At 41.0% G+C, this 72,089-nt stretch overlaps 2 protein-coding genes across 3 annotated transcripts; both read left to right on the top strand.

Annotated features, from left to right (window-relative positions):
* Positions 1–25,160: 25,160 nt before the first annotated feature.
* Positions 25,161–28,176, top strand: LOC139929518 (phospholipid scramblase 1). The gene is made up of 6 exons (XM_071922438.1): positions 25,161–25,229; positions 26,072–26,114; positions 26,238–26,458; positions 26,669–26,830; positions 27,357–27,518; positions 28,060–28,176. The coding sequence occupies exons 1-6, from the start codon at positions 25,161–25,163 to the stop codon at positions 28,090–28,092; spliced, it is 690 nt and encodes a 229-aa protein (XP_071778539.1). The 3' UTR covers positions 28,093–28,176.
* Positions 28,177–36,384: 8,208 nt separating this feature from the next.
* Positions 36,385–71,596, top strand: plod2 (procollagen-lysine, 2-oxoglutarate 5-dioxygenase 2). 2 transcript variants are annotated; one of them, XM_071922435.2, is made up of 20 exons: positions 36,385–36,651; positions 49,827–49,918; positions 50,458–50,594; positions 54,026–54,189; positions 57,032–57,144; positions 57,339–57,402; positions 57,726–57,823; positions 59,066–59,167; positions 61,352–61,477; positions 61,593–61,714; positions 62,644–62,748; positions 63,688–63,813; positions 65,189–65,330; positions 66,211–66,273; positions 67,674–67,787; positions 68,087–68,152; positions 68,403–68,507; positions 69,769–69,915; positions 70,149–70,274; positions 70,476–71,596. In XM_071922435.2, the coding sequence occupies exons 1-20, from the start codon at positions 36,549–36,551 to the stop codon at positions 70,629–70,631; spliced, it is 2,271 nt and encodes a 756-aa protein (XP_071778536.1). In that variant the 5' UTR covers positions 36,385–36,548; the 3' UTR covers positions 70,632–71,596. The 2 variants fall into 2 exon arrangements, with proteins under 2 accessions (XP_071778536.1, XP_071778537.1); XM_071922436.2 differs by lacking the exon at positions 66,211–66,273.
* Positions 71,597–72,089: the final 493 nt, after the last annotated feature.

Raw genomic sequence — 72,089 nt, 5'->3', positions numbered from 1 at the left:
AGGACATTCAATCTGGAAGCAGAAGTGAGAACGTAACAGTGTGTCTGTGCAGTATTACATTTTACATGGGATAAAATGGGGTTTAAGGCTCATTTTAAATTATAGTACATTATTGGTCCAATCCATATGAAGGGATTTGTATAATACATATAGCAGTGAAGCTGATGGATATTGGCACCATATCCTTACAGTATTGAACTGGTATTGAAAAAAGGATTAGAGGGTGTATGTCCAGGCAGGAAGGGTAGTAGTATTTTTTTTTTCTAAAGAGCTTTTTAATGCATTGACTGGTCCTGGATGAATTGTCCTGGCCTTACTCATCCTTCTGCAAAAAGGACGGGGAGTTGTTTATTCAAAGAACATTTGAATAACTTTATGATGAGGCAGCATATACTTCAAAATCTCAGTGTTAGCTTAAAATCTTGAAATTTAATCATTATGTTTCTTTTCAGGTTGGCAAGTGCAAAATGGTATTTTATTTTGTACTGTACAGACTTCTCAAGACACTTACATTTTTAATAATGAATATGCATCATTTGCAATTTCATCTGTCTCCAGGAATCAGGTTTGACCACACTCAGTATGATATAATATGAAGATATTACATTTTAGGAATATTTTAAAACAAAATGATTAACATTGAACCCCCAGCTAAATGTCAAGTTTATGCAAATTAGTCAATTCACAGCAGCGTCTGTCTCTTTCTGTTCTTTATTTTCTTTCATGTTTTTCAATTTAATGTCATCCCACTTATATCTACTTTACTTGTATGCAAGTAACAATCATTTTCCCTGTGTCCATATCTGTGTCCTGTGTCCGTATTCTGCTTGTTCCTGTCAGTCTGTCTTTACATATGTAGCTGTGAGCGTACTGTAGAGAGTTTATAGAGCCACTGGAGTCCAGCGCTGGCCTGACCTGTTCACATTTTCCCCAGCCTGTCTCTGCGCTCCCAACATCCCTCTAAGTAGCGCTTTACTCTCGGGGACCTTCTGGGGCTACGGGGGCCACTTTGATGGAGATAGATGTGCTGGTGCTCTACTGCCCTCCAATGGCAGCTGCCGAACACTCAGTGCCACTGCTCCAGCCTGCCTGCCGGTGCTGGGCAGTTAGCACGCGGCACTGAGAGGACGGACCGGAGACTAGGAGACTGACCAAAGCAGGGCCAAAGGAGAAAGGCCTCTACACAGGAAAACTGGTTCAAGCAGATGATGCCATGCAGGAGAGGCATGTAGTGAAAGGTTGTGAACAGGTGTAGAGTAGTGCGCTTTCATGATGGATGCGCAGGCCGGCCACCGCCTCCTCCTGCACGCACAACTGGCTATAGATCTGGTGTGGGAGGCAGTACAGTACATACAGTATGCCTAAATAAATAGATTTTTTACTCTATTACACTCATCTCAGTTGCACTTTCATTTCTGTGCATGCACATCCAGACACGCAAGTGGACGGACATGTGCAGCGCGGGCCCATGCAAATATACACACAAACACACACAAACACACACACACACACACACACACACGCACACACACACACACAAATACACAAGCAAGCATGCAAACACACAGAGCCGCATATAGTTCATAGAGATAAATGTAGACAGTGTGCTGAGGCCCAGATGGCTCAGTCACAATGGCAGTGCAGGGCAGCCTTTGATGGGTGTGAGTGATTGATTTCAGGCTTGACTGGCTCTGATAGAGTCACCTCAGGAGGTGCCTGGCAACCACAGGCCCACGCCAGAGCCTTTCGGCGAGGAACAAGATGGAGCTGAAATTCACTGGATGCCCAGCAGCTTCATTCGCGTCCCCATAGAAGTCCAATACACTCTGGGTACTTACAACCACTGGAATTGGATAGATTTTGTCATTGGCTTCAGCTTTCAATGGCAAAGCGGTTTACAGTAGAGTAATTGGTCATTCAATATGTCACAGCGTGTTACTCTCAACACAAAACATGTCTATTTTCAATGCATTTTTTTCTTCATTTTTGAACTTTATTCTCCTTTATTCTCTGTGAAGGCTAAATGTGACTTTGATGTAAAGGAAATTAATGATTAACGAGTAAATTAAGAGGTAAATCACATTTTGTGAGTTATCAAGTCCTCACAAAAATAATTTAAGTTTATTTTATATCCATATGGCTTTTCCTTTGTTACTTTATGGTCTGTTGAAATGCTGTAATTTGCACGGCATGAAGATATTGAGCGATAGCTGTAATGGAATATGACTGTCATCTTGGGGTGACATTTTCAGCACTGCCACTGTGCTGCGACTGACTCCACTGCGCTCACTGGGCAGGAGGGCACCATGTTCAGGAGGACATATTTGCCCCGGAGTCATCTCTGCAACGCACTACACTCTGACATGATTTGACAATCAATTAACCCTCTTTCACTAAACAAGACCTCTTGAGTCCAAATCCCTTGCTGCCGAACCTCAGTCAGTCCAGAGACGTCATTACCAAAGGTTAAACTCCACTGTCACCTCTGTAACATGTCAGGTTGAACAAGGGAGCCGTGACTTCACTGCAGCCGTTACAAATGTAAATGGTCTTTGGTAAAGCGTTTTCACTTTTCAGCTGACATATTAGTTCCTCAGCAGCCACGGTTGCTCAAGGGATTTGTCTTGACTTCATTAATTTGCTTTAATTTTGAAAACCTAGTCTAAAAATTATGCTGCTAATACAAATACGACCTAAGGAAATGTGACCCTAATATGATTATTCTTTTTTTCTGTATCCATGCACACGTTTTTCATGGAGTAGTTTTACCTGCTAGTAATTATCAATAACAAGAGTCAGAAAATGCAGGCATGAATGATGGGGACTGTGGCTTCCAGGGCAGCTAATGTTGAAGGTTGACTGAAGGCTAAGAAGAATGTGTGCTAAAAAATGAAAACGTTCCATGAAAGTGAAATATCAGTTTAAATTTGCAATTATGTTTGCATTTCTAATCACGCTGCATAATTGCCTTAACTAAATAAATCACACTATGCTTCACCATAGCAATAGCATTACTGTGGTAATAATTGCTACTGTGATGACATTGGCATCAGGCAGGTACATTTCACCTCATTTGAATAATTAACATCTTAAGAGCCACACAGTCTTTTTTTTTTTTTTTTTTTACTATCATCCATTGCTGCTTTTAATTGTGAGTTTATTAAGGAGGCGATTGATGAGGCCCATGCATAATTTACCAATTAGTTCTACACATTTATGAAGTGGTATCCTCAAATAACATATGTCACATTTATTTAAGATTAAAGTTTAATTGTTGCTTGTGACTGTTTGAGAAATTGATCCCCCGGATTGGTGCTGGAGGTATATAGATAGATATATCGTAATGCTGTGTATATTGGAATGGAAAAGAGCAAGGTAATGTACCACCCAGATTCACATATTTATGAAGATCAATTTGGAGCTGTTGAAAGAGGCAGCTTTATTGTTAATTAAGTCTGTCCTTATAACTTAGAGTTGCTGTAAGGCTTGTAAACAGAAAGCCAAACAGGACAGAAATTGGCATTTGGAAAAGGAGTAAGACCTTTTTTTTTTTTTATCTCACTGGTATGTGTATGTGTTGATATATATATCACTATAAACTAATACAGACTAAACATTTTATCACACAATAGAATTGTGCCATAGAAATGTGATGATCTGTATTATAAATCATACAGTTAATGTAAAACAGCACTTTGAAGAATCCCTGACATTTCAAAAGCAAACACTAACGTCCAAACCTTATTTTGGCTAAGAGCAACTGTCTTAACCTAGATATGTGAGAAAGAGACAGCGAGCGAGAGGGAGGGTATCATCTCGGCTCACGCAGCCCCGGCTCCAAACAGACATATATCTAACTGGAGACAGAGGGGCGGGCAGAGGGGTGAGAGAGAGGGCAGGGCAGCTCTGCCCGCCTGGGGAGTTTGGCATGTGCCCTCCCTGGGCCTCCCGCGGACCCGGGGTCAAAGTAAATAAAGGGGCGATGTGGACCGCCTCCAACAGCCCCCTCACCAACCCCTTTTCCGCCCTTCATCCCACAGCCCAGTAACAGGAATCGTTCTCTTTATCCAGTGACCACGCCCTCCTGTAGCCATCCGTACCTCCACTGCCACATGCCTCTCCTTCCACATTCTGCAGCTCCATGTCCAGACATGAGGCCAAGGCCTTGAAACAGTCTGATACTGAGACACAGCCGGGTATCTATATGGGTTTCTCCCTATGCAGAAATATTCACAAATGCATATCCAAACACTGTTAGAAAACACCTTAGAAAACACACACACACAGTTACAGTTGCACATTTATGCATACATTTATACAAAAATGCTTTATAACATACATGCACATACACACACAAACTCACTGGTAATGAAATCCAGAGCTATATTTCATTGGATCATGGGTGGGGAAAATCTAGAACTGATCCTGAATTAAAAGGAGTGGTGGACAAAAGAATTCACATTCCCCCACAGATTTGGAAGGTGGCAAAAAATTTTACGCGTAATAAAAAAACAATGGGTAGCGATGGGCCTTGCTGAGTCCAGAGCAGGAAACACATGATTTGCAGTGTGTGCAGGGTGCGGGACGGCCCAGCAAACTATATAATATCATATTAAATCTCTATTAGTCTGAGGTTGCTCCAGAGCTTACCACTCTCACAGATTGTTCCCCTAACAAGCTCAATATCCCACTAATAAAACACACCAAGCTTTTGTCCATAAGTGTTTTGCCACATTTTTTCCCCAAGCTGCCACGTTTACCAAACACACGTCACCATTACCCCTCTTCACTCAAATTCATTTCCACTCCTATCCATCTAATATCACTTAACCCTTAACTTTTCAACAACACAACAGTCACGTCAGAGAAAAGGACAGAGAAAAGTTAATGTCAGGGCCGTAGACACATGGAGACCGGCTCTTCTCCTCCTCCTCCTCCTCCTCCTTCTCCTCCTCTTCCATCCCTCCATCTCCCCATCCCTCCTGCTGGAGGAATTCCCAACCCTCTCTGCAGGTAGCCAGCCAGCCAAGACCAGCAGAACATGTGTTTTCCTCCCCTGGTCAGGTCAAAGTGAGGTCGTTCATTCATTCCCAGTGATATAGCGGCCAGGCTCACCCGCTGCATGCTTATCATGTGCTGCGCCCTCGCAACAGATGATGAATTCCACTCAGCCGATAGATAGAGAGAGAGAGAAAGAAAGAAAGAGAGAGAGAGAAGAGAAAGAGAAAGATGGAGAGACCCCCTCCGATGCCTCCAGACGCAGTTCGTCCCAGCCAGTTTGCAACTCAATCAGTGACATGTGCGATTTTAAGAGAGGGATTGCATGTTATGCCACTTTTTTTTAAGATGTTCAAGGGGATGGTTTTGAACTTTGACCGCAAAGTTATGAATTTTCTTTTAAGGCTCAGAAGAAGTTAAGGAAAATATTTTTTGGGACAATATACACAGGATATTCACATTTCAAAGCAAGTTTATGTTTTCAATAACATTGAGAAGTCTGGCTTTTAACCACGCTGTTTCCACAAGGTTGTTTTGGTCATTCTTTAGAACATGCCAGCATAATATTGACACAAGGAGTTAATAGACAGCCCAAACACAATAATGTTACAGTAACATTGCCAATCACATGTTAGATACTTCGATTAAACGTGAGTTATTAGCTCATTTGCATGTGAAGAAATCTTATGAGTGGTGCGATTCAATCAAAAGATGCTTTCCGCGCATCTTTTATATATCTGCTGGCAAATACAACAAACGGGATTTCAATAAACTTGCTCCAGGAGAATTAGAGGCTTGCAAATTGTAAGCTCCTCTTATTGATCAGACAGATTTTGCCGTACAAAGCAGCCTCCCAACATCCCCATGGCCTGTGATTATGCTAGAGGCAGCCACTCAGGGGGTGTGATAACCGCCAGCAGGACGATAGATGTTGGATGGCACTCTGTTTGTTGTGGATGGGCAAAGGGGAAGGATAGTTGTACGAGCCATGGGCTTAGGGCGCTACATTACCCTCTGAACATACTTTCCTTTCTCCGCTGGTCCAGAGAAAAAGTGACAGTTTGTGCACATTTCATTACAAGTAAACTAAAGCCATCCAAGTCTCCCTTCATCACTTCCCGCAATGGCATTCTGCACCGAGGCTGAATCGCGGGCACTTTAAGCTGAGATGGCTGTAAAACACAGAAAAAAAAAGACAAAAACAAATAAACAACAACAAAAACACTTTGGTATCGCGGGCTGTACTTAGTGTTTATCAGGTGCCGCGGTGGCCATGACACCGTGCTGAGTAAGATGCCCCACAGGAGGCATCCTCTTGGCCCCGTCACCAGCATGTGGGCACCGACGGGAGCTGAAAAGGCGAGACGAGAGATTAAGGAGGCAAGAAGCTTCGTCTGTGCGCCCTCCCCGCCTCAAACACAACAACCCCCCCGTACCCATCACCCCCCCAACCCCCGCACACACACACCCCACCCACACACACACACACACATGCTCCTGCTCCCATTTTTTCTTATTACCGTAAGCACGAAGGGAAAAGAGGACAAAGTAGTACTTACTAATGGACTAAAACTGTCCCCAACTCCCTATCCTTTCACTCCCAAAAAGCAAAACCACTCAGCAAATCTGTTCCCAGTCCCACTATTGAGCATTACATTCAGTCAGTGATACAGTGTCCTATAAGGAATGGATTTTGGGACATCTTGTGAGACTGGGTGAAATGTGAGTTAATGGGGAGGAGAGTCGGTGGTTGAGTGAAGAAGGCTGCCAGAGTAGGTTGTTAAAGAGCAGAACAGTGCCTTAGGGGTACTCAGTGTATCCGGACTCACACTGGGAAAAGTGTATTTATCAACTTAATAGCAGGTGTCTGATTGAACATGACTATGATTACAGTAAGTTGTTCCTTCTTTTGGCTCCTCTCCTCCCCCTCCTCCTCCTCCTCTTCCTCCTCATCACCATCCTCCCCCAACCCCTCTCCCTCCGTGTTCCACCTCTCCATCCTCTACCTCCTTCGCAAAGCAACAATAAAACAATCGGATGCGCAATTTCATCATCATCATCACCATCTGATTGAATTATGTTCTGTTAATCTTACTCATGACTTCACAATAGTATAAACACATTAAAGGGACAGGCCACCTACATTTCAAATTTACCTGGGAGAAAACAGAATTGGAGGCATTTTTTTAGTAGCTCAGCCTACATATGTGCAGCTTTGTGTTCTCAAATCTTGCTCATGCTTTGCTGTTGTCTTTGTCTATATTCCTGATAATAATAATAATAACAATATTGACTTGCTTCACAGTACAGGTCACAAAATCAATTAAATAGTTGAGGCGGGTGGACTGTCTACTGTCAGTGGAGAGTCCAGATGTGGAAAAAAGCTGGAACATCAGAAGCAGGAATGGCTAGGTTATATACAGTGAGAGCAGCATGGTCGGGTTATATACAGCGAGAGAGAAACAAGTGAACAAACAAGAAGAAGAATCCGACTTGCGGAAGACGGGGAGAGGGAACCATTTAGCTGATAAGGCAGGGAAGGCCCTTCAGGTGTCTCCTGCTCCACTGCTGTGTAAATGAGCTCCAATTAAACAGGCGGCCCCTGGCTCCGGGTCTCCCCACAGCCCTCCCCAGCCTCTCCAGCCTCCTCTGCCTCCTCATCCCCTAAGCCTCCCCCAGCCCCTCGCTGCTCGCCGTAAGGCCCACCCCACCCCATGGCTCCTGCAGCTGCTCGCTCACTCCTACTCTCTGTTTTTCACTCACACTGCGTGACCCACAGGCCTGCTTAACTTGTGTGTGTATGTGTGTGTGTGTGTGTGTGTGTGTATGCATGTGCTTGTCTATGCATGTGTGTGTGTGTGTGTGTTAGCCCCGCAGCATTTCAGCTTACTGTCAACTCAGTAGATAAGTGACAGCATGGTGGAAATGCTGCATCCCAGTGTCTGGTTGATTTGTGTATATTGCAGTAATTGCTCTGAAATTGGAAACTTCATCTCACAGTCAAAATTCAAACATAATTGGAAAAATGAAGTTCTACCCTATATTGATTTTAGCTATCAATTCTTGCTGCACCACGGCGCCCCTAGACCTTATAACCTCAGCCTGTAGCGTCATAGAGCTGTATGTTCACAAGTGTTGGAAGCGTTTGAGAACATTGAGGAAACACAACATTAACAGTTTGCAAACATTGTCTGATTCCTCAGAAGGCCTTTGCCATGCAGCAATGGGGGTCCAAGAGCAGCGGGTGATTTGGCCAATTAGATGAGGCGGTGATTTAGGTGGCCAGATTGGGAGAGCCACCATTGGCTGCTGGCCAGGACACTGGGGTTACCACCCTTGATCCTCGAGAAGCCATGCCACGGGTTCCTTAATGACCACAGCGAGGGGAGAGAGGGAGTAAACATTTGGTGACCAGTACTGCACTCATTTTGCAAAAATATTGCGCTTCTGCAGCCACAGTGTAGCCTACCAAAGTAGAATTTTAAAATGTGGCTTGATTTAGCTATTGTAAAAGATAACAAAAACCCCTGCAAAACTGTGTCATACACGTTTGAACAATCTGGCATATTTTATTGTAGCGATAAAAATTCACTCTCTCCAGTCTTTTAATTTTATAAGAAAGGTGCCATTGTTTACAATGGATGGGTCAGGGCTAGATGTCAGAATCCAGCTTGTGTGTAACGGATAGCTCACTACCTCCTATGAGGAAAGCACAATTACCTGTTCTTGTCGAGGCATACAGGTCCTGTCAGCAGCACCTCGTGCATAATACATACCTGACATTCTGCTAACGTTACCTGCCACATGTAACCAGTCACACTGTAAAAGGTGTTTGTCTGCTCCCCCGCCACTCCAAATGCTAGATATTAAAAATTAATGGCTGTGATTAAGATACTTTAAAACCCGCAAATGGTATATTTAAATATTAAGTCACATGTAATTAAGCAGGGAGAAATATTCATCCCCGTTGTTAGGGCAATTATAACAATTTCCATCAAGGGATTTCTCAGCTTGACTTTTGTTCTGAGCAATAGTGATTAACATTATTGTTAATTGAAGTCATTTTCAGAGACTTAGGGTATTTCTTATTCCCTGGCCTTAGAAAAAGGAAGTTGGACATTGCAAAGGAAGCAGGCCTGCTGTAGAATCTTAATGACAAGATTTTCTCCCCTCTGGTTCCTTCCTGTGAGCATATTTAATTGTGTGTCGGGGAGTTTTCCGTAGGTGGCTGAGGAGGTCACTTTTCCCTGTGGGGGTGGTGGGTCAGTGGACAGTCGGGGACGAGGACTCAGTGGGAAAAGACCACTCAGGTTAGCAGCCACTTCCTCGAGCCACTCAGGAAAAAAGTGGTCGATGGTGTGATGTCCACCTCTATGAGTGATAGCTGTTTTGTTATAACCCACCATGCCATGTTTTTTCCCCTCATGAAACAATCCCATTAAAACATACCAGTGATTAAGCTATGCGTTGGACACATTACCCCATGTGTGGGTAAAAGAACTGATTAAAATTACCACTAAATAGTTTAAATACAGTTTAATGGCTATAATAGCTTAATTTGAGAAGAAGCGATTTTTACATACGTACATCAACCCGCATAGTTCCTTCTCCAGGATATGAAGTGTGTCGTGCCTCATGTTGACATGAATATCACATTTCCACATTTCATGAGAACGTTGTGTCATTTTGCCCACTGGCTCATGTGGTATTCATAACTGCCAGTACGGAGATTAAGGTTTAATGGTGATGTGGCTGAGGAAATAGTGTAATTTAAAGCAAAAGTAACTAAAGCTGACATTGTCAGTCAAACTGTTGTTCTCTTTCGGGATCCTTATGGGCTTGAAGGCAGTCCATGCTGGGTTGGAAGTCCAAAGGAATTACCCATGATCTGTTCAGGGGACAACTCTTCCTCACTATGTTTGTTATTTACCAGAATTTACATTACACTATAATGAATCTGTTTGAAAATTATACAACACATCAACAAAAAATGCACAACAGCATTCCTGGCAAAGATATGTCTCGATATCAGCTAATTGCTCTTGTAAGCAGGCTCTCAAACGGTGGCCCCTCAGTTGGCATGCTCAAATCAAGACATAATTGTCTCCTAGCACTCACACTAGACAGTACAACTCCATTTCCAAATCTGTCTTAGTGTAAGTAATACGCCTGCATACTGTCATGAGTGACACGGGCCTCTTCTCTGCGGCGCCGTGACCCGTTTTAAAGATCAGCGCCAGCCCATGAGCATGGACCCAGCAGTTGTCCTCTCTCTGAATGTTATTACAGAGGGAAGCAAGGTCAGATTGCAGAGATGATGATACATGGGAAGCACTTTTGAAATAAGTAAGTTCTCTTTTTTTGTTGCTGCGTCGCATATTGACCTTGGCATTTCTGACAATAGCATCCATCACACACATGAAACCTTTCCAACAGGCAACACTGGTCTGCTGAGCGGCCAAGTGAATCAGATTAAGGAATAACACCAGTAGATGGATGCCTGACGTCAAAGCGGCAGAGGGATCAACCTCCCCGTTCCTCATGCGTTCCACTTCCTCTGCCCCCCCCCTGCACTGCCTGGCTGGCTTATGTTTCTCTGATTTTGACACAAATGATTAACGGCTGCGGGATTATTTGTGTTTTTGATCGATTCGGCAGCATTATGATGATAACTAATTCAGTGGAGCAGTGAGAGCATGTCGATTGAATCATCTGCCAGGCATATTAATGGAGAGTCTATCAGTTTGGCAAAAGCTCAAAGTGAAAGTTTTACGAGGATAATCTCCATTATGCTGACTGGTGTATATTTTAGTTACTTCTTCCATATTTTTTTGTAAATTCAGTTTATTTGTTCAACATTCTTTCTGTATATGACTGTTTATGGCACAATTAGAGTACCCCAAATTATTATGAGTTATTACAAATTACACTAATGTGAAAAGCCTGCATTCTAAAAATGTTAAACTTGGTATCTTTATGGGCTTTCCAGCTAATCGCTGCAGGACAGCCCTTACAGGTCTAATGTAATACCGCTTTCACTGCTGAACCCTTGTTTTCAAATGTCTTGTGTGCATGGTTCTAATTTACCTGAACCATTTCTGCTCAAAGTATTGGAAATTAAATATAAAACCTGACCTAGAAATTACTCATTTTGCAGGGATCCAATTGTAACTATTAATATACAGTATGATTCCCAGCTGATGGTTGTTTTGCTCTGGACTTGAAACCAGCACAATCTGATTAGTGATATATTTACCAGTTGAGCCATAGAGAATATCCTGCAGCACATACAGTATGTTCCTTATATGAGCAATGGTGGAGGTAGACTTAGTATCACAATGGCTTGATCACATTATGTTTTAATGAACAAATAAAACAACACATTTCCCCATGAGGCTTTGTGATAATTAGTTTGTTTCTGAGACAACGCTGTCACACACTGAATAAATGTAACCACTAAAAGATGGATGTAGGACATAAAAGGTTAGTTTTTAAAGATATACTATTTAGAACATTTTACCCTCAAGAACACTCACTGAGTTGTCTTTAGTAACAGAGTTCAACATCACCTAACCTAAGTAAGAATGCTTTTGTGAGCCAGTTTTTACTGAGTATGCAATGAGAACAACATTCACTCATTACAGCTTAATGCTAGAGTTTCAGTGAGAAATATAGACTACAACACCGCCAAAGCTTTGTACAGGGTGCCAGCATGGAAAAAGACATTAACACTGTGCGTGTGTGTGTGTGTGTGTGTGTGTGTGTGTGTGTGTGTAGGGGTGTGTGTGTGTGTGTGTGTGTTTCAGAGAAGGGCTGCACTGAAGTACTCAGCTGGGAGCATCCAGTCAGTGACCCCTGTCTTTCCAACTGTGTGGAGAGAACTCTTCAGTGTGTGTGCGTGTGTGTGTGTGTGTGTGTGTGTGTGTGTGTGTGTGTGTGTGTGAGAGAGAGAGAAAGAGGGAGAGAGTGAGAAAGAAGTACAACACAAAGAACAGAAGAGCATTGTGCTGTGCTGAGCTTCCTCTCGCTCTGCCTCAGGTCCACTCCAAGCACGTTGGCCACATGCTCCGGCTCACGTAGCCCGGCCTGAGGAGAAATCCTGAACCGCTCTGGCCTTTGCACTTTGCACCGACACAGACACACACAGGGCAAGGTTGTAGCCTCGCTGTATCTGTCTGGCCGGTCCAGGTTCAACACACTCCCCGAGCCATGGGGAAGCAGCGTATTTACTGTAAGCATGGGGTTGCTTGTGATTTAACACTCGTTACTGGCATGCTATCCCAGCAAGTCCAGTTCCTCAGTGTGTTTTCAGTGCAGACATATGGAAATTTAAATTGTCTAAAATTTGAAATTGAGAATAAATAAAATTGAATCTTAGGCACTTTTTCTAAAATTCATAACTTAATAAATTCTAGCAAAATGTGTAAAAAAAATGAACACCTTAAAAAATGTAATACATTATACTCTTTTCAGTTTGTAGTAATTCAGTAAAAACTATTTATTTCAAATTGTACTGCATTTGCAGATTTCAAAAAAGATGCACTAGTGTAGAAAATGCAACACAATTGTGTAGAAAAGATCTCAGAACTCAGAAATGTTTTTCTTTCAAAATAAAATGACTTTAGAATTGTTTTTACTGCTGACAAAATAATTAGACTGATTGCAAATAAAGGATGGACATATTGGAATTGGACTACATTGAGACTATGCATGCAAAGTTATAGGAAAGAAAGAAAGAAAGAAAGAAAGAAAGAAAGAAAGAAAAGCCATTAATTCTTTGGTGCACAGTGAAATAAATATGTATTTTGCTAAAAGCTTTTCATCCACTAGATATTCATAATTCTAGACATGGCCCATCATTTAAATATACCAGACACTCTATAATTTCATACTTAGCGCTAGTTCATGTTCAAAAATCATGTAACCAATCATTTTCATTTTCAAGTTAATACTTAAAGGGTAAATAACATTTGAAATACAATACAGTTTCTGTACTTGCAAAGAATTGTGAAATAAACCTAAAAATAAAAATGCTATTTATATAACCATTTTATCTTTCATACTTCCATACTGCCATTATTCCCATAATCATTCTATTCCTTTGCAAAGCCCCATTTTGAAAAAAAATAAAAATAAAATATTTCCTCTGTTTTTCCTTTTATCAGTCTCAGCATGATGGTGTTTTCCACAATCAAGTTTTACGGTGTGCCAGCAGGACACCATGTCCACAGGGACCCGCTGGAGAAAGAGGTGAGTCCCAGGTGCTGCGAACCCTCTCATGCTATTACCACCACACTGTCATGGCTTACTGTCCCATTTTACCTTGCATACACCCTCCCCCAACCGCAAGACAACAGGATGGCACTACAACAGCTGCATGCTATGCAAGCTTTTGTCCATTTACAACATATTTCATAGTCTTCGTGGATTTTTTTCCTTATCTCTGTGAAATGGAGACCGCCCCGAAACACGAAACATGGAGGACTCATTTTGTGTAGCCAACTTGCGAGCACAGAGGCGCAAAACTAAAATGGAGAGGGAGATTTCATTTTTTTTTTTTTTTTTTTTTTTTTTTTTAGGGAGAAGAAGGCGGTAGCGTAGGGGTGGTTGCAATGCAAAGAAGAATATTTCCCTCAAACATGGACTTGGAGCACCCTCTACCCATCAGAAGGCAAAATGCAGGCCGGGGCCAGTGCTGCCCCGAGTCCGCCCATTACTACGTCCGTAATCGTCTGGGAGCCAGGCCTCGCTCCCGCTCTCCAGAATTTTAACAGAAACCATGAGAGGGAGGCTTCTTTAAAGGCTTCATCAACTGTGACCAACCGCCGTCAGCAGTAACCCATGTTATACAGGCCGCAGTTATGACACCCTCAAAGGGCTGCCCCTGAGGAGGCAGGCGACAGGGAGGGGGTACAAGGGGAACAGGGCCTCAGAAGTTTCCCACCTTCCCTTGAACCACAGCCGCACACCCTCGGCAGGAGGTGGACAGGGCCGGCTTTGAAAAATAACACCTTTGTGATCCCCAGTGTTTGGGGATGGATCGTGGTCTGCAGATGGCTCCGCGTACTCTCTCTGTGGACGGAGGGGAAGGACAGAGAGAGAGAGAGGGAGGGAGGGAGAGAGAGAGAGAGAGAGAGAGAGAGAGAGAGAGAGAGAGAGAGAGAGAGAGAGAGAGAGAGACCAAGCCAAGCTCTCTCACCACCATTTTATACCTGTGAAATAGGTTTCTCAGAGCTCTGTGAGGGTTGTAGTGTTGAACATTCAATTCATAATTTTTTACAATATTATCTTGATATAAAAAAAAGTAGGCTTTGCCAATAAATTAAGTCATTATATCATTATTTTATTCTGACAATGCAGATTGAGACTGAAAAATGGTACAAGTTATTGTCGAAGCATACAAAGAAAAAAGTCACCGTCCTCAATCATACTGACAAAAAAACACAAATACACTATTGAAATACATACATACATACTGAACAGCGAGTCAGTTTTACAATAGTACCGATTCTGACAAAGACATAATGAATACGGGCTACAATTAAGTTATATCAAAAGGCGCCATCATTCTGAAAGTTCACACGTGTCCTGCATGTGGCTAGCTAATGGGCGTGAGTGGAAAACCAAGAAGCAGACATAGGAATTGGGAGCCAACAGAGTTTGTACAGGGGGGAATAAATTATTATGGGCCCAGCAATGGTGACAGCGTTTTTCCCTCTGTCTGGGGGAGGAAAACAGTGTGTTGAACTTCTAACCCCGGATTCTGAAATCATTTTTAGCTGCAGTTGACAGTCAGTAACCGGCACTTGACAGCGAGCTCCCGAAGGCTGGTGACACTTTCCTGTGGCTCAGCAGGGCCCTCCAATGATCCAGCCCTCTGTAAAGGTGATCGGCTGTTGTGCTGTTTTTCTTTCCCTCCTCTTGGCAGCCACTATGGAATAGAGGGATTTTGATCCTTTTTCCACCTCATTTACATCTTTCCCTTTTTCTCTGTTCTTGTTGGGATCATATAAAGATCAAATTACTTCAAAGGCAAATACGGCAGTGGTGACACCGCCCTTTTAGTGACTGGTTACGGGTAGATAATAAGTATCAGTATCACAAAAATGATGGAAAATTGCAGTAAAACAGCCAGACATGTTCTGGAAATATTACCAAGAGTCCTATTATAAACTAAGAATTTCACAAGGACCTTGTCTTAGAATGTTTTACACCTGTAAACAAATTTTACGAGACGAGCGCGTTACAGTATTCGTAACAACTCAGTTCTTACAAAGTCAGCGTGAGTGCCAGTCTGGGAGCTCAGTGCAGAAGACGGAGCCTCGTGAAGGCTTGTGTTGCCTCCAAACAGCTGTGGTGCCTCTTTTGTGTTATTTGGAGGGCCTGTTGCCCCTGCTCTATTCAGGGCTTTCACACCAGTCTCACTCACTTCTCACTCCCTGGGTTCCTCCTCACAGGTCATAAATTAAGCGGAGGGAGGGGAGGCTGAGATCAGAGTAAAAAGATCAGTCAGGACCTTATTTCAGTTCATTTTAACACATATTCTATAATAAAATAGTGCGGAAGGAGTCAAAGTTTCATAAGCAACGGTAACGGAAACAAACCTGCTGCTTGGAGGGCAATTCTCTGATGTAAAGACAAGTCAGAGGATTTGTGAGTTAAGATGGAGCATTTTGGGTTTATCCACTTGGGGCCACACTGCTGTTGACACTATATGTTATTTTAATGAGTGTTGCGGCATAGTGGTTAATGTGGCCACAGCTCGGGCCTCAGAGGTGCTGTGAGGCTGTGTGTGTGTATTTGTGTGTATGTGTGTGTCTGTGTATGAGAGAGACAGAGAGAGAGAAAGAGGGAGCTGGTGGGGGATGGGGGGGTCACAATATGGTTATGGTGACAGGCACTGGGATAACTCATACCGCCTCCCTTGTCAAAACAAAGACTACTTGAGGTGAACGAGGCCAGCAACGTACTTTGTGGCAATTGGAGAAAGCCTTGCTGCCACAGACTGAATAGCCATTGTAATACTAACATTCTTATGTCCAGAAGTGGTGATTTTTTTTCTTCATTCGCTCAGCTGGAATGAATTCTCACCCAGATTTCACTATTTGGATGTCTAAAAAAAATCCATTGTGATGGACATACGGCATTCAATAGGGTCTCCATACTAAACCCAGCAGTGCACACTGTGACAATGACTTAATGACATGAATAGGGGAAATATTGCACAGTCCAGTGGCTTGTATTGCTCGCTATTATCCCTTTGTGATACAGAAAGATCAAAATTATGAAATATCATGCGACACATGTGGGATCTATTCAGTGGTATCACAAAACTCTCATTGAGAAACGGTTAAATGGCTTTGCGTGAGGCTGTGTACAGAACCATATGGACGCTTCCACATCTCCTCATTTCATACATGTTTCTTTTGACATCAATAATGCCTCGGTATCCAGTGGCGTTTGGAACGCATCCAAAACAATTATAAAGTTGCCGTGGAAACTGAGGTCCTGTGCCAGGGTGAGGCATACTGTCTCCGCTCAGATAACCACATGGAAAGTCACAGCAAACAAAGCACATGACAGGGGTGCAGAAATAGGAGAAATAAAAAGAGGGAGGGAGGGAGGTAAGAGATGGGCAGAGGTGAAGAGACAGAGACAGAATAACAAAACCAGTGAGTGTGGCAAATTTGGAAATCCACAGAGGAAGAACATACACAATAGATTTGCAATTTTTTTATAAATGTAAATGTATGTGTGAGAGTTAGAGACCTATTATTATACTGTTTTGAGGAATTCAGATGTAACCATAAGAAAAGAAAACCCAGTGAAATGGTCATTTGTGACGACCATTATTCAGATTTCAGGTTATTGTAAGGGTTAGGCTGAGTATCAGTGTTACGCTAAGGTTCGGGTAAGGGTTAAGGATAGGCATATAATGGTGTGTGTGTGCGTGTGCAGCCATGCAATTGTATTTATATCCGTGTGTGTCTGTGTGCGAATGAACATTATCATAGCAAGGTACCACACAGCCCCTCAGCGAGATGTGCAATTTTGTGTGTGGAACATTGGGACTGGAGTAATGTATTGTAACCTTATGCTAACCTAATGAACAGGAGGATGAAAGCGGTGTAATGGAGGCATTTTTACATTCATCTTTAGGCTCCTCATTATGCGCTGGATATGACAACCTCGTTAGGAGTGCACGAAAGATTACCCATGCGGGTAAAGAGCACCACCTTCACGCAAAAACACAAACACACAGAAAAATAGTAAAACAGGTAGGAATGTAGAGAGTAGGGACTGTACAATTGGTGCACACACACACAGAAACACAGACACACACACACACACAAACCCCTGGTGGGAGGAACTGGGCTCATGGAGTCAGAGAGACAATCTGACGGGCTTTCAAAGACCCCTGGCTGTCCGGTCTGTTTATTCAGATGGGGCTGGAGAACGCCACCATTTCAAAGTCATTGCATCACTTTGTTTTGATCTCACTGATGAAGAACATAAGTTTCACTGCTCTGGTTGGGCAGTTGGGACCATAAGGTGGAGCCTTGATTCTGCCAACATCTCTGCTCCATTTCAGATGTGAAGGAATGGTTAAAGCATGATTGACTTTATACTCCACTTAAAAATGTAAATAGTTATTGTAGAGAAATTGAAGTGATATACTTTAGCATTTCTGTTTGTTTTTCCCAGCAGAAAATATACTACACTGTATTGGCTTGCAACATCCAAAGAATGTATTCATCTAAAGATATTTTATTACTATTTGTATGTGTATTTTGTGTATTCTTTGGACATATTACTGAATGCAGTATTTTCTAGGCTATGTCAGGTCACTATAAACAATGGCTGTAACATGAATCAATTAAAACATGTTTTTGGTTGTCTGTGCCTGAAGTGTCAGCAGATCTGTGTGAGAGTCATCATTTGTTCTCATTAGTGTTTCTTGGAGAAATCAGTAGTGCTTGAGGAAATCAGGTAATTTGTATTCGCAAATAAGGATACTCGACCCAACAACGTCATGTCATTTGTAACAGAGTAGCAAGTGTGTGTGTGTGTGTGTCTGTGTATGTATACAGTATATATGTGTGTGTGTGTGTGTGTGTATGTATATGTGTGTGTATTTGGGTGTGCATGTTTGCGTGTATTTAAAAGATTATGAGCATCACTGTTGAAGAATCCATTTGTGACTATTTTGTTTCACAATGAAAAAGCAATTTCTGCATTACTCTTAGTAATGGCCAAGCAACCTAGCATCATTAGCTCAACACTGCTCTCCAGTGGCTAAAACATATAATAACACACACATAAGGCTCAAGTGTACAGTACAGCATCACTTCATTTTTCTTTCAGGTGTAGTTATGTTAGATTATGTTACTTTTGCTAAGATTTCCTACTGCATGTCTTATTTCAACTACTACCAAAGTCTTACAAACATAATTTGTGCTGCAGTGAACCATATGACTGGACCAACTGGATTGACTTAAATTTATTCATTACACTAGTAATAGACATAACTATTCTACCAGGCATGTGGAGATGGAACGTTTCACAGTGCCTATGCCTAAATCTAATGCAATGAAAAAAACAGTTATGTACAGAGCTATGTCAATATGGAACTCCTTACCTTCCACAAGGGAAGAATGCACTTTAAAAAACAGCTTAAACTCCATCTTAATTCTCAATAGATTATAAAGAATCTTGTATATTGGTCATTGTGTATAGATTATATTATATTGATTAGTATTGTGCTATGTTATATTGATTAGTATTGTGCTGTATCATTATATTATTATTGTGTACTGTGCTAGAGGCCCTATCTCCTGTGGTGTCATTCACAAGCTAGCCTCTCGTCTGTCTAATCAGAGATAGCGCTCTTTCTTTTCTTTTCCATACTACTTCTGTTTGTGTGTTTTTCTCCTTTTTGTGATTTTAAATTTGTCCATTGTTATTTTCTTTTTCGTTTTTATCTTTATTTCTTGTATTTGTATGCATTTTTTTGTTCTATGTGGACCCCAGGAAGAGTAGCTGTTGCCTAGTGTAACAGCTAATGGGGATCCTAATAAACTAACTAACTAACTTTGAAAACTTTGCAATTGCAACACACACATGAACACAGATACAGAAGTGGATGAGAGCAAGTATCATTGGGGTTGTCAAGAGGGCATCTCTCATCATAGCTGTATGTTGAATTAGGCCCACAACACCTGCAGAAGGCTCAGCAGTAACTTCTGGCATCTCAACACTGATACTTAAACTACACTCACCTACACCAACCTGTATCTACATGTAGACTTACATGTAGACTTACATGTAGTTCCCACAGTCACACCCCAGGGTTTGTAACCTTGCTATTGGTCTCAGCAATTAGACTAAATGAATATCTGACCCTTCTGGCTTGAAACAGCCCATTCAGCATTTCAGAAGTTGAATTGTATCAGCAAACAGTAAGCATATATATAAGTTTTTATTCTGTTCTTTTATTCTGTACTTCAGCACCAGCATCAACAAAATAACCTCAAACAGTGTCATCAAAATCTTCTTCTTCTTTCAGTTGTCTAACCATTTCTTATTGTCTCCACTTATTATGTTACTAATGGAGGCTTTCCAGCTGGGTCACAAATCTCCTGGCATGCCACAACTGGCGCCATCATGGAAGGCTATTGAAAAATTGTTTGTGCACACTAATGTCTAACAACCAGGCTAGAAAAAAAGAGATATCTGAAAAAGATAGCTGTGGTGCATCTAACTTAATTCAGTAAAAGTGAATGGTCTGATGATGGAGGTTTGTTTTTAAAATTTAGGTTACTATGACGCAGTAAACCATCTTGTCATCAGGCCTCACTCCATAAAGGAGAATTCCAGTTATTTTCAACCTGGGCCTTATTTTTCTAGTTTTTGCCATCTTTTGCCAACTCTCAGCTGCAGGAAGTGCTGCTCTCCAATACACACTGACTGAGCCAATGCAAACTCCAACAGTCGAGCCCAAAATGTGAGTAAAACATGTCCTTTCAATCTGCAATGGGACCTGCCAACATCTGATTTTCCGATTATCCAGTGCCTGAAACTCAAGTCTATTCCAGTATTATGTAACTGTGAGCTAGTTGGCAAGTAGGCTAGACCGTTAAAGTTCATGTCAGTTCTATTCTGTTCATGTCCTGTCACATTTACCATAAATAACCAACTGCCGACTGGGGAAAAAAGAGAGATTTTTTTTGCGGGCTCTGATATCTCCCACCTGGAATCACAAATTGCAGAAGTGTGTCAAGCAGTAAACATAGCAGGGAATTCACCCATGTCAGCAGTCAAGGTGATAAAAATTATCAATTATATTCACATTAATACAATCAATTGCATTTGCAAAGAGCAAGCATATGCTGCAGTTTGCTCATGGTTGATTTCACATTCATAAATACAGATGATTTGGGTGTTCCAATAAGTAAAACTGTAGAAATGAAATCCCATTCTTACGCTTCTTCCGATACATGTGGCAGAAGATCTAAACAAGGGAGTCAATGCCAAAAAGTCATATGGACCATTACAACTGAAATTGTTCAGTAAGAGCTATTTAAAGACGTGTAATTGCAGTGTGAATGTTATTGTGTTAAAGGGTGTGTTTTATTCGCTTTTTGGGTTTGACTTTTGTAGTTAGCATTGGCCCTGTGGATGTGTATTGGAGAGCAGTGCTGCCTGTAATGTAGAGGTATGTAAAGCTCTGCGGTTAAGTAGGTTAATAAAATAAGGCCCAGATTGAAAATAACTGTAAAATCCTAGCCTCCACTCAAAAACAGTCCGAATAATTGGCTTAATTGAGAAGAGTCAGGTCAGTTAACCTTAACAAACACTTGGATTCTGGCTTTATTAGCTAGCTAACTTGCCAGCAAACTAGTTTATCAAAGCAACTAATTTTAATGTTAACATGCAAGTACTAGCCAATCCTAGCTAAGAGCCACATGATGCTACCTAGCGTTGCCACCCGTCCCGTATAATACGGGATCGTCCCGTATTGAAAAATAAAATGCACTGTCCCTTACTGAATCAATACGGGACGCGATTTGTCCCGTAATTTCGTGCACACCCTACTCTAATGCATACACTACGTTTTCACATGCTTGGAATGACATGAGAAATAATAAAACCAAAAGAGCTTCACGAGACATAGCGGAGAAGTATTAAATCAGAATGACAGGCAAGTTGTCTGTCACTGTCACTCAACGTCATCGTTGCCCTGGTTACGGAGACTCAGACGCGCGGTTTTTAAAAATGTCGGCGAATAACGTTACCTCCAGTTTTAGTAATTATTTTGTTCCTCCACATTTCCCTCACTCTGGAATAGGTTGATCTTTATTTCAATGCCTACATCCAGGAGAGTTGTTCTGATCAGTTTGACAGTAAAAAAAGATTGTTAATTTATTTTCACAAATAAATGTATTGTTAATTTATTTTCACAAATAAATGTATTGTTAATTTATTTTCACAAATAAATGTATTGTTCAGTCATCCACCATAGTGGTCTCTGTGGTCTACCAGGTCATTTGCTATTTCCGAGTTTATCAACGGGTTCTTGCTTATTCCAAATATACTAGTGTATTTTGACAGACCAAACATTTTGCCCATATGATCTGATGTTTTAATCCTTAACATAATTGATGCAACTGTGCTTTACTCTTATTGACTCTTTATTTCCTTTACATTCATGTGTAAGGAAGTGTCTGACACTCAAAATCTCATGGGGGAGGACCCCCAGACCCTCTGCTTGATTTGTGTCCCCGGGGCATGGGGCCGCTGGCAAGGTGTCCCTTATTTTTCCACATTGAAGGTGGCAACCCTAGTCAAGATGTGTTTACAACAAGACAGTGATAGTAAACTGACCAGATACTATAGTTAGCTAGCTAACTAACAAGCTGATATAATCTAAACAACAACAGTGAAAAAATGAACCATTATATTTCCTGCGGTTAAGATCGGCATCATCGGCCAGCATCAGTTGCTCTCAGCTGTTCCTCCTCAAGAGCTGAGAACGTCCAATATGGCCGCCGGTATGTTACATCACCTGAAAGTCGTCTATTCCGGAACTGGCCAGTACATCGACAAACCTCCTTCCCATTTATTAAGGATACTACAGCATGCAAAATAAAAAGAGCATGACTGAATGGAACATACTATGTGTTGCACATACTGGGCCGTCTGTTTGGTACAGCCTCCATCTCCAACAACACAACTGTCTACTTCAGTTTACGTGCTTTCATGTACCATCACCTCCCTATTTTCCTCCGAGTAAATCACATCACCAACACCTCCCTACTCTCTTCCCTATTAAAAAAAGAATCCAGTGGGAGTGTTTCAAAAGTGTTTTGATCAGCACAACCTTGATCTGCAATCAGCCGAAGGCTTTGCACATTAAGCATTCCTAGTGAACTTTTACCATTGTGTCTCTCTTGCACATGTATACAGCAGAGTGGCTTGGAGTAAAGCCTTGTGGGTACAGCTGTTAAGAATCATCCATCGCTGCATTGTAGGAGGATAGTGGAATGCACAAGTGGTTGTTAGGGCAGAAAAACTAGAGTCTCCCATAACATGCAATTTGCTAAAATAGATATAGCGTGATCATTATGTGACATCTAACATTATAAATACATACAGGACCAATGCTGTTTTTATAGCGTGGCATTCATTCGAGTCTTCATGTATTGTCCACGTAAGATATTCCCCGCACAAATTGCTTTTAGTCAACCCAGTGAGTGTATTTGTACATGAACTTTAAATGTATGGATGTTAATGCCATGTGTGTCCATAATAACCCGCATAAACTCATATCCTGATTATGAGGAAGCTGAAGGATAGCAGGGTTATGGTGATATTTGCAGGGACACTGAGGCTTAAAAACACCTTATCTTGTAAACACCTCCTGGTTGAAGTGGGTGTGTTGGTCTGTGTAAGTTCTGTTTCCATGGTAATATCCAGAATATTTCATCTATTGATGTACACAAGGACATCTGTCACTGAGATATGAACATGCATCTCAACAGCTTATGGTGCATTTGACCTTAATTGGCTGTTGTGAGCTGGTTTCAGGCATACCATATACATGTAAACACATTCAGTACTCGCTAATTATGTAGCAGCTGAGAGATTGGTGAGCAAGGCACCAAGGCCTTAGGCTAAGTGATATCCTTTCTGTCAGCTCACTTTAGCTTCTGCAATACAGGTTCATATAGAAAAACTTTCTAGATTGATTTTTCCAAATTAGGTGGCCAAATTAGGTGGCCAATTTAAAATTTGTAACAGGATATTCAGGACTTAAACATTTCTGGGCATTGCATTCTTTAAACCAATTGACGATGATTGACTAAGACTAAGACATTGTCTAAGACTCTAAGACAAAACACCTCAACTCTAGTCAACTCATTTTTGTCAAAATGTGAATTTATTGTAACACTATCTCATTTACCCTCTTAATGTTAAATTTTGTTTGTACATATCTGGCATATTGTTTGTATATGTATATGAATAAAAACAAACAAACCTGTAAAAGAACTAATATACCAGACACAACATGGTGGCGCATGGTCCTAACTACCTGAAATATCCTAGTTATGTTAGCACTATATGATGTAGCTGTTTAGTTTAAATTTAACCATTGTGTTTTTGCAAAAAATCTGTTAAGACATTCTGTTGTGCTGTGCTAATGTGAAATGGAGAGTAATATTGTAGGGTCAAGTTATGCGTTTTCACACAACTAGACCAATACATTTGTATGTATCGCCTGTATTGGTGACAACTAGGGGATGGGAAATGAAAATCAGTATTGTTATCATAGATTTCAAGGCCCCAAAATACTTTCCTCTACTAACATGAGACTGCTAGACCAGAAACACTCTCCAAACCTCTTCTATTCACCAGTATAGGTCAGAAATGATAAGCCAAAATAAGATGATAAGCCTAAAATAAATGGAGGAATTAAAATAAAATAATGATTAAAAAAACAGCAACAACAACAACAACTCAACATCTCAATTGAAGCCTGAAACATCCAAGTAGCAGGTGGTAATAACCTGATGTAGTGCTTCAGCATCGTCATGGCTGTGTCTATAACTGTTTATCAAAAAAGTAAGTTTACAAACGAATTATTTCACAAACTCAATCAATTTGATAGTATTGATTTACTTTATCCATGACGTACTGTGTCTGCTTTGTGAATTGCAGGCTGCCTTACAACTTGACAAACTGGGATTTATAAAAGATTTCTGTTCTATTCTAGTCTACTCTATACTCCTGTGTTGTCATTGGCGCGTGAAGATGGGAAATACAATGACGTGGACCAATGGGATTCTGGGTTTATTCCAAAGCACTTGGTTCCGGAGTGGCCTGTTATTTTTTAAGTCGTAGGTGAAATATTGGTAAGTATTTCTCTGTGCGATGCTAATTTTGTCTGTCGTAGGGCTAATCTGCATTTTATATATCTAATGTAACTAATGTAACTGAGTGACTTTCTTCGGGTGACAGCAGCTCATCGCTCGTGAGAACTTGCTCTCTCTCCCTCGCTGGAGAAGCATTTTCTGAATTTAGCCATGCCACACCATGGCGTGTAGCGTTACTCTTATTAGCTTTCGATGAAACAGCAGAATAACCGTAGCCACGAAACACTGGGAAATTTACAAAATGATAAACTGTTACCGAGATCTCCACTGATATGACCTACATATTGGAGACGGGGATTTGCACCCCGAGTATAGGCCTAGGTAATATGGGAACTAACGTTACAGTGGCGGAGTAAGAGGATTTTCAAAAGCCCGTCACACTTCCAAATATAACTAGGAATATGGTGATCTCCCCCATGTAGTTGGGTCTGCAGCAGCTCGCTCCAGGCTGTAGACGAGCCCAGCTCCCGTCTGCATGTCAGCATGGACACATACGGACGAGGTGGGGCTCGAGGCTGTCGGATTAACTGGACAGTAACATGGACTGATGGGCAGACATACTCACCCGCTATCCACCTGCCGTGTTTTAGCTTTATTACCGAGCGTTTTCATTTGTTTATGCGTGTCACCTAAATAAGCAGCAGATGGCGCTACATCCCAGTTTAAAAAGTGTTTGAGAGTTCAATGACATTTTATCCATTAGCAGGTCGCCCTACAGTCCAGAACAAAATGAATATGTATGCAGTGCCCAGCCCGGGAATACCAGGGTGTCCGCCGGGATTAGAGTACCTGACTCAGGTAAGAAGTGGGACTATTTTTTCATTATGGACATGGTAATTTATTAGTAAAAGAGCCTGTATGGTCCAGTAGCCAGTAGCCTAAGGTCAACAATTCATTTGCCAGCCATGCAGTGAAAATCTAGGTGGGAGGAATGAATGTGTCACTTTCCCCTTCCTGACTGCCATCAACATACCCAGCAGATACTTAACCAGTGCTCTATTTCAGCTGCTCTGTGGCCAACACTAGACTGTGGCTTTACTGCCTGCTCCTGGGTGTGAGCGTGTGTATGCCAATAAACTTTCTCTTCACTCCCTCTGCAACTACGCCCACTCTGTTAAATCACTGCAAATGCAAAAAAAAAGAGTGCTCAGCAACAACTTGGCTGCTCAGGGAAAAAGTTTGATGTTGACTTCTAACACAATGAGCATCATATTTCTTCAGTTTTTGGTGGTTAGATGTTACAAAGCTTGACTGAGTGAGAGCCAAACTTTCCCTATGATTGTGCCTCTACTGCAGCCAATATTTCTCTTTGTGAACAAATATCCAGTGTTGGAACTTCAGCACCCAGCAACAATGGAGGCACAGAAAATATTTTGGCTAGTAGCTGGCTGGCTATTGTCTGACAGACTATGGGACACCTGATTAACTATGCATACTGTCGACCAATCAGAGCATTCATTTAAAACCTGGGTGTAGATTGTTTACACCAGGAAGTAGATTGGAATTCTAAATCTGTTGATTAATGATCTATTGATTCTGTTGACAACCAGAGGGAGTGTTTTTCAAAGGGCGCAAGTCATTGCACTGGACCTTTACTTAAGAATTTAAAATCCATTGTATGTTGTTATCTGGTTATCTAGGTGGATCAGCTACTCATCAAACAGAAAGTGGAGCTCATTGAAGGTATGTAAACATGTTGTAACCCCTAAGAACATATTACTGCTGCTAGTTCTGTTTAATAGACATGGGTCATGCGTTTCTTTTAGCGATAACAGCTGCACACATGCATATTGTTTATCCCCGCAGCCCTCGTTGGCTTCGAGAGCAACAACAAGTACGAGGTGCGTAACGTCATGGGCCAGAACGTGTTCTACGCCGTCGAGGAGAACGACTGTCTGAGCCGACAGTGCTGCGGCCCGCTGCGCTCCTTCACCATCCGCGTCCTCGACAACTTCGGGCAGGAGATCATCACTGTCACCAGGCCCCTCAAGTGCATGTCCTGCTTCTTCCCTTGCTGTCTACAAGAGGTGAGGGAGCCTCTTTGAAAGTTACTCACATTGTACCTGTGAAATGAAAGTCTTCAAACTGCACCACCACTTTTTTCCGTTCACCATATCCATTATTATTTCCTCGATATCTTCCAATTTTATGTGCCCTTTATTGAAAAACCTTTTCCTCTGAGGACATGGCTACCCTCAAACCAATCACATTCTGTTCTCCCACAATCCCCCGCTCAGCTGGAGGTGCAGGCCCCCCCGGGGAACACAGTGGGATACGTGATACAACAGTGGCACCCGTTCTCCCCCAAATTCATCGTCCAGAACGAACACAGAGAGCCTGTACTGAAGATCCACGGGCCCTTCTGCGGATGGAGCTGCCTTCCAGATGTTGACTTTGAGGTAGGTTTATCCAAACACAGAAACCCATTAAATTTGCGAAAACATAACACGACACGGTAATATTCCGGCCCTCGGGACGTTTTTGTAAGGGATCCTCCTCCCGGTCTTTTGTGAGACAGGAAATATGTTTCTAATCAGGGCGGGTTGTGGCCTGGATGGAGCCGTCGTACGGGGCATGCTCCTGTGTGGTACAGTGTGCCCATTGTTCCACGGCTCAGCTGGTTTTATTAGACTGAGCTGCGAAGGCAATTTGGGTCAGTGATACAGACCTTTCACCAGGCACAGAGCAGGGGGAACTGAAGCATGACATTACCATGGCAAATCCTCCCTAGCTGCTTTGAAGTCATAACCGGGACGCTAAAATGAAGCCACTGCTTATGTGGCAGTGGGCAAAAGACTGGAATTGCGTGGCATTATGAATTCTCCTATGATCTCCTTCCAATAAAACCAAACAAGTTTAGGGATTGATCTGTATCCCAATGCAACACATTTCAACATTTGTTCTTTACTGTGCCTCTTTCTTCAGGTTTTGACCATGGATGAAGTCAGTAAGATTGGGAAAATCAGTAAGCAGTGGACCGGACTTCTTCGGGAGGCGTTCACAGATTCAGACAACTTTGGCATCCAGTTTCCCATGGACCTGGATGTGAGAATGAAGGCTGTAATGATTGGTGCATGTTTTCTCATTGTAAGTGTGGCATTCAGCAATCCTCTACAATAGTTTTCTCCGATTTTAGTTATGTAGATATAATCAACGTGTCATCAAATTGGTAACAGGATTAACTGCAATTTTAGCACTTTTAAAAAGGTACGAATTTTAGGATTTTCACATCGTATATTAGCAGTAGTTGAGCTACTAAAAATGTGGCCACAACAGCTGCAGTAGCCTCATATGACCCGCTTTCCACTGGGAATGATGAATTACTCTTCACTGCTTGTTACAAATGTCATGTACCTACTACTTAGCCTACACTTTGTGGAAAATATGACCTGAAACCTCCCAAATCACCCTGAATGCAAAACAGCTTGTTGGAGCTACTGTAGAAGCACCAGTCACATTTTATTGCTAAAATTCTCATGTGCTTTTACAGTTGATTTGACAGTGATATATCATGGGAAATTCTACCCGCATCTTTAACTGCAAATAGGCATTAGACCAATGTCATTTCAATGCTTCATTTTAATATTATAACACCTATCTTTCTTGCTTTCTTACTTCCTTTCTACAGGATTTCATGTTCTTTGAGAGCACTAACAACTAGGAGCCAAATAGGATTTCAGAGCCAGCAAACAACATTCCTGGAGGAACAAGGCCATAAAGCCATGGTGATCAGCCCTAAATGCCCTAACATAGTGCACCTTTCAAATGGTTAGTGTAGAGAAAGGACCAAAAGGCACCTAAATGTGATTACTGAGCATGAACAATGGAATAAAAGATTTGTTTTAGTCTTAACTGCTCAGGTTGGATGTTAGAACACATTGTTGTTTCTGAATAGAGATCTGGCCAGGAGTGTGAGTACACAGTGTGGTGTTTTTAGCTAATGTTTGTGACAAAGTCTTCATGTGTGTTTACATTGTGGTCGCTGAGGCCATCTGGGCCCAGGACCAGTACTAAAAATGCTTGAATAGGAGGCTACCACCCATCTACCACATAGTGAATCAAACGAAAACACCACTGCAGGCATGTGCTGTCTACACACAAGCTGTGAAACCAAGAATGAGTGTCATGATCATACGTGTGCAAAAATAGTCGACCAAATAGCACTTGTCTACTTTGGTCATAATGATAAGTCTGAAGTTATTTATTTATAAAACAATATGCTTGTAGCTATATTGTGTCAGAACTGAAGGAGTCATGTAATGTGGTGGTTTTATTGATTTATATTTTGGTCTATTTATTAATTTGTCAGCATAGCAGTGTGCGTGCGTGTGTGTGCATGTATGTGTGTGTGGGCGTTTCAACTTAAATATAAACTATAATGTGATATTAAGTAATATTTTCAATGGCATAATGAGTGCATTTACCAACTCTAGGAGGTTGGTTATTTGCAATGGATGGGTTACTACTTCATTTACTATCCCAGTCTTGTCCACAAGAGGGAGTTAGCTTTTCATTTAAGAATAACCCACTGTACAAGCCAAATGAACAAAAGTAATACTTGCTCTAACACTTAGACATCATGCCATATGATTCATTCAAATATTAGTGTCTAATGATACTATATATTTTGGTACACACTCAGGTTGAAATGCATGCTACTGTAATATAGGTTACCTGTTGGCACTGGAAATTACACATCTGCAACTGATACTATGAATGTAAAGAGAGATATTAATATTTTGGAGGGTTTTTTTTACATTAAAACATATTTTCAACTGAATATCCGTACTTTGCATTCATTTGTATCAACCTGAAACAGAACTCAGTTCTGCTTATCTTCACTGCTGTATTACAAATGGTGCAACTAGAACATAACAGCAATAGTTAGATAAAGCCTTGATTTCTTTTTGGTTTCCCATTAACAGTGCTGTGCACCAACTTCACCACAAAATGCTATAGAATTGAGTTTGGTCAGCATGCATCCCATGCATGTCACATGGTCAAGTCATGTATTGCAAAGAAGTAGTTTGAGATACAGAAAGTGACTATCCATCTGAACAAGTCATTTTTATATTATTGAGTCTTAAAATCCTATTTTCTCCATTGGCAGAATGTTTCACTTGCTTTAAGACAAACATGAGACTAAATGACCTGTAAATATGGATGTTTTTTGCAGTAATACTTTCTGTTTTCAAAGTTTAAGTGGCACTGTTGAGGAAGTGTGCAATTGTAAATTTGAGTCAAGATCAGGCTGGACACTGCTGTTATTCTCACCTGATTCATTTGACAAGTCTAATTTGCTAGAATGCACTTCTATAGCATAATTATTAATGATAAGAGGTCAGTGCTACTTCCTCTGAAGGCTCTTGAAGGTCGTGTTTTAAAGCCAAAAACAAAGTCAGAATGGGATACAAAGGGAATTCAGCTCTTTCGATATACAGTATAGTGCCAGTCAGTTATGTGAAAAACCAATGACATGTTCTACATTTGCACTAATACTGTGAACTAATAGAACATTTAGTCATGCAATGATGCAAACAAGCTCTGAGCTAAGCTATAATTGTGCGTAAGTCCGTAAAAACACATCAATAAAAACAAATTAATGTTGTTGTGATGTATGCTGTTTATTGTTCCTTATCTCACTAGGCACAACTGCATTTGATTACAAAAATATTTAGCACTTCCCTCATTGAAATAATATTCGTAAACAACTGCTGACCTCCTGGAACCAGGAGGCTCCAGGAGGCCCTAAAAATACAATATGCCACTTTATGGCAATGAATCTATTTGCACCGATGTCAGACTTTATAAATGGTCATCCAATTCATGTGAAACCATCATGCTTTGTTTGAGTTTTAGTTCATCTGAAAGATTCACTGGCTAATTACCATCACCAAAATACATAAGAAAATAGTCTGATTTATGATCAGCCATTTTCTCACACAGTTTCTCATAAAAAAAATGAATGTTTTTTGTTTTGCTTCAAAAAGCTGGCTTGCAGAGTAATGGATTGGATTGGTTACAGCAGACACAGATGTCCTTGTGAAGACTAACAGAAAGGTAGTTGAGGTTTGTGAGAACATTTCATTTTCTCCCCTTTCAAACAAGCCATTAACCTGAAGCTGTTAACCTTGGGTGTAACCTAAAGAACTCTCATTTCAAACTGCCTTTTCAAGCTTTTTTTTGTATCACACCTCAATGAAAAGAGCTGCTTTGGGGCTGAGCAAAGAGCAAGGCTGGAGGAGAGAGGGTTGTGCTCAAATCCCTGCCTGCTGCTTCTGGTGCATTTTGGAGCAGCTCCCATCTTTGCACCAACTATTAGCTTGGCTCTACTCTTCTGTGGAGCAGAGAGAACGGCACACATCTTTATATCATTACCCTTCATTTCTGGAAGTATGTAACTAGTACTGTTCTGCAATTACTCTCAAATGTTTTTGAAAAATTTGAAGCAGATCACGGATATTATCAATAATCCACTGTTCTTAAGCAATAAGCCTACTAAAGTAAAACAGAGGCCAAATTGCAGAATGGGAAAAGGCATAATGGCTGGTTCTAAAGTCCCACTAAGACACAAGTAGCTTAAGCGATGCAGAATTGTTCACATTAAACTTAGAATGCTGCACAATCTCAGACTTCTATGAATTACTGTGAGTTATGGCAATTGCAAATTAGCTGTCCTTTGTTATTTGTGTTGACTTGACACACATTCAATGCATGACACAATTTCCCCGAGTTATCTGGAAAATATATGACACAGCACAGCTCTAAGTGCTATAGTTAATTAAGCAGCGGTCGGAAAAGTTAATGTATGCTGCTGAGGCTTATGTGGCTTATCTTCAGCAAATCTCTGCGACAGGATATGTAATTGGCCTGACAATAGACTCCTAATGACTTCTTGCTGTCTGTGGTGAGAGCATTTGTAAACAAACTGTGTCTAATCACATCGGCTCAACTTCACATTTTCTCCTCTGTATTTTGACCATAATTTCTGTGGGTGTGGGAGTCTGACATTCATTGTATTGGTAAGCTTCAAGCAGGGGAGACGCAAGTTTCAATGGTCATACAGCCTTGTAATAAACAGTTCCAGGAAGGAAGGATAAATTGTTGAACTCTCTGACCTTTGAACTCTTAGTGACCCTCAGCATTTCAATTAACCTCACTGGGAACTTTCCCCACTAAAAAAGTTATTTAAGGTCAGTGAAAAACCAGCTGTGGTTTCCAAAGGTTACTGTTTTTAGCCTCAGAGTTTGTCCTCCAAATTCCTGTTTACATAAATGGGCTATGGAGCCTATAGGCGTAAATTGCATTTCTGGATTTTGGGGAATTGTGGTGTCAGATATTACGTGCCACAGGAACACAGAAAGCAGGCCAATAATGAGAAGCTAGTTTCTGGTGAATGAACCACCAGTGTTCTTCTCATTGCAGCAGTGATTTGCTGGGTGGGATGTGCCAGAGTGGGAATGTTTACTTCAGCTATGTGGGATTTTTTTTTATGTGAACCCCCCAACCCCCCCCTTTTCCATCTAGTCCCCTTATAATTAAACGCACATTAAAGCTTTATAACCCATAAACTGTGTTTGATCATTTTGTTGTGCACATCTTTGACAATGACATTTACAGTGTCATATAGCGGCCCGGGAGTCAGGCGGTGCACGCAAAACACAAACATCAACTTTAACATGCTTTGCCTTGTTGACTGCAGCAGATGTGTAAGTTAAGAGCATGTGATGTGGTGTGTTTACACTACTGACACTTTGCATTCTGGGGGCTGGGCGCCGAGGCTCTTCCATTGTTTATATTTCACTCAACTGCTGGGTTGAAGTACCGCATACATATAGTCTGTTTGAAAGGGCTTAAAAAGAAATGGGGAATGAAAAATGCGCTGTGATAACAAGGCTGATTATGTTATTCCATAGGTATGTCCTTTTGGGATCATGATAACAAATCAGCAGTAAAGCCAAAACCTTAATGGAAACCAGATTTACAGTCTGTATCCTACTAACATGTGGAATAGAATATACTCCTGTGATCGGTTTCTGAGCACAGCAAGTTCTGCAAAACAAATAGCTTAATTTGCTCGATGTTGGATTGATCCCAGTCAGCATATCTGGAATTTCCGGTATCTATGTGTTAAGTCCACTTCATTTGACAAATGACCGAAGCAACATCTGTGCAAACGCCGCCTGAGAAAACACAACTAGGGGACAAAGACAGCAGATGTAGAAATAAAATGGGGGTTGGTATTTACTTTAACATTGGCCTTCGTCGGAGTGAAACAAGGGTTGGAAACATTTTAGACCTCACCAGGAGGATGGAAATGATGCAAGGTGGCTTTTATTTCCTGGACAACATTGTACGATAACCGCTATGGTAATTCTGGTATGTTTTTTTTTTGCAGCCTTGTGGTTTTAACATGACCTCTTAATGATGACATTCTGTGTTACACTAATGAAAGGCCGGCGACAGCGCTCATCCTGTGTAATTTCGAGGAACACTCCCCAAAAAAACATCTCTAACTGTCCAGTAAAATTCCAATTTAAAGTACTGGAAATCACCAGGGATCAAAAAATGGAAGTTCTTTTACTACTATACTTCAAGTATCTCCATGCTGTTTATTCTCAGGTTTGTTGTCTGACACAATAGGTGAAGCACCGCCTGAAGAAAAGCCCATCTTCAGGTTGAGATAATCCATGCCTTTGCTGCCTAGCCTCTTTCCCCTCTTTGTGGCCAGACTCTGGGGTGACAAGAAAAGTGTGCTTCCTGTGCTAGTTAGAGTGCTATGATCTCAGCTTAAGTGCAGTGTTGGTCTTTCAGGAAAAACCCCTTCACTTGCCCCCTCCCAGCAGCCCCTGCACCACACCCTGGGTCCAATGGAGGGCCTGTGGCCTCGTAAGTGGGACCGACGCAGACAGAAATGGGCCGGAGATGACGGAGAGATGGATTCTCAGGAAGACGAGCTGACTGAGGGAGAGGAGCGCTGCGCTTTCCATCGATCTGAACTAGTAATTAAACTAACAGAGAGGAGTGATCAAAGCAGACCATTTGGAATAAAAATAAAACCCTTTCTTTTAGAGGCATGAGGCAATTGTGGGTTCTCCATCAAGGTTTTTTAGGGGACCCACTGTCTAGGATAAGTGACTCACCATTGCAATTGAAAAACCAACCGTTGCATCACCAGAGGGACTATAGTCAAATATACAGAGCAGTCCCAGAGCAGAAAGAAAGCCAAGGTGTGCCCTAACCACTGACAGTTCTGTAATGTCATGTTGGCTTGGATATTTCCTAAACTAGGTTATTAAGATAAATGAAAGGGACAACATATTCTTTTTTTAGATTATAGGCCTTATTTTTGGAAGTCATGAATATCAGTGAATGCAGAACAATAGCTTTGAGGTTTTTCCACTTTGCCATGTGTTCATTTTCTCATACTGTCCTTTGGGTGGGTCTTCCAAGGGAATTTTTAGGATTATGTTCAATACTGGGCATCTCTTTTATTTAATGTCTGCCTCCCTAATGAACCATCTGTTACTGTTACTGAGTCCATGTCCATCTATCATGACAATCAAGCCTTCAGTCTGATTAAATTCCAACAGCGCCTACAAACCCACTGTCTCCACAACAGTACTCAAAATAGAGGAAGTGCTACTGTTGTCTAGGCAGCTGCGACACTGTTTAGTCTTTACTGATGGAGGTTGGATTCTGGTTCTGTGTGCATTTTATTTGGCACCAAAATTAGCCAAAATTAAATAGCAGGCTTAAATACACACTGCCGGAGCTAGAGTCGTGTCCCCGATTCTACGCTGCCTTTTCAGGCCGATTAACAGCCACATGTGGGTGTGTGTGCTTCAGTTCAGAGTCTCCTCTGCCAGCATCTACTGAGACCCAGGCAGATGTAGAGAGGGGTTAATTGGGTGCAGGTGTGCCTCGTTGTCCTGATGGGCTCCTGGCTCTCTCCGCCACACTCCATCCTCACCCTGCTTACCGCAGCGGCCTTTCAGCTTCCATATGATTTCGTCAACTTTTGTGTAATTAAATGTAATTTTCTCACCCACACACAGTCAACTCCAAGTCCAAACTGGTCACCATATGAGAATGTGTGGTGCCACTGCCAACCATGTGCACTCTAAATGTGTCACACTTCTCCAAATACTGCCTAGGAATGGTAATATGCTAAATCAAGACTTTCAGTGACTGGATGGATTAATGATGCCTATATGCTCTATACAGTATCTCACAACTCCCAATACAGTACTCTGGTGGGATATTACAAACCTCATATAACTTCTGGACATCATTGTCGGGGTAAAAACAAAACCAGAGGACATTTAACTGGCTTTTCCAAAAGTTTAGGGGGTGTTCAGACTTGGACCAGTGAATCGAAGCCAGGCAATGTTTATTCCCTATCATATGCTGCCAGACGCAGCATGAGCTTCTGCACCACAACCACTTATATTTTCCAGCTGCAGAGAGTTACCTAACCAAGCTAATCCCCACAGGGCAAAAAACCCTGTTAAATATTTGTCATTGGGCCATTCAATGACATATTCTTCACACTTCAATAAGGCTGTTTTTGATTGTATACAACAGGGCTGATGCCTTTTCAAATCTGGTAAGCCTTGGGTAAGCCATGCAGTTAGTTTAAACTTTGTGTGTGTCTTTGTGAGGGTCTCGTGGGAAGGAGTCCCTCTATTCTGGTTGTTGTCTGTATGTATGCCTTTCTATTTGAGAGACAGCAAGTTTTGAATTCATAATTTAGTCATGAAACACTAATATCACTTCTATTCAGACTATTAAGCACAAAACAACACTGTGCCTACACTGCACGCTTACTAGATCAGTTGCATATTTTAAAATGCAGCGAAAGGAATGATTGAAGTCCAAGTCAAGTATGTTTAATTTTCTGGCATAGCTCTGCTTTTTTCTGGTTTTACCAGGCCCCACTGCGAATAAATAATTTCTCTCATAAAAGAGTTTAACCTCCCCCTTCCACAGCGTACAAAAGCATAGCCTGGTGATGTCATTAAGTAAAGCAATCCAGGCGCTGGCAGTCATCACTGCTGCCATGCATGGTAATGTTTGCCAGACAGGAATGGTTTACAGCTGGGGGGGCAAGCCTATTGCACTTAATAAGGAATGAAAGACACAAATGAGAGAAAGCACTGGTTGCAAGGTCAGTTAAGACACAGGAAAGCCATGGGCGAGTTCCACAGAAACAATCACACGGTAACTGGAAGTTTAATTTCATGTCTGGTTTCTGTTTCCGCCCTCATTTCTCCCCCGCATGAGTCTGTACTGTAGGGATGCAGGAGCAGCTATGACATCTGCAGCATCAATTAAGTGTCAGCATAGGTACTGTACTGTAATTAGGTAGGTAAAAGGTGATATAGGGGTTATAGAGAGGCATCAGCTTTGAGCCTCATATAGCAGGAACAAGTCAACTGTGTTGCATAGCACATCTACAAAAAATAGCTTATGGAAAATAGTGAGTTTTGTAAGAAAATCTCCAAAATATATAGAAAATAATTCTTAATATAGCTCGGAAGCCTTTTAAAACATGTATATTTAGTTTTATTTCGTGGTTTACATTCATGACGCTGAATGAAAAGTCTCATAGTGAGGAGGGGGTAGAAAGGCAGTGCTGTTGATCTACTTACATAGGGGAGGGGAGCAGGGTGGGAGACTTCACAGCAGTGGGGGCGTTCAAACACAGCTGCACTTATTCAATCACACTTTCGCTCCGGACGTCCCTCTGTCAGGGGTGAACACCGTTATCTTCCCTCTCCACTGTATCTGCATGGGCTAACTTCACCAAGAACCAATAGTGGCTGCAGTTGCAATTAAGGAACCACGCCTTTTGCTCTCTGTTTTCCCCTGAATTACACAGTATTTATACCCTTCCCTGGAGCAACTTGACTAGTGAGAGGGCTGTCTCACACTCGCTCGTCCAGAAAACTCTTGATACCCATCGGTGGATTTCTCCCTTATTATTTTATTATCGCGAGAGCCCCCGACCCTCCAGGGCTGAGCTCCCGACCGCTGGTGGGCTTGGAGGACGGTCCGGTAATAGTCCATTCAGTCCTGTCTGCGCTCTGTCTGGGAACACACACTATAACAGCAATGGAGTACCTCAAGTTTTATTTTTTATTTTTATGCTGGATGAACTTTGCAAATTCTGTCTACTCCACTGACACAACTCAAGCGCCTGTCCCTATTCCTAAAGGTAAGCAACGATGAAACTTTTTCTCAGTTGCTCTTGGTGGTCTGCCCCGAAGTCAAATAATGTAATGTTTAATGTAGTCGTATAATGTAATGTCATACACATCCAATTTTATTGCTTTTGCATGTGTTTGATTAATAAAAAGTGCTTAGTCATGCCTCCACCAGTTGCATCTCAGAGCTGTCATGTCACTTGAGCAAATGGGAATTACTTCTGTTTTCGAAGATGTAATTCAGCAACTTTGCTACATGATGTTAGGTGAGGAAGCGCAGGTTGCATGTCTGGCTCCGTGTGTGGGAATGTGAACGTATTGTCGTACTCTGTGCAGTGAAACATATGTTAGAGAGTGTACAATTACTTGATAGTGCTTGATGAAAAAAAGAAAGAAAGAAACAAAGAAACGTCTGCGGTTTCACACAATCCTGTTTTTATTTTTATGCTGTTTGGCGCACAGCACAGACTTTTATATGCAGATAATGTCAAACTGTAAAACGTCAGTGGGAGAAAAAAACAAGTAACTGGAGGCAAGAGGGGTTAGGGTTAGATGCTTCCAGTGGTTTCTTTTGCTTTCCATTCTACATTATTTGAATAAAATCTTTAACCAATGCAGCCAAAGTTGAAAAACACACTTAATTGCACCCATTTACTTAACTTTAGAACGTGTTAGAAAATCATTAGTATTTGATTTTGTGTCTATAGGAAGCAAGCAATTATGTGCTTGAGAAACAGAGAGGCAGCTATAAACCTGCTGTAATTGAACTTATATGGACTAGGGCCAAGTGCAACCTGCTCCTGCAGTTGCTGCTCAGCTGTTGAGGACAGCCTCTGGGGTGCATGTATACGTTAATGCTCCCAACAGCATCCCAGATGTGTCAGAGCTTTATTGACTTCTCTGAGAAATCCTTCCTCAGTTAACATGTTGGTGTTGATGCTAAATTGCTCTTTCAATTACCCTAAAATAATTTCAATAAAACACGGCTCCTGTCAAATCACAGGGCATCTTGTAAAAACCTGCAAACAACACCATAAGTGAATGCATATGTATTGTGTTGCTGTATGCCTATGTTTAGGAGAACTTGGAAGTCTGGTACATACGCATTTCTAATAAGGCATTTCACTGGGAGAGAGAGAGAGCTACTATCAGGGAAGAATTTCAGAAACTTCAACAATTAAGAGCGAAGTCACCAGCAGCCTTTATTCTTCGCAGGCTCCATGGAGTTCAACTGTTCAAAAAGCCTTAGATTAAATGGAGTCTGATCTGGACCAACTGAGCATCTTCCACACAGACAAAATCAGTTTTAGAGGATGTTATTAGTGTCAATGTGGAATTGTTTTCAAATGAAAGTATTGTTAATACACCAGGGTAGGGCTGGGCAAGTATCATCTTTCAATAGAATCATGAAGAAATAGTGATCTCTAGTTATTGTGATAGACAATTAAATTAATGATAAAAAAGCAAATAGTAATTGAAATCTCTCAATGTGTTGAACAGCAATTACATTATTTAATGTGATTTTGCTTATGTTAGCAGATATGGTTATATATGGATATCAAAATAATTTCTTAGGATTATCATGATATTAGTTCTGTTCATATCGCCCAGCCCTATAGAGGTTTGATCAAGTTCCATCTTTGTAGAAAAAAGTTTCGATATGATACACTGCACTTATGAAACAACCCATTTTTATATCAAAGCCTACCATGTGTGAATGGAAAGCAAGAATTTAACACTTTTCAAGAACAGTAGAGGCACTCCAGGTTAAAAAAGGATCGATAGAATAAGGACTAAACAACATTCTCTAGTATACCATGAATATTTGAGAAGACTAGAATAGCTTTTGAAGAACAAGCCAAATAGACAAACCCGGAGCTCCAAAGGCATTACAGGAGGTCTTGAAACATTATCTGCCAAGGTGGCTCAGTTTATAATGTAGTGCAGAGGGTCTTAAACTTTCTCTGACCCAGACTGAAGACATTTACGCTCGACAAGGGACCCATGCTGATCAAAACATTCTACTGGTCTTGTCATCTGGGGTCTTTAGTTCCACCAGATTCCACAGACATCGGCCATTTTGTGTCTCATAATTTAAGAAACACTGCGCTAGTGCTTTAGTCCTATTAGGAGATTAGCTTACAATGGAATATTAAACTGATGAGTCATTTTTACCCCAGTACACACAGTAGGAAGTGTACAAGTGTTTTTCTTCTCTTTTCTTGTCCAGTGAAAGCAAGAAAGATACAAGAGATTGTGTAGGAAAAACAAAGCAGATAAGGTGGTGACTTGGCAGCATCCTGCCTGGCCTTGGCCAGCAGGGTAGCATGTAATTCTTGCGGTGTGAGTCTAAGCCGCTACATTTCTTTGGGCAAGACTGCTTCTTAATTCAACAGATATTTGCCAGCGCAGGGCTGAATGGTTTGCTAAATTAACCTTCACTCAAAGGGTTTTCTTTTAATTATCTTAATAAGTTCGCTTGAGCTGCTTTCAGGGTCATTTTACAGCATTGGAGTCGAAGTTCCCAATGAATGGAATGGGACAAGTGTTGGCAAACCACCACAACCAGTAACTCTATTTCAGCCAAACACAAGTGTAAGAGAAGGAGATGGTTGTACCTTGGTTGTACAAAATTTGTATTGAATATAAACCTATGAGCGGATGATTCCCCCTTCTGTGCTCAACTGCTGAGTAAGCTGAGAACATGAAAACACCACACTATCTCAAAATGTAAAAAAAAACTGAAGTGACTTGAGTGGACTGCTGTCTTGCATCATGTTAATGGTATTTTACAGAAAGACACTTAGATTAATTACTTGAAAACATCCTTTGCATTCCAGGCAATGACTGGGGCATATCTCTTAGTGGAAGCTTGTGGGAGGCTGGGATAACTGCCACTCCTCTGCATGCTCTGGGTTGCTCAACTGTCCCATGCAATATGTTTCTTTAGATTACAATAAACCTCTCCCAGACATCGCTGATGTTCCAACAGGGAACATTTTATAGAGAAGAAAAGGAAACTCCACCTAAGATTGGCCGTGCCTTATGTACTGTATAATGGCTCTCTGGCCTGTAATTCCAGTCCATAGTGCTAACAAACCTAGTTGTCTGACCAAGCCTGTAATTCATCTTTTGGAACATTGTCACATATCACCACAAGTTTGGTTCAATACGTCCTTTTCAGCAAAAAATGTTGTGTTGTCTACTGTCCTCCTGTTTTTGCTTGTTGTTTGCTGTGTCTGATGCATTTCCTGCCGTCCGTCAAATAGATAAGAATAACACAATAACAACCTGGGAAAATCTCCATCTCAAGCTGTCTTAAACAACAGGTGGCAGTCCAGCATTGTTCTCATGACCATGCTTACAGTCAAAATGTTCCATCGTTTTTCCCATCCAGTCACAATCCCTTAATGTTAGAGAGGACTGAGTGAAGGAATGGAGCAGCTGTTGAGCTTTGGCAGGAATCTTACATTGGCTGAATCTTTTATTTGATGTGGCCAAGAGGCGGGAGGTCTTGTCTACTGAACATGTGTGATCCCTTTTAAAAGTCCAACACAGTTTCGCTAATCACCATCATACCTGCTACCTATGACATCCACATGTTAAATAGTAAAGATACAAAATGTTGATGCCTGAACTCTTAGAATGCATTCTCAATTACAAAAAAAAAAAAAAATCTTCCTTCAGCTTGTCTCTGTTGGAGCACCTTTATAGGAACAATGTTGAACATGGTTCGACCTAGAATGAATGAAGAGTGCATGTTGGTATATTGTACCCTTTAGAACCAAGAAATCTTTTCATCAAATCATTTTGCAGAGGCCCAATATAACCAATGACATCAATGACATGCTCATAGTTGCTGAACCCTGAATTAGGCCTTGAATTTGTAATATTTACTGTCAAGTTTTTTTTACTTTAGTAGCACACATCAGAATAATTAGGGCTGGGTGATATGAAATAAATTATCGATTGATTGATCAGGAATTGATGATGCTACAACAGCAGTATATGACTGAGTCATACTTTGCTAGTCATTAGCAAAGTCATTAGCAAGCGGTAGCTAATAACTTATGTAATAATGACTGTCAGTCAACAGTTAATTAATAGTAATAATTGATTTTGCAAATTAATATATGAATCACCTGGGGGCATCCAATAGACTAGGAATCCACTTTACACAGCAGTAAAAAGGCCAATAATCCAGTGCAGCCCATCAGCCCATAGTGGCATATTTTCCAGTGGGAAAATTCCTGATCACCCAATCATCATCATCTGTTCTCCTCCTCACAATCCAGGTAGTTCCCACAGATGTCGCCAACATAAAAAAATATGCGGATATCACAGACTACCACTTTAATGCTATAACATCATTAGTTCCTGAAGTTCACACATTAAATCATGCATTATTTGTATATTGTATGCAATAATTCATGATAATTCATGTCTGTAAATCAGGGTTTTAAAGTGGTAATTTGTGAGTTCCTTGTTTTTATTCATTTTGGCGACATCTTTGTTGCTCAGCGCTCACTGCTGTGGTGTTTCTGCACTGCACTTCCCACAGATCACCTGTCAATCAAACAGTGTGTCCAGTACTGTGACGTCTTTTTCCTTGGAATTTCTGTTGATGAAGTTTGAGTTTCTGTAGGTGGCGCTCTTTTCTTTGTCTGTTCAGCCATGGTGGCTGTCGCTGCTCATGTCAACACAGTTCTTCTATTTATTCCAAACAAATTGCCGTTGCTGCTTCTGGAAACATAATAAAACGCATCATTCCTGTGCGCCACAGGATTTTCCCCTGGAAAGGCCAACCTACACTGGGTGTTAAGAACAGCAAATGTAAAAGCTGTCATTAACTGGGTATAGGTTGCATCACTGTTATGTTATATCAATCCAATAGAGAGTTATATATATGAAAATGTTAGTGATTATTACTTTAAGACATTGCGCTTGAAGACCTGACAAACAGGCACCCCAGATGCAAAAAGAGCCAGTTCAGGGTTTTTTTGTCCTTACTTTTTGTGTGTACTTAGTCATTGAAGCCTGTTAAGATGATTCAGGTAATGGAAAAGAAAATGAAGGCACTGAACCCTACACTTTGGTGGGGCCTTCCCACCTATCCCTAAGCAGTTTCTTCAAATGAGTTGACATGTGGAGAACCTGGAGCCTTTTCATGGTAACAGTATGTGATGGATACAAAAGCTTGGCTCATACCCTTTTGTGGCACAGTTTTATTAATAAATGAAAATAAGTTACTTTATAAAGTTGCGTTCTGGTTGTGTCCTTCTGCACTAACTTCGGTACATTTTTTTGGCGAATAGGAAAAAATGACAGACAGTATTACAGCATATTATTTCAGCTTCGATGCTTAACCTCTAAGTGCATCCTGTTGCCCTCATCTCGGTTGGTATTCCTGTAAACAATTAACATTTTAAAGCACTATGGTAACCCAGGACTTTGGCCATCAGAGGAAATGACTGCCCCTGTAATCATTACCCCTGACAAGAGCACTGCATGATGTACATTTAAATTTTGTTGTTTTCTTTCTACATTATAGTTGTTTTTTTGTTACGGTAAAATAAATAAGGAGCGGAGAGACCAAAGTTATTCCCTGGGCCGATGCTGATGACATCATGCCACATTCTAAGTTTAAAGTGGCTGGGGTTTTGGCATGTATAATTGAAAACAGAACTTTTTTTTTCTACGGATGCACTACTGTACATGACTCTTGTATTTTATGGTACTGGTGTGTTTTATCAATCATGGCGGCTTGAAGCTTCACATGAAAATAAGTTCTATTTTAGTTGTGGACGACTGAAATAATGTCTGACTATCTCCAAGCAACCAGTATCCCAGTGTTTTCCGCATCCAGTCCTCAAATTAGGTTACTGGGGCTAAGTAAAAACACATGGAGCACTCACCCAGGTAGAGACTAGGGTATTTGTTAGGTGAGAAGGAATGTCTGCATGTCTAGGGGCTCCTGGCTTCCAGGTATCAAAACTGGTACTTGTGTGCCAAAGCTGCTTGTGGTTACATTAAAATTCTAATGTAATTTAAAGCTGGGAAACCTTTAAAAGTAATGGTAGGTTGGGCCGTGGTCTGTGTGTGTCTTTGTGTTGCGTGCTTGTATGAATGTCTGTTTGAGGGATAAGAAGTCAAGGGTTGGCTGGGTTACTGTTCTATGCATTGGGAGGATGGTGATGCACTGCTCACTAAAGCAATAACACTTTGGAGAGGCCTTGTAAACACCAGGACTTTAAACATGGGTAGTCAAAAAGAAGATCCTCCAACATTGTGTGTTTAAATTTTCATTGAGAACAAATTTACTGGTCATGTAAGAGAAGATGATTCAATTTTTATCTTCCTATATCCTTATATGCATAATGTGTTCAAGAAGTCAATGTGCAGTGCTTTGTCCCTAAAATAGCTAATGGCAGAATGCCTTGTTGAACTACACTTCAACAATTTGATGGGCTCCAGAAATGTAATAGTAGAAATCCTGGCGTTAGCACACAGCTGGATTAAATCCTCATGTTTGTACTGCTGGTCAAATCAACACTGTTCTGGTTCCAGCTCTGCCTCTGTGACCCAAAAGCCCAATAGCAGCTCTACATTTGAACCTTGTTTTTTTTAATAAGGTAAATAATGTAAATCTCTGTTTGATCATAAAATGATGAGGAAAAATAGTTCCAGAGTTTACCTTTACAGTACATGAGAACATGAAACATGAGAATGTGTCCATTAATCTTCTGCACAGTGGGCTTGATTCAGAGAGTAAAGTTCCGCAGGTCTAATGCAGGTTGAGATAAGCATGTTTGAGCTGTTCCTGTTCAGACTTGGCCAATTCAGTGTAGAAAATGAGGATTTTGGGTTAGGGTTTAGTGTCAGTTTGCCTTCGCTTGCACACCGATTTATACAAAATGTTGGCTTCTCTGTCCTTTCCTTCGCTGTGGTGGAAAATCAGTCCATGGACTTTTTTGCATTTCCATGTCTCTCTGCTGAGGCATTTACTTGGAACCAGGGCGACAAGTCACTCTCCATTTGCATTGCTCATTGTGGTGGCCAAACTAATGTACTGCAACGTGTCATGGTTTAGACCCTGGAAACTACACGCAGGCACTTGCTTTGGCCATCTCCGCATCACATACCAATTGAATGTTCGAATGTTGTCTTTTCCTATTCCTGTAAATTTGCTCTTGTGCACTCTGTGCCCTGATGGTCACATGCGTACAGCACAGTTGATGGCATCCATGATGTCTGGTAATCCTGCAACTGTCTTTGATGATGCACCTAAATGCATCAGTGTCTGGCTAATACAATACATACATATATATTATGTATAGGCAGCAGGAGATAGAGGCTTGAGATATTTCCCAGACACTGTTTTAAAGGAACCTGTTGCCAGGAAAGGGTGCGTGTTACCTTGAGTAACATGAGGAGGGGTTTCAGCTGTACATCGTGGTTGAAAATTCGGCACAGCTCAAGGATCGAGCCCCTACCCATGCAGAAGTGCTGCATGCACTGGGCTTCTGTTAAACCCAGCACATTTAAACAATTTCTTGGAACGGTCCATGCACCCTGATAGCGCCGTCTCCTTTGATGCTGTTTACGGTGCAGAGGGAAAGGAGCTTACAAATTGACGCAAGTTAGAGTCAGAATCCATATTTCATATTGTGAGGGATGACTTACATATTCATCGCCTCAAGTGCACATTTTTCAGGAGGCCGCTTATCCCCATGCGTAATTCCAGGGTCGGAATTGGCAGACTGGGGTGCAGTCATAAAAAACAGAATGGAGCACTGCTGTACTTTGCTTATGTGAAAGTCTGGCCTGATATGGTTGTAAGCATGTCTATCTCATTGAAGATGAAAGTCAGACTCAGCCAAATAGATGTAAGGACAGAAAGAAATGTAGGCCATTCTCTGGACTAGCTGCATTTTTCTTGGCCTGACACTTTTTTTGACCAGTTTGGTGAGTCTTTAGGTGAACAATGTGAATTTACTGGGATGATACCGAAATAGAGGCACCAGGAGTTTGTGTTCACTTGTCAGGAGCACCTCATCAAAGAGGAAAGATCCTGTTATCCTTATGTTCAAGGCCAGGGCGCATTCCCCGTGAGACCCCTTTTCCTTCTGTAAGAAATGCTTACTTAAGCAGAGGCCCAGCCAGTGAGTCGGAGCATTCGCTCATCGGAGTGTGAAAGTTTACCTAGACGGCTGTGCCCCATGTGGTATACAGAGAGAAGAGGGAGGGAGAGAGAGGAAGGAGAGAACACTTGGCGTTCATATCTTTCTTTGGGAAGATTTACAGCAGCACCGTCTGAGCCGCATTCCTCTCCTCCTGTGGGCTGTTCATACAGGACTGTCAAACGAACACTCGTGTGTTTGCTCCGACTAGACGCTCATCCTCCAAAATTGTGGCTGTCTAAAAGCCTCTCGTTTAAGTGTTGCCATCTGTCTCTTAGCTACGCTTCATGACTAGTGTGATTATGGCCTTTCAGCAACATCAGTGCAAATAAAGAACATCGTCAAAGCTGGGAAATTTGCCCAGGACTCAAAGTTGCAGTTAGATAGGTAGGTAGAACTGTAGCTTCATTTTGCTGAAACAGTTACTGTTTTGTCTACATTATACTCTGGGGACTAATTAAAACTGTGAACCAGTATGTGGCTTCCATTAACACACTGGTTAATTCCCTGGAGCTTGGAGTGCTTGTTGTCTTTTGTCAGTATCTTGTCTGAATACACAGACAAGTCATCCTTAATTGCAGAAAATTATATATGACACTTTAATGTTGCATGAAAAGGGCAAATCCCCAATTTGCAATTTGGCCTTCAGACTAATTGTCCCTAAATTCTCTGCTGCAGTAAAATCAATCTGAGAGATTTTTGGCTGTGTGTGTGCGTGTGTGTGTGTGTGTGTGTGTGTGTGTGTGTGTGCGTGTGTGTGTTCACTGATATTCATGTTGCGATTATATAACCTTGCAAACTAGATTTTGTAAGCACCTTTCTTTTTGAGTCATGAGATCATCAGGCGTACAAGGTTAGACATTTTACACTGTAATGTCAGATTTTGTGTGACTACCATTCATTCGCATCAACATTTTGGTTCAACATCCTTTCATTCTCAATACAAAAAACCAAATGACAAAGCAGTATTGTTATTACAGTATTTTTGCATCATGATAGATCACCTCTGCACTATACTGTATGTTTCTGTTGGATCTCTATCTCCAAGCTAGTGTACTCATCTCTATTGTGAAAATGTGACTCCTCATCTGTGCAACTATTCATCAGTTGCCCTGCATAGAGAAGAACTGGAAGATGCTGTTAGCTGTGCTAGATTTATTCTAACATTTTTAAGTGTGAAGGGCTGGTTAGTTTTGTAATGAGTCAAGTCAAGGTTGGAATTTATTATCTATGTACGCTTCAGTTTACGTAGATCTCCATCCCGACTGCCCATCGTGCCAAAGATTGCTTCTGTTCATGCACATCAGTAAGGTCTGAATGCACAGAGAGACACACACATAAAACCAGAGGTAAGCACCACAGGAAAACACTCAGTGGTGTCCATGATGAGCCTAGTTGTAGAAATCAACTAACTCTAACCCTTTTTTAAAACTTTATTATAGGAAGTCCCTTGAGATCCAGTATCTCTTTTACAAGAGAGACCTGGCCAAGACAGAAGCTTTCAGCAGTAGCAACCACAACCAAACATGTACAACAGAACAATAAAATACTCACAACTTCATTATAAGATAAACAAGAAAAGCGGAGAGCCTAGAACTAGAAACAATGACACATTTCCCGTAAAGTGACTTGAATAAGCTTTTTAAAGTCCTGAAGCTGTCCTGAAATAAACTTCGATGTAACATTTTTCAGGATTTTTCTAAATGTGTCATTGTAGAATAAATTAAGTAAGGTCATCAGTAATGATGACCATTTGTTTTACGTTGTTTAAGCCCTGTGATTTGATGTGTAATTTACCAATCTACCAGAAGTGCATTTGTTTTAAGTTTATGCAGGACTGATCACAAGAGGATTTCTACGTTCATGATGGAAAGCCTAATTAAAGCAAACTTAGCTCTGGACTCACAGCTGCCCATTGAAAACCCCACATTTAAAAAAATATAAAACAAAAACAAAATCTTCCAGACATATGGCCTTGGCTGGGCTCAGCAGCCCAACCATAATTCTTCCCAATGCTCTTTTCGTTGTATTTGTAGACAATGTCATAATATTCAGCCAAAGTTTCCAACCGTGGTTCACATGAGGCCATTGTGAGTCTGCTCATAAGGCAGGAGCGTCTGTTTGTTCCCCACCAACTGTATATGGAAAAGCAATGAAAATGACTCATGAGAATCTTTGAATAACACTCATAATGTAGGAAATAAAAGTGTCTGTCTCATCTCTTTTAAATCAAAGGTGGTTTGCATCCCTAGGGTGTACTTAACTGGGTGCTCGCTTGTCGGGATGCACTCCTGCGGCTTCCTTATTTATGACAGGAGGAAAGTGTGTGGTGTGATGAGGTCAGGGAAAAGTCACAGAAGGGTAATTGGTGTTAGTTCTAAGTCTGTGTTTTTCTGACGGGAAGTGTCTCCCTGACATCATTGGCAAATTCAGGCATTTTTCAATACAGGTGCTCAAACAGAGAAAACACAAAGTCAAAATAGTTTAGTTTACAGCCAGCAGTTGCCATGACACTAAACTCAATAAATAAGTCACAAACCTGAACAGAACAAGGCTCTCAACATGCAGCTTTCATGGCAAAAAACACAAACAAGCCTACTTTTGCTGAATTCACATTTTTAAGGCAACATGAAAATGAATGAATTCCTTGTAAAAAGGGAGAGAAAGACATACAGTATGTGCTGGCTGTAATAATGGCATTGCATAATAGAGAATTGTGAATTCTCATGGAGATGACCAAGCACTTCCAAGAAACCCCCGAGAAAAAAACTCGGCATTACGCACTGGAATAGGAATGTCCAGACTCTTGCACAGGGATTTCTTCACTGCAGAGCGATATCATCTTACAGTACTGTTTTAACCGAGGGAAAAGTTATAGCCGTATCTCTTGACTGTGGAAAGGCCATGGGTTGCACACAATATGGGCTCATAAGTAAAAGGGGGAATTCATAAATTGTATGTCTGTTTTATAACCTATTTTTATGCTGTATTAGGTGTTCAAGTTCAGTCACTGAAGTATTTTCTTTTTATAAGTCATTAAATTATTATTTTTTCCTTTATGAGTGTGATTCCCATAGCTCTCTCCAAGATTTACTGCACTTCTTGCCGTAGCAAAAAAAAAAGAAAATAGTCACTTGTTTGATTTATGGCACCTCTTCTGGTCAGGGGAAAAGGCCATCATGCGTACCCATGTTGGATTCAGAGTAAACATCTTACCTGAACCTGACCTGGGCTTCAACTTTGCCACTGTGATAGTTGGGGACAGGAGAGGAAGCGTGTAAACCTCTCCTGTTACTATGAAAGCAGTTGTTTTACAGGACTGCGTGCAAAATGTGCTTCCCAGATGTGGGAGGGAAGTCCCACCCCCTCCCTGCGCTACTCTCCCTGTTGCACCTTCAAGCCAAGGCACGAGCAAGAACAAGAACAGGGACACACCTGCGCTCAGAATAGGCGCCCCGTTCCTCTGTGCGCTGCGTGATTTGAAACTCATCTTGTTCTGAAATCCGACCAATTCTCTGCTATCTGTCATCCAGTGCTATTAGGTTAGAGGCAGACAGGGAACTATTCCCGACCCGTAATAGAAGCTCTGTGTCGGAGCAGTACTGGAATAGCCATTAGAGCGATGACAGGGCCACAGGCTAGACTGGGATGAGAGAATGGCTAAGTCACATAGACAGGAAATGGATGGAAATGAGCTGCAAGGAGGCTGTGTGTGACTGTAGTTTGTGTGTGTGTGGGATGGGGTGGGGTGGGGTGATGGTGATGGGGAGGGGGGGGGGGGGGGGTTGCTTTCAAATGGGGTCACAGACATATTTGTAGGGAGGTTCTTTTTAGTTAGCTTCAATTCCACTGAGCTTGTGAAAATTGAATCTTTCTGTGCAGTCCATGAGGCAATCCACACAATGAACTCCAGGCTCGTAGCAAATTACCCCCCAAAAAAAGAAATAAAAATGAAACAATGAAGACCCCATAGTCTGAGCACTCCACCAGTGCAATCCCAGCACTTCACACGTTTTCCGGAGCAGAATGTGCTTTTTGAAATACGTCTTCACAAGGCCTTTGTAGGGCCTGACATTCAGTCTTCCTCTCATACTTACCAACGTCCAATAAATAATTTACGAGGGTTTAGTGGAACATACGACTATATATTAAATACAAGGCAGAATAGCCCTAGAAACATGAAAAACAGAATTAGTATTCAAGTGGTCCCATAAAACCATATTAAAGTGTCATTGACTCCTTTTTTGTTGGCCTGCAGCACAGCAGTTTCAGACAGTTTGAGCGGACTTGTTGGAAGCTGTATTTAGTATTTCCTCTTCATGAAATAGAATTTGATGATCCAGATTACAGTAGAGATGCAGGGTTCTTCCTCCTTCAGCTCATGTTTACAGGTTATAGCCTTTCTAATCAAGGCTTCCCCAAGTATAGGGGTTTAACTAAACAGAAACAACAAGTGAAAACTAGCTTAGTGGGTGTAGCCTCCGTGGCTCTAGCCTCTCACATGAGGCTGTGGCACTGGTTTCTCTTTGGTCTCTCCCTTCCACAACCTCAGCCTTCAGCACTCACGGCCCAGCGGAAATGTCCTGGAGGTTTTTTGGGAGTTCCTTTAGCCCAAGTTGAAAGAAATGGTTTATCTTTAAAGTCCCCGGACAGAAATATGCTTTTGTTTTTAAATTGAATCAAGACTTAAATATAGATGTTCCTTACTTAAGATGTAGGTTTGTACTGCTGAACCAACCAGTTATCAGTGTGTTGACATAGGTTTGAGGTTTGGATGGAATTTGGTTAACAGAAATGGGATACCCGCTACATTATAGGCATAAAACAACATACATATTTTGGTGGAGTTCTTCAAACGGAAGCCAAGATTTGTGCCATAAAATGCCTCTCAAATCACAACTTCAACTGTGGGAGCACATACCTCCCCTGTAATTTGGTAGCCAATAAATATGTGATGATTTCATTAGTCTCATGGGTTATGGAATTCGATTTTCTGTCTCTTTCAGAAAAATTGCTGGTCCTAACTGTTGCCACAGAAGAGAGCGATGGCTTCCTCCGCTTTATGCAGTCTGCAAAATATTTCAACTACACTGTGAAGGTAAGATGGTCTCCTCATATTCTGCCGTTACTTCAGTGAAATGTGAAGTTTGTTTGCTCAAGCTTACCACACCACACACACCACAGCCAAAATGGTTTGCAAGCTTGATTTGGCTTTTCAAGGTAAACAATGAAGTGCAGCGCATGTTAATGAGCCATTTTATCTAGAATTGACTCTTAAAATAACATTTTTCTTAAAAACAAACAAGTGACAAATGGGGCTCCAAATCTGCCAATGGGGTGAGATAATGTCACTTGTTTCCAATGCAAATAATTCACCGTTTCACCATTTTCTTTGAGTGGAGTGATCTGCCTTCTTCTGCCTTGTTTCAAGAATATTTCTGAAACATTGAAAAACAACTGGAATTATCTCACCCCATTGGTAGAATTATTAACTGATTTTAAGAAAAAGAACATTTTAAGACTGATATGACACTCAATAACCTGATAAAGACCTATAGTATATGGTTAAGACGGGATATTTTTGCAGTCCAGTTCCTGCTGGACTCTAACACTTGTCCATAATGTGTTGTGTCCCAGGTGTTGGGCATGGGGGCAGAATGGCGGGGCGGTGACGTGGGCCGCTCCATCGGTGGAGGGCAAAAGGTCCGACTACTGAAGGAGGCCATGGAGGGTCTGGCTGACCAGGATGATCTTGTTGTCCTATCTGTGGACAGGTACGTCGGTATACACAAAGACATTTTTAGCTTTTCTTTCCTGTATATACTCTTACATGCCAGTATGATTTCCTCATTTTCATGGTGATCTGAGTCAACTGTTCCTTTGACTGGCTCTCTTAAAAACTTCAGAGTATACAGTAGTTTTTTTCAGAGTAAAAGCATTCCTTTTCAGTAGCAGCAAATATCCCTCAAAGCCTAGACTAAGCTTTGTTCAGTGTTCCCCTAAGTAATTGGAATATTTGAATATTCATTGACCATCTTTCCTGGAAGACTGCTATTCCCAAGGGACGCCTGTTCTTTGAAATAGTGGAGGAGAAGTTATGTCCCTTTTTCTCTATATTGAATCCACATGTTTCCAGGCAACACATCCCATTAAGAAAAAAGATTCAGTCCTTATTCTTTTTAGTCCTTATTTTTATTTTTACCTCCGCCAAGGAGGTTATGTTTTCGGTGCCGTTTGTTTGTCTGTCTGTTTGTTTGTCTGTTAGCAGGATTACAGAAAAATTACTGGCCCGATTTTCATGAAACTTTGTGGAAGGGTGTAGCATGGGCCAAGGGAGAACCCATTAAATTTTGGAGCGGATCCGGATCCGACTCATGAACAAGCAATAATAGCACGAACCTTGGCGGAGGTCTGCGCTCTCTGAGTGCCCTTCTAGTTTATCTATTCATTCCTTCATTCACTCATTTTTTTTAATTTATATGATGCTTGACTATCGGTTTTGGATGCTTTGATAAAGACTACTTCCACCCAAACATCGGTTTTGCTTGATTTAGCCTATGAAATATAATGCATTTCCATAATGAAAAAGGAAAGCAAAACACCTTTACTTGCTGTGTAGATCTATGAATTAGGAATTAAAATAATTTTTATAATTACCGTCTGTAATAAGTGCTTTGAAAGCAAAGCCTGCTCATTGAGAGGTGTTTCTGCATGTTTATGTAGCAATAAACCAGCCTCCACTCATTCATGCAAAGACATTATTACAGAGCTTTGTGAGATATATGAGGAGAGTAAATCTCACATGCAGGTAGATGAATTATGAGTTTTCAAGGCCAATGGAGAGTTTCACTGAGTTAATGTGAGTGGTTTAGCATAATAACAGCCTTACATAGCATATTTTTTAAAGTAGAGTAGAAGATGATGATACTTACCATGTCTCGTGAATACTGTAGCTATAATCATTGTGCAAAGTTGTCACACCCTTGCTACAGGTATTTGAAATTTAAAAGATTTTTTTTTTCTTAAAGGAAATCATTATAATCCAATAAACTGTAACTGCACTTCACAGAAAATTTCGAGGCATTCAAATATTATCTTAAAATCTATAATGCTACTTCATCATCTCTGAGGTTTTTAAGGTTTCTGCTGTTCTGATTTTATCATGGCCTTACACCATATTTTATGTTCACTGAGCTTCTGAGCATGTGCTATATCCCTAAAATGAGGAGAAAATGGTTTCATGCCATGCACCGTAAATGGAGATTGTAAATCCCTTTCACAGCCAGAACATTGTGTGTGTGCTGGCCATGCATCAGTCATTTGAGGCACATTTGGTTTTGGCAGAAAATCTGGCACATATATTAATGACTTCACAAACTACACACCCTTGTGTGCCAATGTGAAATTAAAATGGTGGTGGTTGCTCAGTTCATTAATGAGCTGTGGATTTCTTCATCACGTAGTGATAAAATTGGCATGATGCAGCATTATTTTGTCTCCAGCTGAGATTAGCCATGAATTTAAAGTAGTTTAATTGTGGAAATGATACAAAAAACTTCACATTAGAACATTGGAAAATCCCTACTTGCTTGTTGATGTGATGGGATCATGGTGTTTGTAATGTCCATACAACTAAAACAAAGAATACTCAAAAAATATAACATAAATTCATTGAGGATAAAGCTATGTGCATTTGAAGAACCAGGACCACATGGAAGGACTGCACCCTACTGTGGGGTTTAGTGGCCTTTTATTTCAATTTTGAGTTATTCATTAAGATTAAGTCTAAAACAAACATCAAAGCAATCATAGTCCAGATTGCATCTTTTACTTCTTGCATATGAGTGGAGCTATTTACTCTCCCACCGCAATCTCAGTCAGTTAAGCATTTTAGATTATTTTAATAATATCATAGGCAGCACAAAAAATAAGCTATGTTTGTAAAAATGCTACCAAGATCAATTGATCCCCAATTTTTTGAACAATCCCGTTTTTCTCGGGGGTTTAACACTTCCATCTACACTGTAGCAGTGTGACTGTGATTGATGAGTTAAGGAGGGACAGAGGGATACTTGTGTGAGCATGTGTTGGCCAGATGTGGCTACGGTAGTGCTCAGCACAGCTAAGCAGCCTTCCTCATCTAGACTTCACCTCCTCTCATGACACATCCATTTGAGGTGGTGCAAGTGGATGTTAAAGGATAGCGCTGGTGTTTTTTAATGCATTTCTTACCGTTAACAAATCCTATGACAATAACAAAATCAGCAATGAATTTGTTTTGCTAACAAGTCTCGTCCATGTAGCCGATGAACCAATAAAGCATAAATGTCTCAGCAGCCATAGAACTCCATTGTATTAAAAAAACTATTCAAAGAGCCATGCCGTTGCTCTGGGCAGCATATTTCATCATCACGATGCACCGGGCCAGCCGACTTTTTCCTCAAACAACTTAATAAGCCGACCGTAAACACGTTTTCCATCTCAGGAAAGTAGTTCCGTAGCACCGAAAATAGTCCCCATCGTAATGAAGAATTTGTTCCCATTTGAATTTGATTTGGTAAAAAAAACCAACAGCCTGACTTTTCATGGTAACAGTTAGCGATTTTTAAAATTGAAACTATGTGAGCTGTATTTAAAGGCTTTTAGCTTACAATTGGAGCCAATGACTTCCGGATTGAAGGCTAAAAAGGGTACATGGGAAGTCGGAAAGTAACGGGAGTAGAGCAAACGCATTGGTGATTTTGTTATTTTCATAGGATTTGTTGATGGTAAGAAATGCATTAAAAAACACCAGCCTTATCCTTTAAACTAGTTATCATGAGTGTGTAAAGGGTTAGGCACTTTTTCCTCAGTCTGATGTCACAGAGATCATAGCCTGTGCGTGCATCAGCACGGTTTGTGTGTTTATGTGTGATATTGTCTGTGTGTGTCTCAGGCAAAGCAGAATTCTTTCGGAAACGCCTTCCAGTGCAATCCAAGAATGTTTGCCCACACAAACCCTCTGTCATGAAGAATGTCCAATGTTTACATCAAGATTTCTATCTGCCTCTAGCAAGTAACAGCCTAGGTTGTATTTCTCAGATGTTAGATAAGATGTACTGGTTGAAGAAGAAGAAGAGCAGCTGCCAGGTTGCCCATAAAGGGTAAAAAAAAGAAAAGGTCTGATAATGATCTGTTGTATTTCTTCTTCACTCTGCCCTGTTAGCTATGATCTTATCTTCGCCGGGGGACCAGAGGAGATCCTCAGGAAGTTCCAGAAAGCCAATCACAAAGTGCTTTTTGCTGCGGAGGGACTGATATGGCCAGATAAGCGACTGGCTGAGAAGTATCCCTCCGTCCGCAGTGGGAAGCGCTTCCTCAACTCAGGAGGTGGGTTCCCAATGTCCAAACACATGATTTAAACATTACTGGAGATGATGCTGAATTGTTTTGACCCATTCAATCCCTTTTCTATCAAAACAGGATGCTGTTAAATTGCATAAAATGTCATTATATGAAGATAATTCAAAGATCAATGAATCAACCTTAACCATTACAAATCATCCTGTTGATGTGCACAGCAGCTTTATGTTGGACGCAGAGTTTGGTTAACCAGGTGGTGCACCTATAAATCATATGGCTGCCCATGTGTTTGACTTTCCAAAATGAATGTTAACACCATTCCACCAACCCCCTAAAACTTGAAGACTTACAGGCCGAGGCTGGAATTCTGTGTGGGTCAAGCTGCACTGCACTTTCAGTTTAATGGTTTCAAGGAATGGCAACAGGCGGGTGTTATTTTTTAAATACGAAACCACAGGACTTTTATTATTATCTCTTGCTCTAAAATTAAAGTATATTTTCCCTGTAAACCGGCTCTTGGTGGAGTCATCATGGTATTTCCTGTCCAAGTGAACAGGAGGTAATAGAAGCCCATTCATGTGAATATTAGCTGAATAGTGTCTTCATTCTCAAACCCTTTTTACTCCGGATTTCTTTTTTTGTAATCACACTGCTCGATCTTGCATAGACATATTGTTACATTTACATATGAAAAGGTTTTTATACATAACTATGCATGAATGCGGAAATTTGGATCAAGTACACAAAAGATGCTGAACAGCATTTGAGCACTGGATTTAGTACTGAATACTGTATGTGCAAGGGCATTTTAACAAGCGGACAGTCAAAGCAAGTTCCTATGCATGATCCAAATGGCCTGGTCAGCAGTGTCCTGCCAGTTCTTCAGAACATTTGAATTACTGTTTTCTCTGTGGTCATCAGTCTGGCCTGACCTCCCATATTGGAGTCTAGCTGTCTCAGTGTGATCAGAGCCTGTTTTTAGCATTCATTGTCATTGACATGACATGCGACTCTCGGCCCCCCACGTGCCACAGTTTGTATAAAATTACAGGTTTTGTTTTTGTTCCTAAGGCTACCGCCCAAGTGGCCATTGGGGGATGTTTTATTGCATCTACTGTGCGCTACTGTGTTTCACAGAGAGCACAGTGCTTTGGGAATGGAATCAAGATACAGTACAGTGAAGGAGTGTGTGTCTGCGCGTGTGTTTAGCTCAGTAGACTAACAAAAGGGTCACTTGAACAACCAACCTAATAGAAACGGTTCAGATGGGGGCCTGAAATCCATGGGGATTTGCCATCGAGAGCTGCAAGTAAATGAAATGGATTTCTACAAGATACTCTCCTTGGGGAGCCATTAGTTCTGTCACAACAGGTACAAATACAAGACCTAAACAGAACAGCAAGCAAGGAGTAAATCTTGTTGTCTAAACAGAATGAAAGGCCATTGTGTAGTTGTAGTGTAATGTGGGGTGGCTGCACCCTCACCTAGTGGTGGAGGGTCGAACCCAAAAGAGTTGACTTTTGCTATTTGTTGATTCCGCGTTTTCGACCAATTATTTTTTTGTCTGCGTACATAAAAAAATAGTATTATGATATTAGAATAATATTGTAAGAGAGAATAATCCTGATTTCTTAATTTGCATGAATTCACTTCAGCTATTCCCACAGACACCAGGCTTAGCCTTTTGGGTGCCACATACACAGCGGTCTCAAATGTAGCATCCTATGGTTTAAAAAATTATAGGAGTCGAGGAGACGATTCAGGCGACTCCCAGAATTAGGGTCAGCGTTGGAGTCGTGCACCACTACCTTCACCAACATCAGCTTTCAAAACTGGAGAACCAAGTTAGCAAGGCTTAAGCCACATTAGCTGAACAATACAGACGAAACACAAATGGATTCTATTATTCAAACGATTTGTGGAAATTGAAGTAGTTGTATTTTTTTTAAGATGTGTTTTATGGTAAAGAGGTAGTGATTGTGAGTTGCTCCATGATGCAGTGCGGTTGAATTGACCACAAGTTTGATTTGGTTTCATGTTATGTGCTTTCTCTCTTACAATTTTGCTGTCAATATATACAGTGCTTTCCAGTAGAACAGTGAATCTACCATGAAAATATATTTCATTTGTTTGTTCAAGTGTTGGGTCAAAATGACAAACACTTACAATGTTATCTGGGATCTGTTTATTTAAAAAATTGTAAAAGCATCATTTTGTGGATGGTGTGCAACTGATTATACACAGGAAATGATTTGCATAAAGTGTCATGATTTTAACGTATTCAGTTCTGCCATTTAGACTATGTCATATCTATCTTTCACCTTGTTTACAGTGTCTGAGGCTTTTATAATGAGGGGACCCAAAAAGTGCACAGACCAACAACATAGCCAAACCCTGCAATCTTCTACTGTGGTTAGTGAGCTTCAGCAAGAGAGGAAAAATGAGGAGATAGGGGAAAACTGGAGTAGACATTGCCATGAGAACTTAAGTCAAAGCGGATGTGAGACACTAGCATGCAGACAGTGTTTCATAAGCCCAGCTAGTGAGTTCTCAGCCATTTAAGCAGATTACGGGTTTCCACTGCTGCCCATTGTCACTCTCTTGTATATCTGTGGTTTGTGGGTGAGCGTACATTCCTATCCAGTGCTCGTTTTTCTGGGATTATTGCCAAAAATCGCACTTTGTGTATGCCTCTTGGGTTATTGCCAGGGTGAGGTCTTTAGCCCTGAGAGCATTTTTTTTCTCTGCAGACACAATTGACACCAACACTCTGCCACGGGTGTATATGACCTTGTAAAATCATTTTTCTCAACCTATATTTTACTTTACTGCTGGCAATGTGTTTAATGCTGTATGGTATAATTTACAGGTATAATTGGCTACGCCCCGTACGTAAACAAAGTTGTTGCACAGTGGAACCTCCATGACAATGATGATGACCAGCTCTTTTACACTAAAATATACCTGGATCCATTACAACGAGTAAGTATTCTGTGTAGCAAACAACAGCTGATGATGTATACTGTTTTATACTACTGTATGTTGTATACCATAGTATGTACTAGTATGTGTTTGCTATGCTTATTACTCAACCACGTATAATGTTAAAACATCTGAAAATACATATTCCTAGAAAACATGCAAATCTTTCATATGTCTGTTTTCATGTTTCTCAGGACACTCTGAATATGACTTTGGACCACAAGTGCCAGATTTTCCAGAACCTGAACGGGGCCATTGGTGAGTAACCATAGAAAACTAATTAAAAGTTCTTCAGTTTCCCGCTCACCTGTATCTTTTTTGTCAAATATTTTAAATTCAATTATATAAACCCTCCATTTTACTCTAGCACTTGTAAGAAAAAGAAATGGAAACTTGGTTATTAATTAATTAAACCAACATAGCATTTTTGCCACCCCACCCTAAGAAAGATTGCATATTTTCAGAGAAGCTGTAGGCTTGGTAATGTATCCTCTGAGTTAAAAAAAAATTCAGAACCTGACCATATGGTAAGAAGATTTTCACAGCCCGGCCTGAACTGTCTCGTGTTCCTGTTTTGGCAGATGAAGTGCTTCTCAAGTTTGGAACAGACAGAGTGAGAGTAAGAAACACAGTGTATGACACTCTGCCAGTGGTTGTCCATGGCAACGGAAACACCAAAGTGAGTAAGAAATTATGCCTTCAAGCATACTTTATATATCATCAGTAATGACATCGATGTAGTCTACTTACAGCTCAGCACAGATACTTTTGAGATATTCATCCTCATGTAGGCGACTATAGCTTTGGGCTGAATTCCTGAACACTTCTCTCTCATTTGAGAATGGGTTTCTATTGGCCTACGCCTTTTAGATTTTTATCCAACCAGCATTCATCACCAAAGTTAGCATTACAGTGTATAAATCCTCACAGAATCAGGAAATATACATGCGGTTCCTTGCGGTATTCGCCAGAGAAGGCCTCTGTGGACGCCAGCTCATTATTCAGTGGAGGAGAGAGGTCTGGCCAAAACTGGGCTATAATGCTTCTCTCCATGTGTCCTCCATTTTCTCTAAGCCATCCCTCTCTGTCAGAGCGCACTAGAGTGAGGGGGTCAGCAAGCTGAAAGCAGGATGTCTGAATGATACTGTAATCATTCTCCAGAGTTTTTTCTGGCCTTTTTTCCTAGCCCCCTTACTATTCACATTTCTCGCTCCACCACCAGCGCCCGTCTCTGGGCTTCCTTGGTAATGAACCAAACCCAACACACTATTGAGTCATTCTCCCCAGAGGCCTCCACATCTGGAGCACAAGCTTTAAATGGTAGATCATAGGATATGTGTCTTAGCAAGACACTTGAATGGTTTCTACCATTGGTGCATGCTAGCTTGATCCCTGCACGCTCTTTTCCTTTTTTCCCAGTTATCACATGTTGAATCTGCTGACAAATGCATGGTATCTCAATTTTAATGTCTGTGAGGAGAGATTCGCAAACTAGTAGTGCACAGGAAATTATAAGTTACTGGGGACTTTGCACATGTATTCCTTGCACACTAAACACAGAGCAGCTGTGGTCACCATGAGTTATGATTACAATATGTTGAAATTTATGATGAGACTTTAGAAGAAAAGGAATAATTTCGCTCGATTCTGTCAGTATAAATTTGACCAAAAGAGACGTCTATGGCCCTCTGGGCTTTAGTCTGACCTGCAAATGGATTCTGTCTGGCCATCCCACACTCTTATGGTAAATCACTGACTAAATGTCTACAGCGAATGTCCAGGAGGACATTCCATATGTGTCTGGATAATCTTTCGTGTGGGCCCTGCTGAAGCCTTACTAGGAGTTAGAGTCGTTGCATGTGCTATCATTAATTTTCTGTATGACTAGGCATTCCCCTTCTCTGACTTGTTATCCTTACAGATGTACTTGAACTACTTGGCCAACTACATCCCCAATGTCTGGAACTATGAGCACGGCTGCAGCAACTGTGATCAGAATATGGTGGACTTGTCTCAGTTGGAAGTAAGTATTTCAAATTAAGCCATTTTCTTTCTATTCACTTTCCTCCTTTTAAATTGCTGCTTTGGAAAGTTTCTCTTTAACCTCCTCCCTATGGATAAAGGAAAGGATGAACCATAGCCTAGTCATCCAGCATGGCCCATCCATCTATCAGTGCCTGTCTAGACAGTAGGAGTGGAGCCCAGCCTGTCCTATTTCAACAGATGAGATAAGCCAGAATGGTGGTGCTATGCACACTCCCTTTCCAACAATAATAGGTTATGTGCCCTTTGGTCCCTTTGGACCCTTATTAAAAGAACATAAGTGCCAGGCAAACTACTTGGGGAAGAGGAAGCACTGCACTTCTGTGGTGCAGGATATGGCTTTTGGGGTTTTCAGAAGGGTTCACTTAAAGGGGTGTCACTGTCGACCAGCCTGCTTTTTAGTGGGCTTCTCAGTATGGGTTTTATCCACAATGGTAAGTTATAGTGGTTGCGCTGAAAATTTGTCACAGAGTTCAGCCAAAGCTGGCGACGTATAGACACAGCAGGAACGGTAGGAACTAGGAAGTGTCTCTGGCTGTGTGGTTATGTCTGTCAAGAATATATTACCCAACTTTCCTTTTCTCTCTGTGGGGAAAGTACCGAAGGATACGTAATATTCTAATTTATTTAGTTCACTATCCTTATTTTTATCTGTTTTTGTGTCCCCTTTTTTCTGCAAAGCACTTTACAATTACAAACCTGTTTGATCAAAGTGCTCTATAACTAAATTTGGCAGCAATCAAATCACATCAAGGTCTTCACACTACACAGACAACACAGAATTTATTAAAAAAAAAGAAATATTGCTTTTTTGTCAGAATATCCAAATCCCCACGTGGACATTTACTGTAACGCTGTAAGCCCCATGAATGGATGTGCTTCAGTAGTGTAGCTGGAGCCGATTCAATACAAACACACCTGCATAAAAGGCATCTCTGTGAAAGTTGTTTGACCCTCCAAAGTGAATGCAGAAAAATGCTGTTTCCAAATAATGGGAAAGGCTTCGGAGGCTGTTAGTGAAGAAGTCTGGTTCTGCTGTGCCGCTCAGTAACAGACTGTGTGTACTGGGGATGGAGATTTCTGACACATCGGGTCATCTGGGAACACTGGTCACACTGTCCAGGCCTTTTGTGGGGGTAAATCCAGGTCATTGGCAGTCCTGCCTGGTGCTATGTATACTTTGGTTTTGGGAGCGAGCTTAGACCTTACACAGACTCACAGTGTTAACGAAGGCTGAGGCAGAGCGCTGGCCCTCGCAGAGAGTGCACACGTCAGCCAGATCCTTTAATTGTCTCTCTTTTTGTCTTTGTTGCGCGTCAGTGATGATTGAAAGTTTAGGTGTAGGTCCTGTCTGCTTTGATGAAAGGCCCTGTTTCTCTTTTCTCTGGCCTTTTCCCTCCTTCCTGTCGGTAACAATTTAAGAGCAATATTGGCTGGGCTCCTGGGTGCCCCTTCTTTCGGCTGAAACGCAGTCATTGCGGAACTCACAAATTAGATGGTTACACTCGGGTCCTTTTTCATCCCTGGCCCAGACCTTCGCTGTGAACTGGTCAAGAGGATCAGGAGACCAGACTGAGCTGTGTGGGCTGGAGCTGAGTGTCATGGGAAAATGTTTTCTCCGTCTCTCTCTGTCTCACTCTCTTTATTTCTTCTTCTTCCCAACTGTTTGAGGAACCATTTTTACACTGGCTCTCCTCTAAGGAGAGCTACACGTGGCAAGCTGTGTTAGGAGTCAAAGTTCCCTATTGCTTCACTCTGGTGAAATAATATAGTCTTTTAGAATTTTTTTTTAACTTGGACTCCAGTGATGTTCAGGCTTTTTTCCACGAATCTTGTTATTGTTGAATGTAAACAGCTGAAATTACTTACTAGAAAAACAAGAGTAACAAGGAACACAGGAGAAAATAAGATTATCTGGATCACATCAGTGAATTAAGAGACATTAAAGTGACATTAAAACAGATACATGGGGAAACCAATATTAGTGACTAACTGTTCATGAATTCAATACAGAACTGTATGTATGCATGCTATAAAGTTTCACTGGTTTGTGTATGTGTGACACGAAGTGTTAAGACACCCATGATTTATGTTAAACAGTATTCCATTATCAAGGCTTGTTGTTTGAATTTGTATTAAACTGTTTCTTGTCTTGTGTAAACAGGAATTACCAAATGTGTTGGTTGGAGTGTTCATTGAACAGCCAAGTCCGTTCCTTCCTGAGTTCTTCCAGCGGCTGCTGACCCTGGATTATCCCAAAGATAAACTCAACATTTTTATCCACAACCATGTGAGTGTATGCAGCTGCTGGTGGACATTATTAGCTAGTTTCTCTCCTACAACTCTTAACGTACGTGGCTCCTTATATGTGGCTTTTTATCCATTAACATTGGCTCTCTTCTTAGGAGGTTTACCATGAGAAGCACATCCAGAGGTTTTGGGAGGAGAACAGGAATGTGTTCAACAGTTTCAAGGTTGTGGGACCAGAGGAAAATTTAAGCCAAGGAGAGGCCAGGAACATGGGCATGTACGTGTCTCCTAAATACTCATCTAAATACTCCTAAATCTACTGTCATCTCACAGAACCTTTTTTCCTAGACTTGTGGTTTGAAGAACAAAACTGATGAACCCAAATTATGGTGTGATAAAAGATAGTGATATAAAAGGGTTGTTGGCCATGATTAATCATAGCCAAAAGGGAAATTAGCTTGTTGAATGATTTTTAAAACTCTAAATGGTGCTTGCATGGTTTCTGTTTCATACTACAAAGTTCTCTTACTTTTACAAAAGCCATGCAGTGATCACATTTTGTGTATGCTAATAACACAAATAGCAACATATTGTTTCCCAGTTGGTTTTGATGAACCCTCTTGGCCTGTGGGTGTATGCATTAGTATAGAACATAGTACTATGGCTGGAATAAAGCCAGATCAACAGTTTGCTCTCCAAACCTGTGATAATTTGTGTCTTTCCTTGGCTAGACTATGCAGAACTGTGGGTGTGAAATACTGTACATAGCAGCCATTCAGATACACAGGTGCAGTCCACCTCCGCCCATTACTCCCATGCGGGCCCTTGCTCTCATTGCTCAGTGTCAAGTAACAGTCTGTTGTCATGGTGATCGGCCCATCTGTGCGGCCCCATCGCGGCGATCCTATCTAATAGAGAGCATGCCTAAGAGCATTGGTCAGGACAGCCCTATAATGATGTAGTCTAAGGTTTATTAGCAGCCTCTAATCTTATGATCACATTATCCACTGGAGACTTAAAGACACTCAGTGTGAATCTACCTCTGTAATTGAGAATGACAGCTTATACTTAGGATCTGATAAATTCCAACTTGTTATAGTGATTATTTCTAAGTATTTGATTGACTCCCATAAGCAACCCTAATCAGCTCTTGAACTGAATAACCACTATATTCCCTGCTTGTCTGTGTTTTTCTGTGGATTTTAGGGATCTTTGTCGTAAGGATGCCAAATGCGACTACTACTTCAGCATAGATTCAAATGTGATGCTGACCAACCGACAGACATTAAAGATCCTCATTGAGCAGAACAGGTACTGACATTGCCATTGCAATAGAAGCCACTTTGAAACCCCCAGAAGCCTCCATGGTAGTTGTTTTGCTCATTGAGACTGAATTTTATTCCTCAAGTGGCAAAACCGCAGGAACATTACAGCTGAGTGAATGGAAGTTTAAAAATAAGCACTTCTGGCTTCCTGTTTTTGCCCGGGCACATGGAAACAGTGCAAGGTTGCACTGAGCTTGAAATGCCACTTTACATTATACAAAAAACAAACATGCAAACTTTTATTTTTTATTTTTGGCTCCAGCTCATGATTTTGAAAACGTCTCTATAAACTAGATGTCTTTGTGGCTGTGGCATAAGTCTGGTGACCTGCTGCAGGCATGCAAGGCAAAGGCACTTCTGGGATATTTAAAGACAGCATGGGAATTCTCTGCTGGTACAGAAGTTGTGGGAGGGAAATGTAGATCTTAACCAAGAAAATTTGGCATTAGTGTAATGCATCCATTTGCATCCATATGATTGAACATTGTGCTTTATGGTTAATGTATTTTCAGTGCGTTCTTTCGCTCATGATAGAAAAAAAAAACCTTTCATTGTGGTTTGGGTTTGTAAGACTAGAAGTCCAGTCGTGCAGTGGTTCTGTGTTACTATTTCTCATGCAGATTCAGAGAAAAAGACCAGATTCAATGTAAAGCCTGCTCTTGTGCAGCTAGCCATTGTACTTTTTGAATACGGCCAGAGTATCACTTATGGGTCTGGTTTGTGTTACGATCCCCTGAGATCTGTTACTCACTTGGCAGTGCTCGTGTCCCTCCACACAGTGGTTGATTTTTTAGATGCAGCGTGTTTGTTTTACCATGAAGAAACCCAGTAGATTTGGTGGTTGTCTGTCTGTGAAATGTCACTGAGTTTTATCCACTCTGACAGAATTACCATCTCTCCACTCTTCCTGCTCGCTTCCCTACAGAAAAATAATTGGTCCCCTTGTCACTCGGCATGGCAAGCTGTGGTCCAACTTCTGGGGAGCCTTGAGTCTGGATGGTTATTACGCCCGTTCTGAAGACTATATCGACATTGTGCAGGGAAAACGTGTGTAAGTCACCAGTCCAGTAAGGTTTGGACTCTACTTCAAGCATACACAGCACCGATTTAGCTTTTTCATGGATCACAAAATCTTATTTAAAACACAAGATTGGAAAATTGGAAGACATTACTCGCTACTCATCAATGCTGCACCAAGCCTCACGGTGAAAAAAACTCTTTTATCACAACTTCCATGTCACTAAGGCTACGTTCACAGCTGAAAGTGTCCCAATTCTGATTTTTCCCTCATATGTGACCGAGATCTCATGTTTTTTAATTAGTATGAACAGCAAAAAGCTCCATGGAGTCACATTTCTTTTCAATTTTGATCTGGAACACATGGATATGTGGTACAAAATTGGATCCCGATGCATGCAGACTACATGAGACTTGTATTTGAACGCCCAAAGACTGTCATCATTTTGGCACCCATGGCAGCGTGGCTGAGCCAGTGTTAGCACAGACGACAACAAGACACAGCGATGGGAAGAAAGTGACATAGCTGAATTGATTGGTAGCTGCGGAGACGCCTTTATTCAGTCCAAACTTGGAGGCACATACCATAACCAAAATGTGTTCAAAACAAGCCTGAGAAGTGTAGATAAAAAAGAAAAAGATGTGACGTCTTTTGTTATTGTTACTCTGTGTATGTATGTCTTTTTGACATCGGTGTCATTTCATATTGGTATTATCAGATATGGGTTACATTCTAAAATAGATATCCAATCCAATCCAATCCAAATTTATTTATAAAGCACATTTAAAAACAACAACAGTTGACCAAAGTGCTGTACAATCAAAATAGCAAAAACCATAAAACAACACAATAAAAACAAAGACCAGTTTAAAAGACAAAAGGACAATAAAATAATAAAAGCAATAAGACCATAAGAAAAAGAAAGGCAACTCTCATACTGAGTTAAAAGCCAAGGAATAAAAATGTGTTTTGAGACGGGATTTAAAAACGGTATAAAACGGTAAAAAAAAATCAGATATGAACAGCAATTCGGAATTGAGCATGAAGGCCTGCAGTGTGAACGTAGCCGTAATAGTAATTTCACTACTTTTTGGCAACTTATTGACTCATTCACTTTTTTTTATATGTTTAAAAATGAGCTGGGAAAAAAACAATTGTTGGTTATGTCATTTGTATTTCATCACAGACAAAAGAGTCTGAATGGATACCTAGTTTTTGTGCATTCAACCCACCGCCTCATATTCCCACCAAGAGCCATTTCTACCTTCTCCAACCAGTCCTAGAACAGACCTGTAGTCACGGATGGCATGTTGAATATAATGAAACCTCCTCCAGTACTCCAAGAATGATGCAAATGAATGGTTACCATGAAATGATCCCTTCCTTTCCCTATCTCTTGTTTTTCTAGGGGTGTGTGGAACATTCCTTTCATGGCACATATATACCTCGTAAAGGGCGAGGCCTTGAGGAATGAGCTGAAGGAGAGGAACTATTTTGTCCTGGAGAAACTGGACCCAGACATGGCTTTATGTAGAAACGCCAGAGAACTGGTAAGAACGCTCCACCTCCATCTTAACATTCATGTCTCAGTATAGTGAAGATATTATACATCTTGTAGTATGAATGTTAATTATTTTATACTGTGTAGAATTTCAAAAAACATGTGGGACACAGCCAGTTTATAAGGGCTGTTTATGCTAGAAAACAGAATTCTGTATTTACATAATGTACCAGTACTGTTAGTTTAATAAGATAAGATAGCACTTTCTTGATCCCCTTGGGGAAATTCAGTAATATAATAGTATAAATGCAATGAATGTTAACGCTGAAAAAAGTCTGCAGCTCCACGGAGACCAAAGAGGAAAGACTGGCAAGTATACGCAGTTTGAAATGTGCTCGTCTGTCACCAAGGCATGATTTTCCTCTGTTTATGATAGCCTCTATGGTGCGTTCAAGGTTCTCCGCTCCACTTATATCCCAACATCCTCCACTTTCCTCTCGTCCTCTTTGTCATGTAACTGCAGACAGCACAACTGATTGCACCGTCTGGCTGGCTAGCTGAAAAATGTTGTCTTGTCTATTTTGTCTGTGTCCTTCTCCGTCAAATTTTGATCTGTAAACTGTGCATTCAGCTGTGCTCTATGTCACTGACATGTCACCCATGCTCAATACTAAACAACTGCCATGCCCCGTCCAAACTCTGTGTGTCTTTGGATTGCCTGGCCTTTTTCCCAGCATGCACTCCTCCCGAATTAACCCCCAAAAACATCAGCTTCAGAGGGAATCTTGCTCCTTTTTCATGCAGGTGCATTTTCTCTCCTCCTGGGTTGCTATGTATGCGACATATATATCTGAACTGTCACCCTGTCTCTTCCTCTGCAACAAAACATTATGTTATACTATTTACATGGTGCTTTTCCTTCGTTTTAGACCAGTCACAGAGAAAAAGACTCCCCTTCTCCGGAATCATTCCATATGCTCAGGCCCCCAAAGGTTTCCATTTGTTTTGATTATTCTGCTTTCTGCAATATCCATTTCCAATGGGTTATCAATCTGAGGCCATTCCAACTTTTAGCTTACTTTTTGGTGAATATTAAAAAGTATTTCATAGGCAGACTCTTTCTCACATGTACCCTATTTGTTTCAGGATTTCGCCTTCCTGCACTATAGAGTGAAATTATGTAAATTTGCGTCTTTTGATTAAGAAAACATTGGAATTTTGAAGATTCATGAGCAGGTTTTGCTGCCTAGACAGAATTCCCCATTGAAAGCTATTTGAATATTACTTCAGATGGGGCAGTTATATATTTATCAAAAACGTCTCAATATGGATGTGCTGTCTATGTCTTCATAGAAGAAATCAGGAAGTCTGGCAACCCTTTGGAAATCGATGTTGACCTGTTGCTTGTGATGAGTTGAGGTTCAAGAGTAGACTTTTTTCAAAGCTATAGAGAGGAAGCACCGGTTTTTGTCCTGATTTTCGAATCCCTTCCAAAAGGAGATCAAGGAGGAGAAAGAAAGGTAGAGATACGGTCCATACGCAAGTCCCCCTGTCCTGATGCTTTACCCCCAAGAGCCAAACCTTACAGCAAACACATGTAACCAGCTGCTCCCTCCAAACACACTGACTGATCTCAGACTAGGCTCCAACAATAGTTCCTCCCACCCATCTATTCCATCTGGTCTAAATCACATTATTACGATTATTCACAGGATGATTTCATGAAACATGGTGGGAAATGTATCACAGATTGCATAACCAATCAAAATTTCACATCTTTGTCTTCTAGAAAGCCTAGTCTGATAGTGAGTCCAAATCCTCCCTCACACCCAAACACCCCACCCCCGCTTCACTGTAGAGGGAATATCATTCCTGGATTTGCTCTGTCCCAAGCTGCCCAGCACCCCTCTATCCCTGTCCTCCCCCTCCTCTCAGCCCAACCCCCTCCCACCCTCTCCTCTCCCCTACCCACCCTCTCCTCTCCCCTACCCACCAACACTCCCCACTCCCCCCTGCCACCCATAAATAATCTTAGATTATTTATCTGGGATTTGTGGCTCTGTTGGTTCCATCTACAAATCAAACCCAATGGATTTCAGTGTGCTAAAACACACTTAAATCGCACTTTTTTGACAATACTGTGCAAATGAACCTTTTTAGTAGTTTGCTGTCAGTAACAGTTTTGTCAGTTTAATGTCACTGATAACTGTTGATGAATGTTTAAGTCATAAGAAATTGCCATAATAATAACCTGAGTACTGCAATATTCTTATGTAGATATGCATGCATTATAGATATAAATGTATTATAAATCTCACCTGTGAGACATTACAGAGATTTCGACACTGTAACTTTTGTTCTGGAACTGACTGAGCTTTCTCCTTTGCTCCAGGGAGTCTTCATGTACATAACAAACCGTCACGAATTTGGGAGGCTAATTTCCACAGCCAATTATAACATTTCTCATTATAACAGTGACTTGTGGCAGATATTTGAAAACCCTGTGGTAAGTCATTATAATCTCTCATTCTCCTTTACTGCTCTCCCAGAAAAACACATTTTGTAGAATAGCTGTGATAAACGGCGGCCACCTGTAAAGATTATTAGCCACAATAGACATATAAAAGATGTGGGAGGATTGGGAAATAATGACTTCATTGTGAAATCCCAACTGATAAGGCCTTGTGATTTACTACTGTATTCGGCATGCTGGGACCGGCCCAGTGGGAGAAGGGATTAGCTCTGTGTGGTATGCAGGTCAACAAACAAAAAACGGCCACTAATCTGACATTCTTTCTTCCGCAGGACTGGAGGGAGAAGTACATCCACCCAAACTACTCACGCATCTTCACTGAGAACTACTTGGAGGAGGTGTGCATGTGTGTGTGTGTGTGTATCTGTGTGTATTTGTGTTGAGAGAGAGAAAGAGAGAATAAGAGACAGAGTGAGAGTGAACAGAAAACATGTATAATGACGCAAGTTAGAACGCAGCCATCTGGACATCTGTTTTAAAAGATCTGGATATCGCATTACAGTAACTACAGCTCAGGGTGAAGGTGTGATCCAGTCTATTCTCAGAAGTCACTGTGTGTGTGTGTCTGTGTGTGTGGGTGTGTTGCAGCCTTGTCCAGATGTGTTCTGGTTCCCAGTCTTCTCAGACAAGGCCTGTGATGAGATTGTTGAGGAGATGGAGCACTACGGGTCATGGTCTGGAGGCAAACATGAGGTCAGTCCTGTTAACCCCGGCTCACTGAGCAGAACGCTGGCAGAAAGAACTCAACATACTGACATGCACACATGTACCTTGTTCTCTGTGGTCTTTTCAAGGGTTGTGATATGTTTTAAAGGTTAATATTGGTGTGTTTTTTTTATAAGTTTATGCTAATCATCTAGGTTGCCTCTCTCCTTTACTTTATTCCTGGTGGACCTGCACACAGATCAGCAGCATAGTTGGAGATATCAGGGCTTTTCTTTCCTTCAGAAGAAGCCATTTGCTGCAGTTCATTTTTGTGCAGTGTGAAAAACAACTTTCAGACTTGAAAAATAAAAATGCCCGAGCAACTGTAAATAATCCATCGCAGTAAACAAGAAACCTTCATTTAGTTTTGTAAAAGTTTATTTGTTTTGTTGTTATTTCATTGTGCCCAAGATGTGTGTTTTCATATCAGTGCATGTTGCGCACGTATTACGTTACGCTCTGCTTGCTGTCAATCACCTGACACCCGCAGGGGGAAATGGAAATCTCTGCCAGGAAATAATCCCTCAAAAACATGTCGCCTCACAAACTTTGCTGTCACATCCCTGTCTATTTATTTAGGGCGTCTTTGTTAGCCGGGACAGCAGTGCATTTCAAGCTAGGTTTGACACCGTAAAGTTTGTATTTCAGAAATAGCAAAAAAGGAGTAAATGTTGAAAGGTCCTGCATGCATTGCAAAATGATTGGAGGAAATGTAAACTAACACGTAGGCAGTAGTAAATGGGCTATAAAATGACACTGGTATTCTCCTTTAACATTTTTTTTTCCAGAACACACACAATCTCTCACACACACACACACAGTTGCTATACATGTGTGCACATATGCTTAATTTTATTACCATCATTCCCGAGTCTGCTATTTAAATATCATGAGATTAAAGGGTTATGATTTTTGCCTAATTCATGTGGACTGTTTTATGTAGCTCTAAATTGGTAATTAATGTGTCTAAAAGTTTGCCCTGGAGACTAAACGCTCATACAGAGACTTTGACTAACTCAGTTTGGGAAACAGGCTGTGCTGGATGGGTCATTTATCCTCATGCAGACACCCTGCGGTTTTAAACACACACACACACACACATGCGCACACACACACACACACACACAGACACGTCACCATCCACCATCTCTGAAAAGTGTGGTCGCACACATAGAGGATATTGGGTAATTTGTTCCATGGTTCATCACGCTGCAGTGCGCTTTATTTTCTCTCCTGTTCTTTTTCTCAGGACAAGCGGATCACTGGCGGATATGAGACTGTGCCTACGGACGACATCCATATGAAGCAAATAGGCTTCGATAAGGAGTGGCTACACTTCATCCGAGAGTTCATATCTCCCGTCACTTTAAAAGTCTTCTCTGGCTACTACACTAAGGTTAGCGAGAAATCAGAAAATACTGGTGAAAAAGAGCGAACCCTGCCTCTATTTGCCCAAAAGCTAAACATGTTTTTCTTTTCGTGGGACCTGTTTTTACATGTACGTCACATTCTTTGAAGAAACTGGATCTTTCTTACAGCGGCTGACAGGTTGTTCATTGAGTAATATTTTGAAAGATATGCTGACTGTCAGTTAAGATGATGTACTGTGTATCTTTCCCTTCATGGCAGGGTTACGCTGTAATGAACTTTGTGGTGAAATACACGCCTGGGAGGCAATCATACTTGAGGCCCCACCATGACTCCTCCACCTTCACCATCAACATCGCCCTCAATAACAAAGACACAGACTTTCAGGTAAAGGAGTTTTATTTCTCGAAGGGTGATTCATGCTGACCATAAAGTGGAGAGAAAAGCATTGAGTACTTCTGTCATCAAATTAGATCTAATCACAACTTTTCCCCCTAAAGTCATCTCTCCCTCACCTTTTTATACAACTTTGTAACTCTCCATGACTCTGACTGTGCACCCCCACCCTCGCCCCCCTTTCCCCTGCAGGGCGGAGGCTGTCGTTTCCACAGGTATAACTGCTCTATAGAGTCACCAAGGAAAGGCTGGAGCTTCATGCACCCGGGACGACTGACTCACCTCCATGAAGGCCTGCCCACCACCAACGGCACCCGCTACATCGCAGTGTCCTTCATCGACCCTTGAACTATTTGAATATAGATTAGTATTTTTTACCAGGCTTTGTGTTTTGCTTTGTCTTTTTTTTTTTTTTTTTTTTTTTTGTCCCGTATGTTTTGTTCAATGGATCTGTTTCGTTCTGTCGTGCGATGTTTTTGTGCCCCAGATGTTTTTGCTGAAGCGTTTTGTTTTTGTTAAAAAGCAATTGATAATTGCCTTAAGAGACTGTCTGTTAAACAGAGTGTAGCGTGGAAAGGGAAGTGACATTAAAAGTCATTCACAGTGTAGATACACACAGAGAAGTGGGGAAAAAGATAAGATTACATACTATGCTAGCAGGGTACACAGATGTGCCATCCAAACCATGTAGATTGTCAAAACCAAGATCCTAGCAATTCTTTTGTATTTATTTTTTTTTAGCTTGACATGATGTTCCCCAAATTGATTTAACGTTGTCATGCTAACTGGCATTGCTACAGACTGGTAGCATTGCTAGTAAGTTAGCTCTACCTTGCAAGCATCCGCATGGCCCTTGTGTATTTATTTGTGTTTCAGGTAAAACGTCACTGAATCGTTTATACTGTAATAGCTCATCATTTGCTCCGTTAATTATTACTGGTGTTTTTCAACATTCCATTTTTCTAAATCAACATTTTGTGTTGAAAGTTATAGTATTTTCCTACCCTTTTAATACAGTCAAGATTCAATTTGGTAATACAATTTCACATGAACTAAAGTTGCTACGTGCCCAATGAAAAAAAAAAAGATATCTCTATTTTTGTAACTTTGCACACCAGTAAAAAATGTCAGCAGAATTCAATATGAATTCTGTTTGAATGAAGTTCAATATTGTGTTTTACTTGAAATTTACTTTTTTTTTTTTAAATTTGCAGCATTCATTTGCTAATCTGAAAACATTTCTACAATGTTTACTTTCTCTGAGAGTTGTGTGAATGAACATTGAACCTCAGCCAATTAAGTTGCTTAACTTATTGTCAAATGATGAAAATTTAATAAAAATCTTTATAAAGAAACACTCAAATATTTTGTGATTTCTACTTTATTAGAATACCACAGATTTCTCAGAGCACACACAACAGTCATACTGCTATTTCCACAAACTCAACATAACTTTGGATACTCGACAATTCAACATCAAAAATTCTCTTTTCTCTGCACATTCTTTGGCAATAGGATAGCAATGTCAAGACGTGACCTTGGAATCGCTCCACCACTACAGACAGCTGTCCAGTGTGTTTCTGCTGTATTGATTCATCTTCCAAGTCTGTCAGGTTGACCTTCTCCACCGAACACACGCTGAATCACATGCAGAAACAATCAGTGTACAGAGAACGATGCAGGCTGGATTTCAGGTTTGGGAGTACTGCTCTGCTACAGGGACTCCTGTAGTGGAGTGTTTGGGTCTCGGTGTGATGAAATACATCAGTGCAAATGTAGTTCAGTTTACCTTGGGTACCAGAGTGC

This window comes from Centroberyx gerrardi, chromosome 22 (assembly GCF_048128805.1).
Source record: "Centroberyx gerrardi isolate f3 chromosome 22, fCenGer3.hap1.cur.20231027, whole genome shotgun sequence".
Lineage (NCBI taxonomy): Eukaryota > Metazoa > Chordata > Actinopteri > Beryciformes > Berycidae > Centroberyx > Centroberyx gerrardi.
Note: the sequence above shows the minus strand (reverse complement) of the source record. Positions and strands in the feature narration are given on the sequence as shown.

Bases quoted from the DNA above. Each gene is read 5' to 3' on its own strand.
- LOC139929518 (XM_071922438.1), top strand. From the start codon at position 25,161: ATGAATATGTATGCAGTGCCCAGCCCGGGAATACCAGGGTGTCCGCCG. The intron at 26,115-26,237 runs GTATGTAAACAT...TTATCCCCGCAG, and splicing joins GAAAGTGGAGCTCATTGAAG to CCCTCGTTGGCTTCGAGAGC. The intron at 27,519-28,059 runs GTAAGTGTGGCA...TCCTTTCTACAG, and splicing joins TTGGTGCATGTTTTCTCATT to GATTTCATGTTCTTTGAGAG.
- plod2 (XM_071922435.2), top strand. From the start codon at position 36,549: ATGGAGTACCTCAAGTTTTATTTTTTATTTTTATGCTGGATGAACTTT. The intron at 57,824-59,065 runs GTGAGTAAGAAA...TTATCCTTACAG, and splicing joins ATGGCAACGGAAACACCAAA to ATGTACTTGAACTACTTGGC. The intron at 61,478-61,592 runs GTGAGTGTATGC...CTCTCTTCTTAG, and splicing joins ACATTTTTATCCACAACCAT to GAGGTTTACCATGAGAAGCA.